Source organism: Microcebus murinus, chromosome 16, assembly GCF_040939455.1.
Source record: "Microcebus murinus isolate Inina chromosome 16, M.murinus_Inina_mat1.0, whole genome shotgun sequence".
NCBI classification, from domain to species: Eukaryota; Metazoa; Chordata; class Mammalia; order Primates; family Cheirogaleidae; genus Microcebus; species Microcebus murinus.
The window spans coordinates 12,443,984-12,515,189 of NC_134119.1; the positions used below are offsets into that span (position 1 = coordinate 12,443,984).

General features: G+C 53.4%; 1 long non-coding RNA gene across 2 annotated transcripts; it reads left to right on the forward strand.

The window, feature by feature from the left end:
• Positions 1-1,592: 1,592 nt before the first annotated feature.
• LOC109729200 (uncharacterized) lies at positions 1,593-10,499 on the forward strand. 2 transcript variants are annotated; one of them, XR_001148502.3, is made up of 3 exons: positions 1,593-1,858; positions 3,212-3,410; positions 10,411-10,499. It is a non-coding gene; the product is annotated as an uncharacterized LOC109729200 (long non-coding RNA). The 2 variants fall into 2 exon arrangements; XR_012923685.1 differs by having other exon boundaries at positions 1,593-1,754.
• Positions 10,500-71,206: the final 60,707 nt, after the last annotated feature.

The following is a 71,206-nucleotide window of genomic DNA, read 5'->3' on the forward strand; positions in this document are numbered from 1 at the left end:
CCTTTTACAAGGGCACTCACTCCCTTCTCAAGGGTGGAGCCCTCATGACTAAGTCCCTTCCCAAAGACCACACCTCTTAATACTGCTGCATTGGGGATTAAGTCTCAACATGAATTCTGGAGGGGACACCATCGTTCAAACCACAGCAGCTAGGCACAGCTCTAGGTACTGGGGAGAGAATGGACGAACGAATCAAGGTTCCTTTGTACAAAGGATACTTACTGCTCAGCCATGAGAAGGAATACACTACTGGCACACAAATGCATGGATTAATCTTAAAAAGCACTACGCTGAGCAAAAAAAGCCAGACACAGAGTACATGCTAGAGGTTCTATTGACATGACAATAGAACTGGCAATGCTAACATATGGTAAAAGCAGATGTGTCTGAGGACCTCGTTAGCTGGCTCATTGGGTCCAGCAAAGCATTTCCTTCATCATCCAGGAAGAGGGACCCCAGTCTGTGCCCTAAGACTTGGCTTCATTCCTTTCTGATTCACCTTGTCTACGCTGTGCCCTCCAAGGCCCAAACATCCCTTACATGCAATAAAACCACAAACATGAGACTAAGACCATTTCAGATAATGATAAGTGACACAAAGAAATGAACAATTGACTGCTAGGGACAGAAAGGAATGGGGAGAGGTGGTTTACCTTAGATTAGGTGCTCAGGGAAGACATCTCCAAGGAGATGACATTTGAGAAGAGGCCCACATGAACTGAGGGAGTCACGGTGACATCTGAGGGGAAGACTGTTCCAGGCAGTGGGACTGGCAAAGGACAAAGTCTCTGAGGCTGGACTGAGCTTGGTGTATTTAGAAATGGGAAAGGCCCTGTGAGGTTGCAGTGAGGTGAGCAGGGCTAGATCTTATAGGACCTTGCTCACCAGGGCAAGGACCCTGAACTTCACCCGAAGGCCATGAAGGTCATTAAGGAACGTTTAATGAGGAGGAGACATGGGCTGATGTCCACATTGGAGATCTGCCCCCTCGTGTTACCTGGGAGAAGGAGAGGTGGAAGGGGATGGAGGGAGACAGGAGCATGGGGGAGTGGGGAGGGAACTGCAGGGGAGATGGGGAGGCGGTGCTGCCCAGATGAGATGATGGACACCTCCTCCTCATCCTTGTTCAGTTAGCTGTCTTCCCTGAGCCCCGCTGTGGGGGAGGCATTCTCAAAGTCACCACCACAAATCACTTTACGTGACCCTCCATCAGCCCTGTGAAGCAAGTGCTATTATTATCTCCGTTTTACATAAGAGGGGAATGACACGGACTAATTTGCCCGAGGTCTCTTAGTGAGCGTCACTGCCAAGATTTGAACCAAGGTCACCCTGCTGTCCTCTCCTCCGAGGAGCCACAGCCGGCTGGCATCCAAGCACTGGGGCGCCCCATAATTCAACACGCAGGACCCTGGCGAGACTTTCCCATTCCCGATGCGAGAAAAGAGGCCCCCCCCCCAGCTGGTTGCTAAGCAACCCACGAGTTCTCAGTGAATCATGGGGGCAGAAGGCAGAGCAAAGTCATTGGCGGGCCTCGCCGTCACATGATCAAGACCTGGCCAGTCAGAGCATCCTGCTCCCCTGACTGCAGTGATTGGCCCGGGGCTGCACGTGGGACCCAGGCTGGTGCGGTGGCGGCAGCCGCAGGAGTCTGGCCTGAGCGTCGGGAGGGACGCCCCTCCTGCCGGGTGGCCGCCACGGAGGCCTGCCCTGCCACTCCAGGAGGACGTCAGCCCGAGAGCGAAGCTGACAGAGAGGCAAGGCGAGCCCAGAGCTGGGGCGGGAGTCCGCCAGAGCCCTCAGCGTCCCAGGATGGAGCTGAGCTTCATGCGAATTCTCTTTTCCCGCTGAGCCAGCCTGAGTGCGTTTCCGTCACTTTTCACCCAGAGGTCATGGCAGGTGCTCTCACCTGGGCCGGCTTCCCAAGCAGCTCCCCGTGTGGCGCCACCCTGCCCGCCCTTGCAGCTCCAGGCTGGCTTAGCTGTCAGAGCCTGCAGACCCCCAGGGAAGGAGGGCCTCGCTTCCCCCTGACGTCCCGGCAGGCCTGCGTTGGACCAATGTGGGGACATGTCTGTGTCTGACCAGCCAGCATGGCTGGGAGGGGAACACACGGGGTGGCCAGGCATAATGCCTGTCAACCCCCGGCACCAGGCGCGGGCAGCCCCACAGAAGCGCAGGGAGGAGTGTTAGCCAAGGACACTGGGCCGTGGGAGGCACAGCCCACAGGCGTGTTGAGAGAGCCCTGGAAACAAGCGGGCCTCCTGAAGGAGAACCTGGGAAGGATGGGCAGGACTTGGTGGACGAACCAAGAGGCGATTCCCTCCCTTTCTAAGCACCAGCAGCCACATCCAGTGTCCTTTCACTATGTGACCCATCATCCTGGGGAGAAAGGTCTTTCTACCCAGCAGAGAAGAGGCAGGCAGAGCCCTGGAAGGAGCCCTGGTGTGGGAGATGAGAGGCCTGGCCTCCAGTCCCAGCCTTGAGCCGACTTGAGTGCGTCATCACTCTACCTCAGTATTCTCATCTGCAAAATGGGAGCAGTCAGCCCCTCTCTGGAGCTCAGGCTCCCCTTCGGGTCAGATGGTTTGGGGGCGGGGGGGAGTAGGATCTGGCTGATCCCAAAAGTCTCTTGGGGCACCCAGACCAGCCTGGCAGGGGGACTGTTCTGAAAGCCACGTCAGCAATTCTGAGTCTGTAGAAGCCTCAGGAAACCACTCGCCTCCCTGTTGGAAGAAAGCAATTAGCGGTGCTAACAGCCTGATGATGGGGGCTGTGTTTGGGTGCCTGCCACCCCCAGAGGAAGAAGGGAGATTCTCAGCTAGAAACTGCTAATGTGATGACACGGTGGTTTATTAGTGTATCTCACGAACCAGCTGTGCACTTAGCAGGCAGACCTTGGAAGAGTAAATATGAGCGGTGGGTGGGGGAGGGGAGGAGAGGACTGCCTCTGAGCTCCAGGGAAGCTTTGGGAAATAGTGAGGGTTAGACAGTAACCACTCCCTGCCCCTCCCACCCTGTGTCGGGCCTGGGGCCCAGGGAGTTTAGGAGGTGTTGGTGCCCACACCCCACAAGGCTGGACGTTCTCTCTCGTATCTCCAGACTTAGGCCTCCATGGGCTACTAACCAGCCCCGCTGGGAAGGCTATAGGCGCGTCACACTTAGCATGTCCCAAAATGAGCCCCACACTCCCCACCTGAACCGGTTCTTCCCGCAGGCGTCCCTGTCTCAGCTGATGGCAAGTGCCCAAGATGTTGGGAGAGAAGGGCCCTAACCAAGACGCCAGGGACAATTGAGAGCTAAGATGGTTCCCACTGGAAAACTGTTATCTGCAACACCTGTTGAAAACCACTGCCATCAAGGCAGGGGCCAAGAGAACCAGCACGATGGGTGTGGAGGCTTGAAGTCCAGCCTGGGTAAGGGCCAGACAGCTGGACACAGCAGGGTGGGGTGCACAGCACCCCTTGGGACTAGGCAGCACTTTTTCCAGGGAGGTGCAGAACTTGTGGTCACAGGGGAACACAGAGCCACTCACTGAAAATCCTGTCATTCAGTTCATCTTCCTGAGAAGGGGACAACTCTGCCCACGTGACAACTCAGCCCAGGTGACAGACTCTTAGTAAAGGCTGTGGCAGGACCCCATGAGTCCCTAACCCAGTGAACACTGCCTGTGGCCCATCTGGGTAAGGGATGGGGAGTTGAGCTGCTTGAAAAACTGGCCCCGTCTCCAAAACAATGTTCCCTGCTTCTCTAGACAAATGAGGGTGGAAAGTGCAAATTCAGGCACCCTAGGGAGCCCTGTGTGCCACCAGACGGCCTGGGCTGGAGGCCCCTGCGGGAGGTGACACAGTGGGGTTTCTCTGTTTCGCTCCCTGTCTCCTCCAGGCTGCGGTGCTGCAGTCACTCCTCACCCCTGCATCCCTGCCTCTGCCTCAGTGGGTCACCCTGGATGCTAGTCCCAAGCCTTCACTTCCGCTTTCCTGTCTGTGAAATTGGTTGATGTCTGCAAAACAGTCTGGGAAAAGCCCCACAGTGCCTCAGGATGGGGATCCCCACACCCCACACTCCATAAGAAGTAAATATTACTACTCTGGAGTGATCATATCCTGATCATTAATTTATGATAATGATAGAAATGACAACAATAATGATGACTGGTTTTTATGGGGTCTTTCTTACAACTACGTGCTGGGCATAACCAACGTGTCAACTCATTTAAACTTCATTATAGCGATATGAGGCAGATGCTATTTATTAGCATTTTCATCTTTAAAATGGAGTAACAGACTCAGAGAAGTCACTTTCCCCGAGTCCCAGAGTTAGGAACTGATCCAGGCCTCATTCTTCCTGCACTGATGCTTCTGCAGCCGGCGGTGCAGGACACCACGGTGTGTCCTCTGTGCTGGCGGGCCTGGCCTGTTGTTAGACTTCAAGGACATAGTCACAGTTCCTGACCTCTGGGAGGTCACAGTTTTTAACATCCAGGCTTTTAACACCCCACAGACCAGCCTATTAGCACACACCACCCCCGCTGAGATGATCTGTTGATCATCCCAGCCAGTCTCCCTGGGACCGGGCGACCCTCAAGCGAGAGGGCCTGTGTCCTCACCCCTGTGCACCCCAGCACCTGGCACAGAGCCTGGCAAGAATATAATGTCCCATCTCTCCTGGGATTTTATTCTGGAGTCCCTGTCTTGCCGTGCTTGGTTCTGTTTGGTTAGCCCAACGTCAGTGCCACGTTGCTTTGCGTACAGGGGCTCTGAAATCTGCCGAGACAAGCGGCCCCGCCCGGGCTGACCCTGCCCTTCCTTTCCTCTTAGTTTTCTTGGCTGTTCTTGAGCATGTGTTCCTGCATAAGAACTTGAAGATAATTTAGGCCTGGAGCTGATCTGCCTGAGTTTAAATCCTGCCTGTACGGCTCACAACCTGGGCCAGTCACTGAGCCCCTTGTGCCTCAGTTTCCTCTTCTGTAAATGGTGCGTGGGAGCGATAAGTGCTGAACTGAGCTTTGGGGAGGTTGAGTGAGATCATGTGTGCTGAGGTAATGGGAATAGCGCCCAGGATGTGGTAATCACTCAGTAAATGGTCGCTATCTTATTACCGTCATCATTATTAAATTAATGTGAAACGGGAGGGCTCCGTCTTGTTTGCTCAGAAGAACTTCCCTAGGGCCTGTGAGCTCCACTCCTCGCAGTTGTCTGTTCTCGGGGTAGAAGGGGCCTGAGGCAGGGGAGAAATGGCAGGAGACTCCAGGCCTCGCTTTTCCTTGCAGGGGTGGGGGTGAGGGATTAGCGCCGACGGGACAGTGAAAGAGAACTAATTCTGTCTCCCTAAGAGTCTGGTGTCGGGCAGGCCTTGGTGAATATCTAGCTGGTAGCATTTCACCAGCTTTGGAGATGGCGCAGGTCTGGGAAAATAAATGCCACCGGGCATAGTATGAAACATCTCAATATAGAAGCCTCATATGATCCCTGTGTACACACCATGTTCACACAATGTCTATATTCCACCCCACATGCACACATAGCAAACACAGTGCAGGACCGTGCCAGCCACCACACCCCCCACTTGCACACACTTGCACACCCAGTGTACATGTGCTCTCTGCACACCAGGAAGGTCAGGAGCCAGAGCACCAGGGCAACCTCAAAACCCAGGCCCAGGAGCTGGAATGAGATCAAATCTATCTGAACAGAACTTCTCCAGGGTAGGGGGGTGGTAGTGCTAGGGTCATACCGCAGCCTGGGGCTCAGGTCAGCTCATGTTTGACCCCAGAGCCTGTGCATCTGCTTTCCTTCTGGGCATTGTATTTCCTGAGACATCCACAGGACTTATTGCCTTCAAGTTTTACTCAAATATCACCTTGTTGGTGACACCCTCCCCACCCATCCCACCTGACACTGCATGCCCTATACTCCTGTCTTGCTTTATTTTTCTCCACAGCACTATCATCATGATTCTTACATAACTAATAAATTAATTGACTTTTTTGTCTATACCCCTGCTATGGTTTGAAAAACCCCACCAAAACTCGTGTTGAAATTTAGTTGCCATTGTGATGGTATTAAAAGATTCACTGCCCTTGCGAATGGGTTAGTGCCATTGTCACAGGAGTGGCTTAGTTACTGCAGGAGTTCAGCCACCTGATGCCCTCTGTCTCTTGTGTGCATGCATTTCCCCGCCATGCGATGCCTTCCACCGTGGGATGAGACACGGAGACCCTCACCAGATGCACCCCTCATTCTTGGACTTCCTGGCCTCCAGAACCGTCTTTACAAATTACCCAGTCTGTGGTGTTCTCTTATAGCAGCAGAAAATAGACCAAGACAACCCTCAAACTAGGCTGTAAGTTCTTTCCTCACTGTATATAGTGAGTGTTTTCTAAGTAGGTGGTAGATGAATAAATTCTGCCTTCTAGCCTGACTGTCCTATGGGGACTGGGGACCCTCCATCCTCCACTCTCAGCCCATGTGCTGTGGGTGGGGAGGACCCCCACACCCAGCCCCAGGCCGGGCACAAGACCCAGGCCTGGCAATCTGCATGTCCAAGACTACCAGGTACACCTGGGCAGGTGGTGTTACACACAAGGGGCTGACACCCCTGCCCACCAAGCCTGCGCCTGGCACAGGGCTGCTTCTCCTGCAAGGAAGGGGCACCCTTTCCTAACCCACAGCACAGCACCTCAGGGGGTAGCCCTGGGCATGACCAAATTCCACCGCCTTGACCTCAGTGTTTGGGTCAGGGATGGGCACGTGGCCAGGTTAGTCCAATCATGTGAATCCTGAGAGGTCCTCAGGTGCCACAGGAAGGGAAGGTCATCCCACTGCAGTTACTGCACCTTCAGGTGGCATCTCCCACCAGTGAGGGATAAGGAGAGAGCAGTGCTGCAAGGCTAGGAGAAACTGACTATGTCCCTGGATCCAGCCCTTCCTAAAGCCTGCCCCACCCTTGGGACTTTTCAGTTCTAGGAGCCCATACATTCCCATTTTTGCTTAAGTCTGTTGCACTTGAACTTCCAGTCCTTGCAACTTTAGGTCACCCCATCTTATTTAGGGGTCCGGGTAGTGGTACCCCACAAGGCAGGCATGAACATTGGGCGAGCCCTGCTTTTGAAATGTGCTTCATTATATTTAAACACTTTATGCATATGAAGGGCTGCTGGAGGTGCTGGGGCCCCGACCTCATCACCACCCTTCCTGGGCCTGCGGCTGCTTCCCCCAGAAGCCTCTGCCCCTCCCCAGAGGCTCTGCTCCCCAGAGGCGGTGTCGGCACTCACCCTGCTCGGCTGGGTGATTTTCTCCTTTCCCATTTTTCATCCTGAAAAATGGCAAATTGAAGCACGTAATTTTCCTCCTCCAGCCCAATTAACGTGGATGTGCTCAGTGCTGATGGGCACGTCCTGTGAAAGGAAAGTCATTTGTTGCAATTAGCAGAAACCAACACGACCTTTATGGCCCTGTGCAAACTCCGGGTGGAGGCTTCCTCTGAGAAGGGAGACCCAGCGGGGAGGCCCAGGGGTAAATACCCCATTGGGAGCATCTGGGGAGTATGGGATTGGGGGCCACTGGGATTACGTTGTGATGGCATTTTGGAGAGGGAGGGCACAGGTCCAGCCGCCTCTTCTTCCTACGAGGTCTGCAAGTGAATGTGTCCAGGGAGCAAGAGCCACAGACTCAGCCGTACCTCGCCGTTAGCTAGCGGGGGCTGCCCCGCCCTTAACGCGGACTCCACACAGCCAGGCTGGAAGCCGCCGCCTCCCGGCCGGCCTGAGCCCACCCCTGCCTTTGGGAAAACTACAGCAGCCTCCTCCCTGCTCTCGTGTCCATTCGGGTCTCCCTCAATCCATGCAGTCAGAGTGAGGTTTCAAAATGTAAATCAAATCATTGTATTCCCCTGCTCTGACACCTTCAGTGACTCCCCACTGCCCTCAGAATAAAATCCAAACTCCCCATGATGGCCGCCAATGCCACTGCATGGTCGGGCCCCTGCCAACCTCTCAGACTCTCTCCCTGCCGACTCCACGGCAGCCTCGCTGCCCTCCTCACTGTCCCTCCAACGTCCCCGCTCACTCCGCCCCAGCACTCTGCACTTGCTGCTTCCCCACATCTTCTCCGGGTGGCTCTTCCTCGTCCTTCCTACGGGACCCCCCACCCGGCTACGGGCACCGGGCACCGTCCTCAGTGGCCGTTTCTCTCTCACATCCATCCAGTCCTCAGCGATTAGCCACGCCCACCGCAGACAGCCACTGTTCCCTGCGCGCAAAGCACAGAGGTGAGCGAGGCAGGCCGGGGCCCTGCCTGCCCCGCGTGCTGCTTGGACTCTCCGGGTGGGAGAGATATAGGTGGAAGGTGTCTACTGTCTTAAGGAACTCCCGGCTTCTGAGGACTCAGTGTGTTCAAGTGAGGTGCCCATAGCACGGTGTTGGGGAGAGTCATGCGGGCAACAATAGTCACAGAAATTAGATGAAACAGAGAGAATTGAGAGCTGGAGCCAGCAGCAACCCCGGGCCTTGCTGACAAGCCGCGTCTGTGCGGGACTGAGGCAGACATTCGACGGGCCCCAAGCACATGCTGGGTGAAGGCTTTTGTGGTTGATGTTTTTTGTTTTAAATGATATGAAAGGGATTCCAGGAAGGGGAAATGCAGGTGAGACAGGAAAAGAAGTCCTTCCCCCATAGCTGGCGTTCCATGTGAGGGACAGACAGCAACTGGGATATGGGAGCAAATGTAGGTGGTCGCGAGTGCTAAGCAGAGAAAGAGCAGGACGGGATGAGGCTGCTTTAGAAATCTGGTGGTCAGGGTGGGCTTCGTGGAGGAGGAAACACTTAAGCAAAGACCTGAGGGAGCTGACTCGGGAGCCAGGTGGGCACCTGGGAAGGAGCGCTCAGGCAGAGGCAGGAACAGGGACAAAACAGCACAGTGGGCGGGAGTCCAGGCTGGCAGAGGAAGAGCGATGAGGCCCAGCGGCTGAGCAGAGTGGCAGGGGCAAGTGCCAGGAGCGGGGGTCGCAGATCATTCAGGGCCGTGGCCCCTGGTAAGGACTTTGGCTTTTGTTCCAGGTAAGGTGGGAGCCGTGGAGGCCTCTGAGCAGACGCGGGCCTGGTCGGACTCAGGTGTCCACAGGACTCCCTGGCAGTCCGTGGAGAACAGACTGCAGAGTGGCCAGGGGGCCACCACACCGTCCGGGCACCGTGCTCTCTGCAGCTGGGGCAAGGTGTGGCGGAGGGGCCACACCTCTGGATACTCATCCTAAATAATTCCTGGGAATTAGAAAGGTAGCGGGCAGGTAGAGAGGGACCGAGACTCTCCCCAGGTCTTAAAAAGCCCGCATGGGGTCTCCATGTGCAGGGACCTTACACTGGGATGTGTTTGCTCATGCATTCACTCATTCGTTCACTCTGGAATTCATTCATTCATTCATTCATTCATTCATTCATTCCAGACCTATGAGAGGCTTTGAGTCCAGATGGATCTGGGTTCAATTCATCCCTCCACCACTTCCTAGCTGGGCAACTCTGGGCAATGACTTTACCCTCTCTGGGTCTCAGTTTCCACATCTGTGAAATGGGGCACATAATAGCACTCGCACCTCCCGGGTATCTGGGAAGTACAATGAGACAGTGTGTGCGGACACTCGGCCCGGCACACAGCAAGCCTGCAATGCATGGGGCGTGTTTTTCCTCCTTCCCTCCCTCCCTCCCATCTTTTCCTCCTGCCTCTTGGCTTGTTTGCACAGACGTTTCAAGAGGGCAGTGATTTTTTCTATCTGTTTTTTCTTTTCAGTGTTTCGTCCCCCTTGCCTAGAACCTTGCTCAGCACAGAGTAGGGGCCCCATAAATGTGTACTGAGTGGATGGACTTGAGTCCTGAGCAAGTGGAAATTGCCTCATCAGGGCGGGAGGCGGAGGTGGGAGGCGGATTACAAATTCCATAAACACAGATCAGCGTGGGGGCAACAGACGTGTCTGCCGGGAACTGGATCACCCACAGAAAGGGACATGTCACCAGGCCTTGTACGACATTTGAAGAGGCCTAACAAGCATTCATGAAATGTTTAACGTCTGCCCTAGCTCAGGTGCAAGTTTCAGGTCGAATTTATGGTCCAGAGAGAGTTGTATTTTTAATCTATTCTTTGTAACTTTTTATTATATTGGGGCCAGTTGTGTAATCAATACACTCTTTTTAAAAAATATATCTAGGAGCATTTTCTATTATGCTAGCTATTTATGAAGATTTATTAAGGCATCTCTTTCTGGGAGTTCGGCGGGGGCTGGGGTGTGGCTGAGCAGCTGAGAGGCGATGAAGACCTCTGGTTGAATGGGCAGTCGCCGCGTCCGGTGCCACCCGCTCACACGTGCGGCTTCACTGGCTCTCTGGACAGCCCTGAGGGAGGGTCTCATGCTAATTCTGTTTTACAGATGGACCCCAGAAATCAGAGACTCTGACGTTTTCCCCAAGGTCGCACAGCTCTCAAGAGCAGACGTGGAGTTGACCCCAGGCACACCCTGACAGATTCCAAAGCCAAGGCTTCCCATCACCTTTTGTCACCGTCTTGGGTCAGATAAATAAATTACTCCAAAACTGCCTCCTAAACTCTAGAAAGAGAAGCAAAGCCAGTGTGAATAAACATCGTCGTGTCTGTTCCAGCACCGGCATTAACTGTGTGTCTCATGTGAGTTTCTACAGAGTTGCATTGTCAATGTATACGTGTGTGATGTTTCTATATGCCAGGGACCCTTGATATGTGAATGTTTTATAAGACTTGGAGAATAATTTCATTACTTTTAAATATTAACAGGGATTTAAAGTTGTGCCTTTGCTTTCATGGCATATTGTGACATACTGTGGTCCCATCCGTGATGTGCTGGATACTCAGTCCCCTGTTAGGAAAACCTGCAAGGAGAGCCCCCTGCCTCTGGGGAGGAGCCTGGGGAGGAGGGAGGAGGCTCCGAGAGGAAATCGGAAATCGGCCCCAGCGGGACAGCGGGCAGGGCTGCCTCAGGGCTCTGAGAAGAATTTTCCTGGGACCCAGGAGCCCAGAGGAGCCACCTGGGAGGAGGCGGGGCTGGGCTGGAGAAGGGCAGGTGGGACCCGGGAGGGGAGGAGCCGGGCCGGGGCTTCCCCAGGGCACCACGTGACCTTATCCACTTGGACAGTTGCCATCGCAGAGAAGTTTCCTTCTCTCTGAAGATGCTGTGGTTGATGTCCCCAAGCTCTAAGTAACTCAGGTTTCATCCTGTTGTTTCTCCCATAAATCTTCCCCAGACACCCTTGGGGTAGAGAAATGAGGACGAGGCATAAATCCGCCGAGGTTCGATGCTCCTCCGTGCCCGGAGCAGGGGGAGGCAGATGTCTTGTTCTAATTCAGCAGGTGCGGTTCGTGGGGACTGAGGGTGGCACTGTTTGGAGCTCCTCCTAGGAACCATGTCCTGTAATCAGACACAAGAATCCCACCGCCAGGAAAAGAGACTAGCGGGGGCGCATGAGTATAAGTGTGTGTGTGTGTGTGTGTGTGTGTTACGTGCACACTGTATATTCATCAATTCTTTTAGTCAGTCACTGTTTACCAAAGACTTACTATGCATCTGTTAGGACTCGGGGTCTGTGGCTTCACCTGCGGGATGAGCCCCCTCGGACGATCCCCTCCTGCCCTGCAAGGACACGGTGACAAGGCACCGGCCTGTGAACTGGGAGGCAGGACCTCGCCACACACCAAACCTACAGGCGCCCTGATCTTGGACCCCTCACTCTCTGGAACTGTGAGAAATGACTTTGTGCTGTGCAAAAGCCGCCCAGTTGATGGCATTTTGTTGTGGCAGCCTGAACAGACGGAGACAGGGGCCGGCATGACTCACTGCTGGACAGAAATCCGAATGTGTGAGAACCAAGACCGAGTGACAGACGCCAGAAAGACACCCGATCACTTTGTGCTCTGTCACGGGCCAAATCCCAGGACTGTAATGTGACCCCCAAGAGGAGCCCGGTTTGGGCTGCAGTTGCCCTTCCTGCCCTCCCCTGGAAGGGGGCTGGGAACCAGGAAGTACACAGGGAGAGGAGGAGGGAAAGGGTGACTTTCCTGCTGAACCAGATTCAGCCACAGACCCTGATGCAGGACTGGATGACCCCAGAGTGGGGACAGAGTCTGTGTCAGCCCTGTGTCCCCAGCACCCAGCACAGCCCACCCGGGGGTGAGCTCACACTGCCCCTGCTCGGCCTGTGCCCGGGTGGGATCCGGAGGCTGCGGCCCCCAACTCCCCGGGCAGGAGCTGGAGCAGCCCCACCCCGCAGGGGCCAGCAGCTGCTGGGTGAGTCTCAGCCTGCCCCTGTCTGCCAGGCACCATAATCCCACCCTCCAGGGACTCCAGAGTCAGTTGAGCCTGATCAGAGGGGGGGAGGGCAGAGAGAGGGGAGAGGACAAGGGACAGAAAATACCTGGGGCCTGGGAAACCCGTCCCTCGGCAGCTGCTGGGGCCCACGATGATCCCTGAGGCCTCCCCAGCTCAGCTTCCCCCGACCCTCAACAGTCGTCTGTGGGGGCCACTGCGGGGGTCTCAGCCAGCATCCCCGACGCAAATCCAGCCCGCAGGCGTGTGCAAGGGCTGGGCACGGTCAGCACACCCGACAACGGGGAAGTAAGGACGACACCGGTCCCGCCCAGTGCTCCCGCCGCGCCCTGCCGTGGCCTGTCCTCACCCGCCTGCAGAGCCCGTCCTCACCCGCCTGCAGAGCCCGTCCTCACCCGCCTGCAGAGCCCGTCCTCACCCGCCTGCAGAGCCGCGCCGCCTACTCCGGCTGAGGAGGCATCGGTCAGAACCACGAGAGGGGCCGGTGTCCACCCTCCAGCCAGGACGTCCAGGAAGCCGGGTCCCCAGGTCCCTGCCAAGCACAGCCCTGGTCCTAAAAGCCCGGTTCTGGGAACCGGTCCCCTGCCGGGAAGCTTCAGCTGACAAGGTATCGATCAGCCCCTTGGTCGATGGGGCCTCGAGCTGCCCCGGCTTCCTGCAGGACCTCTGTGACTTCCGCGACCCCGGTCCGGGACCGTCCTCCCAGGGCCGGGCAGAGCAGCCCGGAGGCCGGAGGCCGCAGGAGGCGGGGCGGGCTGTAGGGCACAGGAAGGAGATGCCCCAGGGCAAGTCAGGACCGGGTTCTGCTCTGCCACCATCTGGGCGCCCAAAGCTGGCGACCTTACTCTCCACCTATGGCAGGTGAGACCAGGAGCTGCAGTCACTCGGGACTGACAGAGCCCTGGAGGCCCCGCAGGAGCCGCCCGTCCTGGCTCTGGCCTCAGCCCCTCCAGCCCCTCCTGCTCTGGCCCTAGTGGCCTCCCTGCTGATTAGATTCAGCCCAAACTCACCCGCCTGCGCTGAGCTCTCTGCTCTCAGAGCCCGCCTCACCTTCCCAACGACCCCCTGGGGCACCGTCCCCGTTTTAAGGACGTGCTGTCCCAGGCCACCCTTCATCCCAGACCCCCCTCTGCTGAGGCTGTGGCCACGTGGGCCAGGCTCACTCCCCACCGTCCCCCTCCACCTGCTGCCCCCAGGTCTGTCTGAAGCCACCTGCCAGCCCCTGGGGCAGGGGGGTTACGGGACCCCACCCCTGGCCCAGATTCTCGGGTGGTGGCCCATGTCTGACCAACGGGCGTAAGGCTCTGCTCTGGGCGACTCCGGGGGACCAGGCTGAGGCTTCTCTGGAGAAAACAAACCAAAGTAGGAGCCCTGCGCACACACGTCCCCACTCGGCCCCTTCCTTCCTGCACTGGCCCTGCCCTGCCTATGCCCTTTGCCTGAGCCCCTGACCCACCCCGCCCCGCCCCATGCCCACCCGGCCCCTCCTCCAGGCCTCTGCACCGGCCACTTCCCCAGAGGACCCTTCGGACCTCCCCGTTATTCTCTGTCCCCTCCCTGCGGCATGCTTTTTTCCCTAAGGCTTATCCCAGTCCGACTTTGTATTTCATATTTAACCATCCCCGTCTTCCATGTCTGTCTGGGGCCTTGAAATGCAAACTCCGGGAGGGCAGGAATCTGTGCCATGTTTCCCAGCGCTGTGCTCACACAGGGCCCGCACAGCCCTGGCACCAGCGGCTCAGCAACTACTGCGAGGTCTAGGAGGAAAGCAAGAGCAAGACAAAGATCCCGGCCCTGGCTGGGCACGGCGGCTCACACCTGTAGTCCCAGCATTATGGGAGACAGAGGAAGGAGTTCGCTGGAGCCCAGGAGTTCCAGGCTGCAGTGAGCTATGATCGTGCCACTGCACTCCCGCCTGGGTGACAGAGCAAGACCTTGTGTCTAAAAATAAACAAATAGAAAAATAAAGACAATAACCGCCAGCGTTGTAGGACTTCACATTCCACAGCAGTCGCCAGACAGTGACCAGGAAGGAAAACACCTGGTGTGTCTGAGGGTGGCAGGAGCCAGGAAGAGGAAGAGGACGGGGTGAAGGGGGCTGGGGAGGGGGTGGCAGGGCCAGGCTGGGGTGTCAGGGACAGCCTCACTCAGAAGTTACATGTGCATGAAGACCCAGAGGGGGACACTGAATTCTCCCAACAGCCCGCGGAGGGGCACCATCACGGTCCTTTTCCACACGCGGCCCAGAGGGGCTCAGTCACTCGCCTGAGGACACACAGCTGCCACACAGCTGGCCAGGGCTCCGTCCCTGCAGCCTGGCTTCGGCCTTTGTAACTCTGCTCCCCGTCTCCCCAGGGCCCTGGGCCGCTCTGATCTGGGGCGTCCTGGGCTGCGTTTCCCTGGCTGTGGAGGGCTGGTGACAGCTGCCCGGGCAGGGCCGTTGTCCCCTGCGCCCTCCCCCTCCCGTCCCGACGTCTGACGAGCGGGGAGAAAAGACACCGCACGGCACAGCTAGGATTCACTCCAATGTTAATTCGGAAACCCGTTTCAGCGGATAATTGAATTACGTTTTAATTACAAACAGTGTCTGCGCGTCCCCTCTGAGTGTGCCGGGCGGGCGGGGGTGGATGCGGCTCTGGAGCAGGAACACTGGGCAGCATCTCGGGTCCGTCCCCAGCAGGTGGGCTCAATAGGGCGCCCTGCTGGGCCCAGCGAATCATCCCCCCCCTTGTCACGTCCGAAGGCCACGAGCATGTGTCCAGGCAGGGACGACCCCGCAGGTGCTCCGTGTGGGCAGCGCGGCCCTCCGACAGCCGCCTCCTCCCCACCCTGCAGCTGCTTTAAAAGGCGCCACCAGGTCTCCATGGACACGAGGAGGAGGACCCCCGAGGGCAGCGCTGACAGCAGCCGTCACTGACACTGGCCTCCATGCGGCTGCCGAGGGTGTCTGCAGCAGGTGGGGGCGTCCTGACCCGGCACCGCTGGACCCAGCAGGAAGCCTGCCCCGTGCACAGCGTCCTGCGGAAAGGGACAAGAGGCCGAGGTCTCTTCCCACCACGATCTCTTTCCTGCATGGAGACAGGTGTCACAGCTGCAGTGTCAGAGCACAGCGTCCCCTCCCACCCTCTCCCTGGAGAGCCCCTTGTCCCGGGCTGCCTCTGGCTAAGCCTGCAGGCTGTCCGGGCCCAGGAGGGTGAGTGACAGAGGGAGCCTCTCGCCCACTGACCAGGTGTGGCCAGGTGACCACTCCGGCCAGGTGACCGCTCTGGCCACCGAGTGTTTGAGGCAGATGGCCTGGCGGGCACAGCCTTGGAGCCAGAGGAACTGGGTCAGCTCCTGGCTCAGTGGCTGAGCAGCCGAGGAGAGGTGAGCACCTGCTGTATGCAGCAACCTGGCCCTGGGTCAGCCCAGAACAGGCACAGATGGCGACAACTGCCCACAGCAGCCCTGCCGTCAGAGTCCACTCTCTGCACAACCAGCCCTGAAAGCCGCCTTCTGTTGTCCTCCTCCGCCTCCTCCGCCTCCTCCCGACCCTCTGCTGGGCCCTGCCCCTCCGCCCCTGTCGGTGGGACCCGCGGCTCCCAGCACGGTGCGGCTCCCAGGCGCAGACGCAGCCCCAGGCCCATGTCCCGTCCTGCCGCCTTTCACACAGGGACGGGAGAGACAGCTGGGCAGATGTTCACCACGCCGGCCGCTCTGGGCAGTGCGGACACAAGGCCACGTCCACGCTGGGGACTAGAGCCGCTCCTGGACAAACGGCCTCTGATGGCGCCTCTTGGTCCCACAGCCCCTGTCCCCGCAGCCCTGCCCTCTGCTGACCTGCAGCTGTTCTCTCCCCTCCCCCGCCACACGATGGGAGCAGCAGGGCTGCGTGTCCAGCGGCCGGGTGAGCCGAGCGGCTTCCATTTGAAAGTGACCACCAGACCCATGGAGAGGAGCAGGGCAGGGCTTCGCTGCTGGGACCGAGTGGAGGCCCCTAAAGGGGGCAGCTGCCGCCGCGCCCTTCCCAGGTGCCTCCTCTGCACCCGAACAAGGCCCCGTGCTCTCGGGAACACGAGTGGAGTCTCACCTCACTGCTTGTTCCTTTATTCCTTCATTCCTTCATTCATTCATTCAACCAATGCTGACGGGGCCTCCCCACTCAGACAAGCGGGGACACCATCAGCCACTCACGGGTGTCGGAGGATTAATGTGACGTTGCCTGGGAGCACCTGGCATGGCCTGGCTCAGAGGCTGTGGTCTCTGGTGTGTCGCCGCAGGCCTGGGCTCCCTCAGGGTGCAGTGGGCGCCGTGGAGGTTCTGGGCAGGGGCGGGATCAGAGCTGGGTCCCTCGGGCCCCTGCAGCTGCGTGGAGAATGGGGCGCAGGCAGTGAGGGCGGGAACCGGAGCCCAGGAGGACCCGGCGGGGGGGTAGGGGGGTGGGCAGCTGCCCCGAGCCTCGTGTGGGCCTGAGGTCAGAGCTGGGGTGGCAGAGCCCAGATATGGCCCTGTCCCGTGTCCCTTTGAGACTGACCGGGCCCTCTGCCCGCTGCTCTGATCAGGCCGAGTCCGGCCAGCCCAGAGTGGGGGCCGCAGCCCTCTGCGCCTCCAGCAGCCCACTGGGGCCAGGGGAGGAGGCCCGGCTCGTGGTCCCAGGAGCCCTCACGCTCACCCCCACAGTGATGGGAGCTGGGGCCTCCCCTTCCAGGCCGGGCACTCTCCATTCCAGAGTCCAGCTGCTCCTCGGCGAGCAGCAGCCCAGGCCCAGCGTCTGGTCGTGGCCCTCCCAGATCGGAGATGCCACAAGATGCTTCTTGTCTATGAACCTCCCCAAAGCCTTGACCAAGCCCTGGGAGAGGAAGAAGAGAGTTGATTCCACTCCCCCAATTCCCAGACTGTATGGGGAGAGGCCAAAAAGCAGAAGCCAGGATCCCTGCCCCTAAGGAGCCTCGGTTTTCTCATCTGCTAAATGGGCTTATGGAGGTGACAGAGTCACTCAAGAGCAAACAGGAGAGAGTTCTGCCGGGATCGTGGGTCTGAGATGGGTGGTGATTGGGCTTCCTGCCCACCTAGGAAAGTGACTTACCTCCCGCCTCTGTGTCAGTCACGATTTCCTCACCCTGTGCTACAGCCTCCTGAGAGCAGGGACCTTGCCTGTCACGTCTCCTGCTAGATTCCCAGTGTCTAACACGGCAGGCCCTGCTTCACAGTAGGGCCTCAAAGTATGAATGAATGTATAAGGAGGTGAATATATGAATGAACGAATGAAGGGTCTTATATGACCTTGACCCTCCCTGCTCCTTGTCTGGACTCCTCACCCTCTCCCTGCCCCAGACTTAGCCACTCTGGCCTCTGGGTTTCTGCAGCACCCAGAGCTCCTGCCTGTGAGACTGCCCCACGCTCTTGCCCCTCCCCAACGTTCCTCGTGGTTCCTACCTCGCCCTCCTCGGGTCTCTGCGAATGTCACCATCTCAGGCCTGCCCAAGCCCCTGCCTAGACCTGCAGCTGATCCCACCTCCTGGCGTTTCCTCTGTGCCCCCCACCCTCCCTGTTTTGTGTCCTGGGTGGCACTCGGCACCTTCCCCTACAGCAGCGCCTCTGTTCTGCTTGTTGTCTCACGCCCACAGGGAGGCAGCGCCAGGGCAGGGAGCGTGGACCAGGCTGTTCTCAGCTGTGTCCCCAGCACTCGGGACAGTGGGTGCCTGGCACACAGCAGGTGCTCAGCACCTATCTGCTCCATGAATGAGGGAACAGAGGCAGCCAACAAGCACCCCTCCCCACCCCAGGCCAGGGCAGGCAGAGAGGGCTTTCTGGCTCGGAGAACTTGAGGTGGGGCCGAGGGAGGCAGAGTCTTGATGAGAGAAACTTCCAGGTAGAACAAAATACCCAAAACTAAATGCTGTTTCGGGGATCTGGAGCATGAACACCCGAGGCCCAGTCTTGGTTTGTTTCTTTGTGTCTTGCACACGTTTATTTCTTTGTGTCTTGCACATGTTTGCGTGTGTGTGTGTGTGTGTGTGTGTGTGTGTGTGTGTTACACTTGCCAGGGTGCTTAGATCTCATGCAGGCTGGCGATAGTTCTTTGGCAATTAATTCAATGTTTTATTCATCCTTGAATTCCTTAAAGCTGCAAATCAAACCGTCACTGGGCGCTTTGCTAACCATGTTCCGGGCTCTAGTGTCACAAGTAACTGTGCTCTCTTGCATACCAAGCAGACCTTTCTCTGTCCTGGGAGAAAGAATTTCTCCTGGTGTTCATTGCTCTAATTGCATCCACAGTGAGGCAGAGCAAATATGTTTCCATTCCCATTTGCATTATGCAAAACCTTAATCTCCCCAAGTTTCCTAAAGCGTCACGAATGATTCACGGCCTCCTGATGCCAGGAAATGCACTGTTTGATCTGCCAATCCATATAAATTAGATTTATTGGGGGGAAATAAAGGAGCCTTGATACTATAAACTATTGGGAAATAATCACCCGTGTGCATGTGTGCCCCATAAATTTGCTACTTAGGAGAAAAATGGGGCAGCTGACCAAGCACATGCTGCTGAATTTATGTCCTCAGTGCAATGATCAAAACGAGGGGGTTGGTGGACTTCCGTCTCTGGCAGTCGTCTGTGCTGGCTGGGGCGGGGCTGGCCGACCCCACGCTCCTGGAGGCAGGGGCTAACCTGGTCAGAAAAAGGCCCTGGGAGGAGAGCCGGGGAGCAGGGTGCTCAGGGGTGTGGCCGTGCCCCGCATAGGGCACGCGGGCTCTGTCCTCTGTGTTGAGGTTTCGAGCAGGCAATTTACCTTCTCTGAGCTTTAGTTTCTTTAGCTGCTATGGGGGGGAGCACACTTGAAAGACTACGCAGTTGTGAGGGTTAGCCAGGACCCGGATGGAATTCTCGTTGGACGCCTTCTCTGTGCCTTCTCTGTGCTCTGGGGGTGCCGTAGAGAAAAAAGGGCAGCCCAGGTCCTTCCCACCTCTTAGAGAGGACACACCAGGCAGCAGCCCTGCCACCCAGGTGAGCTCAGACAGTGGTAAGTGAGCTGGCGCACTGGCGTCATCACACAATCCACTTCTAGTCGTATTTTCTGTTACTTGCAGCCCAAGCAGCTCACGTGAGACAGGCAGGACCCCTCCGCCTGCACCCATAGTCCATCCCCTCGGTGAGCAAAGACTTTGTAATTTACAAAGCACCAGAACTTTGTACCGTCGGAACCCACGATCCCCACGTATAGGTTTGTAGGCTCGGGAGGAGGTGTAGAGACTTGCCCAGGATCGGACCAGGGGCAGAAGCTGAGCATGCACTTGGCCCTGGCCCTGTGCTGAGTCCCAGGGCAGCACCCCGTCCCCTCACTGCATCCAGGAGGCCTTCCTTATCCTCGTCCTCATCCCTCCCACCCCATCACCATCACTTTATGATCTTGGCCAGAGTGACTTCCCAGGTTAAAGGATTCCGAGCATGGACATTTCTTGTTGACATCCGCATGTCTCACCTAAAAAGAAATCACCCACTGGCACAAATCACATCTTCAGATTACGTCTCAGAGGTGGCAGGAAAAAATGGGACAGGTGAGTTTGGGGCTGAATCTAATCACGGTGCCAGGGTGAGCCTCTATTCGTCCCTTTGTTCATTGGTTCCTTCAGTGAATATTGATCGTGTGTCCTCTGTGCTGGACCTGAAGCCACAGCAGGGGAGCAGCGTGTCCCTGCCCTCCTGGAGCTGGCCTTCTACTGAGCAGCTGGAAGGCAGCAGTCCTAGGCACAAGATGATTTGAGGTCTGATAAGAGCTGTAATGGTAATAAGATGAAGGAAGGCATGTGACAGAGTGACAGGCAAAGGGGAGGGAGCCTCCAAGCTGGAGTCCCCCAGAAGATGGCTTTGGGCAAGGATTCAATGGTGTGCAGCTTTTTTGGAAGGTGGTCCAGTGACACTGGTCAGGGAGTGGGGAGACGAGACAGGAGAGGGACGTCAGCCAAGGCACAGCAACGTCCAGCAAGTGACCACCGTGGGCAGTGGGGCTGGATCCTGGGGGGCACTACCTGGGAAAGAGGCAGAGCCACCCTGCTGGGGGGAAGGGGCCTGGGGTATTTTTCCACCAACTAAGAGAGTCACAGTCAAGAGCTACTCCCTCTGGGTGACGCATCTTTGGCATTTCTAGCTTGCCAGAAAGGCGGAACAGCCTTCCATGGTTCCAAAGAAACGTGCTCAGGCACAGAGGCGCAGTTGGAAATGTGCAGAGCACTGCAAGTCCTGGGCTTCGTGGGAAGGGACAAACAGCATCTGCCACGGGGACCCACGTCAGCTAGCACAGGCAACGGGGCATCCTCGTGGCTTCGCTTGTGTTGACTCGGCTGGTGAGGGTGCCCATCTGTCTGGTCACACGCCATCTCGATTGCTGTTGCTGCGAAGTTAATCTTTTAGATGTGATTAACATTTAAAATTCAAATTGGTAGACTCTGAGCCAAGCAGATTACCCTCCACGAGGGGGCTGGGCCACACGCAGTCAGCTGAAGGCCTTAAGAGTAAAGGTTGAGGTCCCTCAAAGAGTAAGAAATTCTGCCTCCAAAGCGTGACCTCGAAATTACGCCTGAGTTTCCACCCTTTGGACTCAAGACTGCAGCGTCAACCCCTGCCTGGCTGCCTGTCCCCGCAATCGTGTCAGCCAATTCCTCCAATCTCTCTCTTTCTATGTATATATATGTACATATATACACACACAATACAGATAACATATATATATATTCTATTGTATATTCTCTTCATATTCTATTATCTAGATAGATAGGTAGGTAGATAGGGTCTTGTGGGGCATGGTGGGGTCTTGAGCTCTGACTCGGCTGAGATGGGAAGTCCCTGGAAGGTTCTGAGCAGAGGAGGCACTCGGCCTGACTTGGAGGCTAACAGACTCTGGCTGCACGTCAGCGTGAGGGTGGGAGCAGGGAGACCAGAATATTCTTGGTAAACAATGAGAGTGGTCTGGATTGGGGTGGAGTTGGGGGTCTGCAACAGAGGTAGAGAGGGATGGTCAGAGGACAATGCCCAGAGCAGGAGGGCATGGGGCAGGGGGACAAAATATGTTCTCATGAGCCCTCCCTTTTCAGGGAGAATAGGTTTTCCCAGAATTCCCCAGAACACAACCCTTGTACCTCATTAGTCAGAAGTGGGTCAACACCCACCAATCACAGCAAAGGGGAGGGATCCGTGATTGGCTGAGACCCTTTGTGATTCACCTCCTGTGCTGGGCCATAGGCGCTCGCCAGCATGAGGTCCTGGGAGTACAAGTCACCGTGCCTGGGTTTGCTTGTCTGGAGAAACGGGGATGATGCCTCAGAGAGTTGCTGGAAGGCTTACATGAGAGGATCTAGGTAGAGCTTAGAACAATGTTGGGTACAGCTTTAGAGCTCAGGGCCAACAGCTATTGTCTTGTTTGCTAGAAGCACCCAAATCCACCTTCTTTCCCAATCTAATGGTGTCACATAATTGTAACCTCAGTCTTCCTGCAGAATTTCTCCCCCCCTCACCCTGTCACAGTTTCTGAAATTTCCCCCTTGGTCACACACTTCCCAGAAGGACATGAGTGTCCTACTTTGTAGTTCACTAAAGAGACAGCTGTGGAGAGTTGAGAGAAGTAAATGTCATCCTAACTTTATCAAAGTCATAAAATACAAACCTTAGCATCTATCTGACCTATACACACAGTATAGAGGCCATTCCTGTGTCATACGTGGGTTGAAGTTGAAATACAACTGTAGGGATGGATCTTTAAACTTAATGTTTTATTTGGGAAGAAAGAATTGCAATTTGTGGCATACACCAGATGATCTTCGGTGTCTCTGAAGGGCAAAGAGCAGGTTTGGGGTTTTATGAAAAATGAATGTTACGTGTGTTCTTGAGAGAAAGTTCATTGGTATTAGTAAAGCTTTGGGGAGCTGGCCAGCTCTGATTGGTGGGCAAAGTTAGTCCTAGAGTTGGAGCCAGTTATCTCAGCAACTACAGATGAATCTGTTTTGGGGTTAGAGCAAGCAGTTTCAGCAGTCATGCTTGCAGAGAATGACATTCTTGGAGCAGTGTTATGTGCCCAAGAGCCCTTCCCCCAGCTTCTTGACTCTGTTTTAGTTCAGTGTCACAAGAATGACCCACTTCATACAACCAGCTTTTCACAAGTGTGAATAATGTGTTGGTCACAGCACGTGCAGTCAACACCTGGTGCTTTCCCACCTGACTTCCCCCCCCCCATCGTGGCATGGATGCTGCTCTAGGAGCCTCCCCCCACTAGCTGCCTCAGGTGGAGCTGGCCCATACCTGGCTCTGGGCGCTGACATAATGCCTAGGCCTAGCCAATCAGAGAATTGCTGCATTTCCTTAGCCATCAAGATTGGTTCACAGGTAAGCACCTGACTCAGGCTATCCAATCAGGTTCAACAAGAGGTAATTCCAAGCTTTTCACTGGAGGAATTAAAATAAATAATTCTGTTTCCTCTGGGTTTAAAGCTGAGAGTAATAATGGATGTGGACTTATCAGCACCCATCTTGCCAACCGTGGTGCCTGAGAATGCAGTCAACACAGCGGCCATCAGAACCGAACTCTGAAAGAGACTCAGTGCTAACACCATCATTTGTGGTTCTAGACCCAGCCATGCTTCAAGTAAAGCAACTTGAGGCTTATCCTTTCAGCTGAAGCCAGTGGGGGATGGCTTCCTGCCACTTGCAGCCAAACAAGTCCTAACTGACACACCAACGCTGTTCCAGGTGGACTGTCACCCTCTCCAGCCCGGCCCCAGTCTCCGCCACCCTTCTCACCCAGTGAGGGACAGTCTCAGCAAGGGACAGTCTGGAGTGGCGGCTAAGTGTGCAGACTTGGCAGCCAGGCTGTCTGGCTCCACCACTTTGCTGTGTGACCTTGGACAAGATATTCCTCTGCTCTGTGCCTCAGTTTCCCCATCTAAACAGGGACAATAATATTAATAGCACCCGCTCCATAGGGTTTGGGTATAGAACTAATTAACATATCTAAAGCACTAAGCACAAGGCCAAGCACATGTTAATTGCTGTGTGTTTAAAGAATTATTAACCTTTAGCAGCAGAAAGCTCCCCAAGGCCGCCTCAGTCTTCCGGCAGTGGGCAGGCAGCCTGGGAGCCAGAGGTAACACCGAGTGGGCAGTGCCAGACCCAGGCCCCTGCAGGAGGGACCTGGTCATGGCTATTCCTACTCCAGCAGGGCCATGGAGAGGACTTCTGGGGTGACTCACACAATGAGTATGAAAGCACTGACTGGCTCCTTCCGCAGGAATTCAAAGCACACACACAGAAGCTTGGTGTGAAATTGACATACTACAATAATACATAACATTATCACATCGTGGGAGGATTAAATGAGATAATCTGCATAAAGCACTTGGAATAGTGCCTGGCACAGAGTTAGCTCTCTGTGGGCATTGGTTATTACGATTATTATTAGTATTCTCTCGTTAAAATATGATTGTCTGGGGTGAGCCCTGTAAAAGAAAATAAAACTTCAGGACTCTCTAAATTTATTAAGCCAAGGGGGGAATTAAGCCCTGGAGACCGAGTCCTGACTTAGCATGTTTGCAATCTGCTTCATAGATTATGGTTTAAGTCTCTTCCTCATCGTTCCCGTTCTGTAAATGACTAGCAGAGACCAGAGACCAGGACTTCCCCCTTCCAATCACTGATCTTTGTTACAGACTAGCTACCTCCATTATTGTCTTCTACCTAATTCAGGCCAGATGGCACCTTAGACCCCATGGCAGTTACGTCTTCAGTGGTGAATGCTGAACATACCTTTCCCAGGGTGGGTGGGGGATACCTGAACTGATCAGGTCTTTATAACTATGTATTAAGCCTTACATAGACAGATGTTAAAATTCTGTTAAACTTCCCTAAGCTTTGTCTATATAAGCGATCCCAAACTTCTACACTTTGGAACACTGACTTCCCTGCTTTGAAATCTCTGCTCGCTGGGTGGCCTGTCATCAAATTTTGTGCTTAAAAAAATTCTCTTTAAACTGGATTCTGACCCTTTTGACTTTAGGTTGACAGCCCATTCTTAGCAAATTAATTCTTAGTGACCAAATCAGTTCACTCACCCCTCAGATGGTCACCGAGCACATGCTGTGTGCCAGGCATGGCTCGAAGTGCAAGGGCAACGACAGTGAGCAACACAGATGAGACATGCCCTCCCCGATCTAACATTCAGTCGCAACAACAAATGGAACCGATGGGAACATGAATGAGAACACGCCAAGCAGCAAGATGACCAGGATGATGACCCGGAGTGATGTGAGAGGGTGACCCCAGGGCTTGTGCTCAATCGAGGGCTGGGAGGCTGCCCTTGGGAGTGACACTGCAGCTGAGCCCTGGAGGAGCAGAAGCAGCCAGCCATGGGACCACTGGGCAGAGGAGCCAGCAGGGGCAAAGGCCCTGGGGTGGGAATAAGCTCAGAGGCCCCGGCAGCAGGCTGGGATTGGAGGGTGGACAGAGGGTTTCTGGGGAGGCCCAGTCTTGGGGAGGTGGGGAGGCAGAAGTGGGCTCCAGCCCCACATTCTTTCCCACAACCCTTCCCTTCTTCCTCAGCATTGTCCTTGGAGCTAAATTTAAGGAAGTTTTATGGTAAATCGGAGAATTGGCCGTTGAAGCTGGGAAGCTATTCATATGGACATGGGCTAAATGGCCTTCTGGGAGCCCACGCTGAAGAGGGAGGGATGGGCTCTGGGACAGCCCGGACGGTGGTGGTCTGGGAGCCCCTCGCAGGCCAGAGGGCAGAGGCACAGGCGGGGAGGGTTTCTGGTTGGGACCAGATGGTGAGGAGCCCACGGGCCCTGAGGCGGCAGGGCAGGTGGCAGCTATTCTGAGAATCCCTCAGCCTGGGGACATCTGTGAGAAGTCTGCGCTCCACCTTGAGAGAGGCCTCGGGGGCTTTAAAAGGGAGGATATTTTTAGAGGAATTCGGGAAAGCTGAGGTGCAATGGCCCCAGGCCCTGAATTTGAAAATCCCGGTTTCTGACCCAGTCTGAGTGAGACGTGGGGCAGGAGACCGCACCCTGAGCAGGCAGGCTGTGGGAAGCAGGCCCTCGGGTCTCACTATAAAGACAAGCTCCTTGGTGTCTCTGGGCCTCAGGTCACTCATAGGCCTATGACCATTTTTTCAATGAATTCATTCCAGACACATTTATTGATGCCTACTACATGTCAGTCTCTGTTGCCAGCACTGCTAACGAGAGCTGATGTTCACTGACAGCTGACGGCCTGCAGGGCCCTAGAAGGAGCTAGAGCTTTCCATCATCGTCATGGAGTCTGCCCTCGGCCCAGGAGGTAGGTGCTGTGCTCTCTGGGCTCATGGTGGTGCAGGACCTGCCCAAGGCCACACAGCCACTATGGGGCAGAGCTGGGATTTGAACCCCAGGCAGCCTGGCCCCAGAGGCTGCACCATCCATCCTCACCCTTAGCTGCCCCCTGTGTCTAGGTGTAGGTGGGTGGCTGTTATGAGTCCCACTTGACAGATGGAGAAACTGAGGTCCCAGAAGGTCAGCAGCTTCCCCGACACTGTGCAGTGACTGATTCCTTGGCTTTTCCATTCCATGGGAATCTAGGGGTATCTGTGTCACTTTCCCTGAAGCCACGCCAAGGGTCATGTTCCTGGGGCAGGATTTTCTGTGGGCTCACCTGCCACTATTTCTGAGGAAATCCCGCTGGTGACAATGCTGTGGTCACCCTACCCTCCCTCCTGACTCTGGTGCTAAATGTCTGCAAAATGCCTTCCAGCTCTGCTCACCAAAACTCCCCTCAAAGCTGGGCGAGGTGGCTCACGCCTGTAATCCTAGCACTCTGGGAGGCCGAGGCAGGCGGATTGCTCAAGGTCAGGAGTTTGAAACCAGCCTGAGCAAGAGCGAGACCCCGTCTCTACTATATATAAAAAATAAATTAATTGGCCAACTAATATACATAGACAAAATTAGCCGGGCATGGTGGTGCATGCCTGTAGTCCCAGCTACTCAGGAGGCTGAGGCAGGAGGATTGCTTGAGCCCAGGAGTTTGAGGTTGCTGTGAGCTAGGCTGATGCCATGGCACTCACTCTAGCCTGGGCAACAAAGTGAGACTCTGTCTCAAAAAAAAAAAAAAACAAAAAAACCTCCCCTCAAGGAAGAGTCTGATAAGCTCATTCACATGACTAATAACAGCATCCTGTGGTACCACCTCTCCATACACGTGTCCATAGCTCATCCATCCACCCATCCATTAAGACATCCATCCGTCTATCCATTTATCCATTCATCCCTCTGTCCATTCATTCATCCAGTGCTCAGGGTGTTCTGGGAAAAGCATCACGATCGCTGGCATCACCGCGTAAGCTCTGCCTGCTGTCAGATCAGCGGCAGCATTAGACTCTCGCGGGAGCTCGAACCCTACTGTAGACTGCGCGTGCAGGGGATCTAGGTTGTGTGTTCCTTTTGAGAATCTAATGCCTAATGATCTGAGGTGGAGCTGAGGCGGTGATGCTAGCGCTGGGGAGCAGCTGCAAATACAGATCGTCATCAGCAGAGAGGTCTGACTGCACGATAAATGTAACTCACTTAAGTCATCCCCAAACCATCCCTTCCCCCACCACCTCCACAGTCCATGGAAAAATTGTCTTCCATTAAACTGGTCCCTGGAGCTAAAAAGGTTGGAGACTGCTGCTTTACAGCACTTAGGACCCAGCTGAGCAGAGTGAGGGATGCACCTAGGGAAGCCTCGGCTCTGTCCTTCCCAGCCGCAAAACCTGCCCCTGGGGAAGGGCCATCCTGGGTTCCTGGGCCCCTCCTGACTCTGTGGGCAGCCAGAGGAGGGGGGGTGGTCACAGCACAGGCCCTGGAGCCAGAGGCCTGCCGGTGCCTTCTCTACCACAATGCCACCTGCTTACCAACTGGGTGATATTTAGCAAGTCCCTTGACCTTGGTCACTTAATGCCTCTGTTTCCTCATCCCTAAAATGGATGTAATAATGCCTTCCTCCCTGTAGGGGCATTAAATATGCAAAATGCTTAAATAAGTGCCTAACACAAAATAAGCCCTAAACAGATATTAACTCCTATTGACACTTCAATTAGAGACCCTTCCAGAATGGCAGAGTAAACACCTCCGGAAATACATTCCTCACTAAAACAATGAGAACATCAATTCAAAAAAACTGCCAAATCGACTTTTTCAGAACTCTGGTTATTAACTGAAGGCCTCCAACTATACAAGTATGTTTAGTCAACAAAAATGCTGACTCTCAGAGAGGCAAGCTTTGTTTTAACTTGCCCTAACCTGTCACCCTCTTCCCAGCTCCGAGGCAGCCTGGAAAACCAATGCCTCGACCCTAGTAGCTGTGACAAGCAGCACCTGACCGCCACTGGAGGGGGCAGAGGAATAGACACTTCTCCAAAGAAGGTATCTGAATGCCCTCTAAGCACATGAGAAGATGTGCCATATTACTAATCTTCAGGGAAATGCAAATCAAGACCACAAGATCTGTACTAGGATGGCTACAATCAAAAAGACATATAGCAACAAGTGTTGGTGAAGATACAGGAAACTGTAAGCATCTCGCATTGCTGGCGGGAATGTACACTGGTGCAGCCACTCTGGAAAACAGCCTGACAGTTCCTCAAAAACAGAAATAGAGTTATCATACGAACCAACAATTCCATTCCTAGATATATACCCAAGAAAAACAAAAATATATGTCCCTAAAAACTTGTGCACAAATGTTCATAGCAGCAGTTTTTATCATAGCCAAAATTGGAAGCAAGCCAGATGCCTGTCAACAATGAATTGATGAACAATGAAAAGTGGTATGCTCTGCCCTCCACGGCCACATCCTCTGATTCTACCAATTGCGGATCAAAACTGCAGTTAGTCAATGATTGCGTCTGTGCTGAACATATATGTACTTTTTTCCTTGTCATTATTACCTAATCTGTATGGTATAACAACTATTTACATAGCACTTACACTGTATTAGGTATTATAAGTGATCTAGAGATGATTTAAAGAATACGGGAGGATAGGCGGAGGTTATACATGAATACTACTCCGTTTTATAAAAGGGACTTGAGCAACCTCGGATTTTGGTACCTGTGGGGGTCCTGGAACCAATCCCCTATGGATACCGAAGGACAACTGTATATGCATTCCATAGGGTATTATTCTGCCATAAAAAGTAATGAAGTACTGACACATGCTACAATGAGAATGAACCCTGAAAATATTAAGAGAAAAATAAAAGTCACAAAAGACCACATGGTGTATGATTCCACTTATATGAAATGACCAGAATGGGAACTCCATGGCCGCAGAAAGCGGCAGAGGGATGCCTAAGGCTGGGGCGCAGGCGATGGGGAGTGACTGCCAAAGGGTATGGGATTTCTTTTGGGATGATGGAATGTTCTGGAATTAGGAAGTGGTGATGGTTGCACGACTTTATGTGTACACTAAGACAACAGAATTGTGTACTTTAAAAGGGTGAACATTAGAGAATGCAAATTATATCTCAATAAAGCTGTTATTAAAAAAGAATTCTAACCGCCATCATCCCATACCTGGACCATTCAGGGCCTCGTCATGGGCCTCTCCGCTACCACTCTGCCCTCTTTAATCCGTATGCCCCTTGGTAAATGAAGAAGATTTCTCAAAATCAGAAATGTGATCATGTGTCTCCTCTAAGGCCCCCACGTCTTTCACTTCCCTGTGCTCCCCCCTTCTCCCCTGATTCAGGGCTTCACATAGTGCTGTTCCCTCGGCCTGGCCAGCCTCCTCCTCCTTGCTCCCTGGCTAACTCCTGTCCACCTTTCAGGACTCAGCCAAATGACACCTCCTCAAGGAGGCCTTCCAGAAACCCTCTGCCTGGGCCTCTGCCCTGGTGAGCCCAGCTCATGACTGAGCTCCTGCAGTCAGGAGGGAGAGGGAGTCTGGCTCTTCCGCAGCTGTAGCCTCAGTGTCTATGTCAATGTCTGGCACATAATAGGTGCTCCGTCAACACCTCTGGTGTCCTGGGCTTCAGTGTAACACCAGCAGGAGCCCAGAAGCTGCAGGCGCTGCTGTGGGACAGACACCACCCACTCACGTGTGAATGAGCTGGAGAGATTCCTGGCAGCGCTGCCGTGACAGCCTAATTTAATTGGCTTAAATAACCTCTGCATGACAATGCATGGTTAGCAGGAGCTCTTTATACAAGCCTGGGAGAAAAAGACTGTCCTGTCATTTGCACTGCTTTGCAGAGGGAGACAGGGAGGCTCAGCAAGGAGCACCAACCTGCTGGAAGTCACAGTCTCAAAGAGGTAGAGCCTTTCACTTTCTGTCTCCACTCACCTAGCCACTCGTTCATTCCATAAGTAAATATTTATGACGTGGGTAAAAGGTGTCCTGGGCCCTGGAAGATTCAGCGGAGAAAAGGCAAAAGTGGGCTTAACTCCACAGAGGTGACATTCTAGAGGAAAAGACAGGTACTAACTTCACACTGTGGTATGTGCTGAGAAAGAAAAATATAGTAGAGTGACCAAGTGGTGGCAGAGAGGGACAGCGTGTTCAGGGGGGCAGCTATTCTAGCTGTGCTGATCAGGGAAGGCCTCACTGAAGAGGTGACATTCACCTGAGGCCTGGGAAGACCGTTCCAGTCACATATAACAGAAAATTCAACATAACAGTGACTTAAACACAAATAAGTCATCGCATTCTCTTACTTGGAGTTGGGGAGACAGTCTGTGGCTGATGTGGAAGCTCCATGAAGTCATCCGGGACCGCACACCTTTCCTGTCTCTGCTACACTCTGGATGGCTTCCATCTTCACAGCCACTTCATGGTCCAAGATGGCTGCCAAGTGCCAGGCCTAGCAGCCACATTCCAGGTAGCCAGAAGGAGAAATGAAATCAGAGCACAAAAGGCACACCATTCCCATGAGCCTGTTCTCTACTCTGACATCTCATACAAGACTTCTGATATGACATTGCCTTTCCTTCATCACATGATCTCACGTAGTGCAAGGAAGGGTGGGCAAAGTCCTCTTCCTTCCTTCCTTCCTTCTAGCCACGTGCCCAGCTAAACTGGAGGTTCTGTTTCCAAGGAAGAAGAGGAGACTAGATACAGGGTAGGTAACAAGTAGTTCCTGCTAGACCCCAAATTTTGTCTCTTTGAATTCCAAGACTTTTAAGGGAAATTAGCATTAAAGCTCAGTGATGTCCTGAAACCACTCTGCCTTTGCTGATGAATTCACCATAACCGCCTGTTCTGCAATTCCCTGAAGTCCATGTTTGGCCCTAATAGAATGCCCGACCTCTGCAAACGCCTTGAGGAGAGTGGGCTCAGTGAGTTTAGTCTCCTCTTCATGAAGAGATGGGACTTCCTGGCTGCCTTGAGCTGTCCTGCATAGCAGCTCAGTGCAGACTGTCCCAGCCTCCGCCAGAAGCTGCACCTCCTGCTCATCCTCACTGCCTCCCTCTCCCCTTTCCACAACGCCCGTGTTTCTGAAGGGCCCCTTTCCTTGGCTAGCTCTGACCAGGAAAGCGCTGGGGGCAGGAGGGTGAGTGAGGAGGCGGCTGGGTGGTTGGCACACATTCTCTCCCAAGATCCAAGATGTTGAAGAGGAAGATGCCAGGTGGGATAGATGCACATGAACCCTTCACACGCCAGGGTCACGCCTCCAACGGTAGCGTGGTTTTGGCTAATTACTCGTTAAGTAAAGTAAAGCCTCAGATTAAGAGGTGTAATTACAGTCCCTGCATCTGTCTGCGTGTGCAGGCAGAAGACTGATGTTATCTCAGAGCAGGACTCGGCTCTCTCCTGGGAACTGGAGCTTCCCAGTCTGGGGCCTCACTGGCCCCTTGGCTGGAATTTTCAATTTCACAAGACTGAGACTTTTTAATTCTCTTTTATTTTCCACAGAGGGAGGACAGAATTCACCTCGGGTGCTGATACAAGCCCTGCGGGCCAGATAATGAGGAGACAGAAGGGCAGAGAGCTGAGACACTGGAGAGATGGTCACCTGCAGCAAGCCCCTACACCTAATGAAGTCCTTCAGAGGCTTGCAAGAAAAGGCTCACGATCAAAGGCATTCTACTCGAGAGACCTTGCAGAGCAGCCAGTAACAACATGAGTCCACTCCGAAAGGGAGAGAGCCCAAGAGAGTGCAAGCGACAGCGGTGGCTCCGTTACTGCTCTGCTAGTGGCACAGGGAGCAGCTCTCAGAGCCGTACCATGGGTGAGGTGAGGACTGGTTCAGAGCCAGGCGGCCTGAGTTCAAATCCCTGCCTGGGTACTTACTGCTGGGACCCTGGGCAGGTTACTCCACCTGTCTGTGCCTCAGTTTCCTCACCTGAAAATATCGTCCTTGGAGCGCCTCACAGGGTTGTTCTGGAGATGAAATGAGTTTGTAATACTTGTCACATAGTAGAAGGCGTCCACCACAGAGGTCAAGCCTGGTGGCAGATACTGCTAGAAATCATGGATAGAGCCCTTATCTTTGAGCACATCCATGTTATCAAAATTTTAAAAAGCCAAAGCCACTGATTAAAGACAGGGCGTTGAACCACCTCAGGCAGCACTTGGGACTAGGTGGCAGGTGAGGCTAGACTTGGGGCACTGGGGCGCTTTTGACCGCCATGGATGATCACGTGTTCGCCCTTGAGCCAATCACTGTGGCTTAGGCAATGGACTGCTCTGATTGGTGAGCCCTGGGTCATGGGGTGGAGTCAGCCTCGCCCAATCCACGTAAATGACAGTGGAGAAGGGGCGGATCCCAACAGAAAACCGGGCAGGTGTGGCCGGAAGGTGGGGCTGCGGGTGCTGGGCAGGCTGGAAAGGCTCCTCGGTGTCGCAGGTGCCCTTGGTCCGGGTCTGCGAGCAAACGCGGGGTCCTTCGCCAAGAAGGGAGCCTTTAACGCGGCCATGACGCCCGGCTTCGAGTACCCGGATCACTGTAGTGGAGAGCAAAGCTGCTCGAAAGGCAGCGCCAATCCTCAGGCCAAGGGTTCGAGGCTGCATGGAAGGAAGAACTTTCCAGCAGTCAACCCAGAGCCTCACGAAACAGGCTGCCTGCGAAGGAGGGAGCTGTATTGTTCCCAAGGTTCAAACAAAAGGTTTGGGTTTGCAGGGATATTGAAGACAGGGTTTTATCATTTTAGGGGGTTAAGCTCCTCGATTGTTTCCAAACATCTCTCTCAGTGTTATCCTTTCCCACATGCACTATCGGTACTATAATTTATTAAATATTTTTATTTGCATACGTTTATGTGTTTCACTTATATACCTGTATTTAAAAGAAATACATACTTGCCAGGGCTGGGGGTGGGATGAGGAGTTACAGAGGGTACAGAGTTTCAATTTTGAAAGATAAAGTTCTGGAGATGGATGGTGGTGATGGTTGCACAACAGTGTGAATGTACTTAATGCCACTGCACCGTCGCCTAAAAATGGTTAAAATGGTAGATCTTATGATATGTATATTTTACCACGCAGATATGTCGTCATCATAAAATGTAAAAGAATCATTTTCCTCAAAAAATGGAAGAAAATAGTAAAAACAAAAGCGGTGAAAATAGAATACTTATAGTAAATTCTAGCCTAATACTGTCACCCACGGAGCACTCTGAGCCTGAAAAACTGACCTCTTGTTTTTCAAATGAGTACTAGCAAGAACTAAAACATTGATTAAAATATATTAGCACTAAACTTTTGGCTCTCTCCTTGATAATATAAAATCAACAAGATCGAAAGAGAATTGATCAGGTAAGAGACTTGTCTTGGTGTGAGTCAGTGTTATTCTATACTGTGTCTACCTAACCCCTTAAAGTCATCTTTGAACCTCCAGCAGTTTTTGAATGTCTTCCCTCGGTTGCCGAAGAGGAGCTGAAATTGGGAGTGATGCCTGAGTTCGGAGAACTAAGAGAGCATAACATTGGGCCTTCCCTCCCCCGACTCCCCATCCTTCTCTTTTCCTCCTGTAACCAAATAGCAACATGTTGATCTGTTTTCATCATGGATGTCCCCATAGACTTTGGATTTTATTTGACAAAAGAAGTCTATTGCTTTAAATTTAAAAAATGTTTGAAAACTATTGGTCTAGAGCAAGACCTCCTCTACTCGGGAGGCTGAGGCAGGAGGATCACTTGAGCCCAGGAGTTTGAGGTTGCTGTGAACTAGGCTGACGCCATGGCACTCACTCTAGCCTGGGCAACAAAGTGGGACTCTGTCTCAAAAAAAAAAAAAAAAAAAAAGATTATAGTAATATATTTTTATTGTCTTATTTTCTAAATCTTCCAAGTTTAAAATTCCAGGATTCATCATAATCTTTTTTTTTTTTTTTTTTTTGAGACAGAGTCTCACTCTGTTGCCCGGGCTAGAGTGCCATGGCCTCAGCCTAGTTCACAACAACCTCAAACTCCTGGGCTCAAGTGGTCCTCCTGCCTCAGCCTCCCGAGTAGAAGGGACTACAGGCACGCACCACCATGCCCGGCTAATTTTTTCTGCATATTTTTAGTTGTCCAGCTAATTTCTATTTTTTTTTTAGTAGAGACGAGGTCTTGCTCTTGCTCAGGCTGGTCTCGAACATCTAAGCTCAAACGATCCTCTCCCATCGGCCTCCCAGAGTGCTAGGATTACAGGCATGAGCCACCATGCCCGGCCCCATCATAATCTTGATCATTCTCAAACCAGACATACCCTTTCCATGTTTATTTATTTATTTTTTGTGATGACATGTTTTTCAGACCAAGTTCTCCTTGCTCCAAATCCACTTCCCTTTCTTCTTGTAATTAATCCTAATTTCCTTAGTGAGCCACCCTCCCCTCTGTCCGCGTAGTTGGGCTTGGTCCAGGGCTGTGCATGTGACCTAGGTCCAGCCAATCAGAAGAATCTCATGACCACAGTGGTTGGTTAAGATATGGGCATGTGACACAATTAAAGTTAATATAGGCCAGTTCTCAGCTAGCAGCTTGAGCAACTGCAGGAGAGATGCTCTCTTTTCCCTGCTATTGCTAAGAAGTTATAGTGTTGAGCTGGAGTAGGGGCAGCCACCTTACTACAGATGAACAACCTCTACCCCAAAATGCACCCACCCAGGTGAATGCAGAGTCAAAAAATAGAGCAAGAACCATATAGTGACATCCTTTGATTTCCTGGATCCAGCCAGGGACTTCAATACTCTACTCCAAATTTATGACCCAATAAAACCCCTGGTTTGCTTAATCTAATTTAGGTTGGATTTTCTGTCATTTGCAACCAACGAATCTTGATTGATACAAGCCTCTCTTTCTCAAGAACCTTTTCTTGAAGCTACTAGTTGACTACTACATGCTCTTGTAAACAGTAAATAAAAACCATTGAACTTGGAAAGGACCCAAGTTTTAGGTCTTTGGTGGGTAGATTTTGTTTTTTCTTAGACTCCAAGGAAGTAGCCTAGGGACCATCTGGATTAAGGTCTTAACCTCAGGCACTTTTGCTTTTTTGTTCCTTTAAAGTTGTCTAATACAAATGCCTCTGTGTGATGCTCGATAGACTTTAAAAAGTGTGAGTCCTCGGGCCTGCCCAAGGTCTGAAGTCCATCATCAGCTCAGTTCTGCCCTTTTGCAAAACACTGGCCTTTTTGTCTCTAAATATGTGAGTCCATTACTCACATATCTGGCTGTTGCATCCAAAAACAATATTTTACTTTTGGCTTAAGAGCCCATCTCAACATAAACATCTGAGCTCCCGAATGTTGCTCTAACAGCTTGACAACTCTGTAGGTGTAGAGCTGGCTGCCAGCCAATCCAAATTTTTCTGCTTCTTTCTTTTAATATAAACAGGGCCTTTGAAGAACTGTGGATTCATTGAATGAACAAATGAACTTGTTTACATAAAACATGCAGGAGGAAATTTCCACTGTGCTTCAACATATAATTTCAGTCTGTTTTCTGATGGGCCAGCACATTATGGAGATTGTTTTCCTAGACCAGGATGTTGTCTTCCATTTGGTGGCCTAATTATTCACTCCAGTCAGCAAGTTCAAGATTTGGCGTTTGGCGAGGGAGGGTGCAATGTTAAATTCTGCTGTGTTGGTTCACAAAGAAGGACTTTTGAATTTGGAGGAAGACCCCTGCCCAGTTATATGAAAAGAAGGAATGGAAATGGCTTGAAACCACACCACAGTGTCTGGTGTTTTATAGAAAGGGAAGCAAAGGTCTTCTGGGCCACTCTTCCGACTCCCCCACTCCAAATATGCACCCCAAATCTAGGGATTTACATTAATTTGTAGAAGGCAAAGCAAGCAAGGAGGTCACTCAGGACGGGGCTGGGTGGGATGATTTATGTTATTTGGGGAAAATAAAGGGCGCTTTTCACAGGCTCTTGCGTGGAGCCCTGTGAATCATCTCTTGGTTAATGACGAGGCCCCTCCCATCACTCTACTTGCTGGTGACAAATCACTCTGGGGGGATGGCAAGAGTTTTGGGAAAATAACTTGTGTGACAATGTGAAATCCTGAGCTAGAACATGCTGGAGGGGAGGTGCAGGGCATGAGGTGGCCGTAGGGGTAGGGATGGGGTGACACGGAAAGGAGGTGGCCATGGCAACGCACCCTCAGAGGTCATGGGTGCATCCGTGGGGGTGCAGAGGTCTCACACACTGGTGATCACTGAGCTGGATGCAGGAAGTTCCCCGCGCCGCCTTACTACTACCTGGTGCTTTCTGTCTTGGGCTGAGGGTGAGCTGGTTTGGCCAGGAATGGGAAGCAGTAAAGTCCACTTAGAAAGTGAGTAAATAAGCCCTCCGTGGTGTTCAACTTTATCATTATTTCTTTTAATGGTTCCTAAATTCATACCTCTGGGATGTTACCTTCTGAGACACCAAAATTAAATCACAGAGTTATTTTTGTTTTTTTTTTTTTTAAAGTATTATCATTCCAGCTAAGGGCCTGCTTATGTTCCTACAGCAAGCTGGATAAAAATAATAAGAGCCAACATGTAGCCCCAAGCACTGTTCATTTTATGCACTTTACCTAATTTAACCACAAGAATGATATGAAGACCTTCCTTAGCCTTATTTTGCAAATAGGGAAACTGAGACACAAGCAAATTAAGCACCTTGGCTGAGGTAATGCATCTAATACATGATAGCCAGGATCAAACCCTGGCGTATGTTAAAAGAGAGAGAGTGAGCGAGCACACTGCACGAGCCATCGCTGAGAGCTTAAGTCTTCATTGAATGAGGGGAGCGAGTGGGATGTTTCCAGAGAGGTGTGGAGAGCATTGTAACAGGTGATGCAGACACATGGCAAGAGATCCAAGCAAGATAAACAAAAAGAGCCTCTTTTGAGACGGGTCCCTTGTCCTCCTAGAGGGTCAGATTTCAGGTAAGGCGGGTCAGGGAAAGGTCTGTGGGGAGAGTCATTTGAAGATACTGGGGAGGAAGGGGCACTGTTGGTCACACAGTTGCTCCAAAGATTTTAGGAGGCAGAGAAGAGAATGGTGAAAGAAAGGGTCAGATGGAGAAAAAAGAGTATGGAAAAAAAAAAACAAAACTTACGGATAAAAGGAATCCCTGTAAGGAAAAAAAAAGTAGCAAGGGAACGAAATACTAAAAGTTATAGTTCAAGAAATTTTTTCTTAAAATTAAAAAAAGATTTGCAATTATTTATTAAAAGAGCATGCTGCATCTTGAGAATGGTGACCCATAATGACCAATACTAGGTTCAAGTAAAATTACTGGACTTGGAAAAAAAATGAAGAAATCAAATTCTCTGGACTCAAGATTGGAATGTCCAGAGGGGATCAAACGGGCTCCAGGCCTGGTTAGATCCATTGGCCTAAATTATTTCATCAGGACTCGGCCTCTCTGACTTTTTATCTCTTATCTCTATTTCCATCGTGTAGCTTCGTGTGCAGGCAAATTATCTCCATATGGTGTCTCTAAGAATTTCTCAGTTTATATTATTACAACGTAAAGTCCAACGTAAAAAGAATGTCTCTTTGTTTAACAACCTCAGACACAGTTTGAGAATTACGTTTCAGTGGCCACTGGGAGCTAACATAGGTAGCCAATCTGATGTGCAAATTGGCCAGGCATGAGTCACCTGCTCACAGCGAGGGTCAGCCCAGGGCACTTCAGTGGGCTGAGAGTGAGAAATAAGTGGTTTCCCAAGAAAAACACAAGCTCTGCCCTCAAAAGGAGGAGAAATGGCTAAAGCACAGGCAGCTTCTGTCTACCAAAACTCTTAACCCAGCCTCTGCTGCTCGTGAGTCTGGTCCTCAACCTGCGAGGAGGCCCCGTGGGTGGCAGGGGAGGGAGGCGGATGGGTGTGTGGCTGGAAACACGACCCTGTCCACCTCCTTGCTTTCCCTGTTAAAGACTGTTCCTGGTCTTTGTCCTGGGATTTGGGAGGGAGCTTGCTCATTGGTGAGCACATGGATGTGCGAAGAAGACGTGCTTCCTGACACCACAGGGCAAGAACACGGGAACTCTGAGTCTGAGGGACCCCCACCCCCACCCCCAGACCTCACCCATGGGCCTCTTCTATTGCCTGGTCATGATCTGTATTCTATAATAAGACTGTAGTCATAAACGTAGCAACTCTGTGAGTCGTTCTAGTGAATTCTGGAACTTGAGTGGCTCATAGGAATCCCCGAATCTGTGGCCAATTGGTCAGAGTGTGGGTGGCCTGGGGACCCCCAGACTTGCAGCTGGTGGGGACTGTGCCCGCCTAGAACTTGTGGAGCCTCCACTACCTGCAGGCTGTTAGCGTTGGGATTGTGTGGCAGTATCAAGCTGTCCCTCCCTGGCTTCTTTCTGAGGGAACTCCAGGTTAGGACTTGGAAATGAATCCTGGTCTACGATGATGGCGCAGGTCTGCTCTTAATCCTTCTGCCCTGGGACGGCTCGGGTGGGAAGGGAACATGCTAGCAGCAGGCACAGCTGGGATCACGCCAGGTCTGTCCGCTGCCCCCTGGGCAGAGCTGAACCTTGATGGCACGTGGGTTACGCAAGAGCTGCTGTTGGTGTTGGTTTCGGGCGGGCCCTCGTCCCACTGGCTGATGAGGGGTGAGAGCTGCTGCACCCCTCACTGTCTTCCTCTGCTGGGACAGGGCTAGACAGTGTCTGGGGCTGGGGGCAAAGAAAACTGCATGAGCCTCAGCCTCACTCGCCCTCCCCTGATAGGTGAGAGACAGCTGCCTTTCAGAATTGTTCTGAAATAAAAATTGTGCATCCGACCTCACCTTCCCTTGCTCTCTATCTTTTTGTAATCTAAGTATGGCAAGTAGGGGCCCACAAGGACACAGATTCCCTGAAAAGCCCTTGGCTAATTCTGGTTCATACTGTTCATTTTGCATAGGCATGAGAAATAGTATTTCACGCATTTTCATGCATCCCAACCAGTCACTGATCTATCGTAACTGATCTACAACAGGCTTATAACATGCATAGTAACCAAAGCCTGGGAACTCTGTCCTCGAATTCCTCTGACTAGGACTTCTTCCAGTAACCAGAGTGCCAGCATCATTAGCAGACACTTTTCCATTTAGCAGCTGAATGGCAGGTCTGTGGGGCACCACTGCACTGTGTCTGCTTTTATGGGATGGAAACCTGCTTGGCTGTAGCTCTGCTACGTTCAACTTCAAAATATTTGCTCTTAAATGGGTTAACTGTTTTCTCCTGACCACACCGAAGCTGGCAGCAAGGGACGGACAGGCAGCCTTGACACGCATCTTCCCAGGGAGGAAAGTCATCCATCACCGCGCAGCGGCCGCTGGTAGGCCGGGCTGGGCTCGGCCAAGAGACCGCGAAGGGAGCCAGAGCCGCGGAAAAGGCACAGCCTTGGCCCCTGGCAGAGAGAGAGGGCGAGACATACCGTGGCTTCTGCCTTCCTCCACAACCACCCTCCCCAGTCCCCGGCGGTGCCTTTGATTGGCCAAGCCTGGCCCAACGCCCAAAGGCAACAAACAGAGCCTGGAGGAGTGGGGGCCAGGCCCCCCAGGACACAGAGCCCGGCAGGAGACAGGCAGGCAGTGGGTCTGAGGACAAGCAGGCCCATGACCTGTGGCCTGCACAGAGAGAGCACGAGACAATTTAAAAAAATGGGCCCTCCTAGAACTGAGCCTAGACTCCATGCAAGGGAGGGAGTGTGCATTTCTGAATCCTGCTAGTCCGATACAATTCTTCCAGGAGCCTTCAGTATCCTTCCTTAGAAGAGGCTATTTTTTCCCCCAGTGAGGCTGACCTCTTGTCAGTGTTGATGAGCAGAACAATTACATAGTCAGGTTTGTTATGTGGGAAACGACAGAGTTCCAACTCAAACTGACCTTAAGCTACACATGGGGAGTTATTATTGGCTCAAGTAACAAAAAAGTCCAAGGGGATCCAGCTTCAGGCACAGCTAGATCCAGGAAGCCCTCCACCTCTTGGCTTCCCTCCGTGCTTGCGTCATTGTCTGGCAGGCTCTGCCCTTGAACTGACAAAGACGTTCCCAACACCTCCAGGATGAAATCCTACCAGATCAACGCCTCCAGCAAAAACTTCTAGAAAAGTCTCAGGATTAGCACAGATTGGAGCCACCTCAGTCATGTGCTCACCCAGGAGCCAGGCGACGGGCCGAGAGAAAGGGAAGAAGCTGGAGAGCCAGACCCGTGTCACGTACCAGATCCTTCCACAGTTAGTCACATCTCCTGCCCGTCCGATGGTGAAGAGCATCCCTCCTTCCCCTGCGCCCAGTCGGCTCAGGCTCTCTGGTCCCTTCCTCGCAGGGCCCCTTTCTCAGAGGAAATAAAGGGACACACTCCAGCCGAGGTGTCAGAGCTCGCAGAAATGCCCAAGTGCCATGGAGAACTCCCGGTACAGCCAGGGGATCCTGCCGGGCACTCAACGGGGAACCACAGTGACTTGTCCCTTTGCTCAAAAGGCAAAACACTGGTTTGGGCCCGGAGGCGTCCCCCTCCCCTGCCGAGTAGCCAGGTGTCTCCTGGAGAACCCACTTCAGAACACTGGGCTCACCGGTCGCATTAGGGACGTCTCTCGCCACCCCCACCAGGAGCGCCAGGCCTCCGCTCGGAGCCGGCTCTGACCACGGCAGCCCCGACAGGGAAGAGCTCCCAGGCCCACCCGCCGTGGGGATAGGGCTCTTTTGTAAGCCATGGAGGAGTGGACGGCGGGGACGGGGATGCCCCTGGTTCCCCGCCCTGTCTGCCTCTGCCCCTCCCTGCATCCCTTCTGCTTCCCGCCGGTTCCTGCACCCTTCTGCACTTTGCGTCGGGTCTCAATAAGTGTTCGATAACATTTACGAACAAACATTTCTTGTACACCTGCTCTAGGCTGGGGGGAGTGCTGGCCTCCAGGGAGAAAACGCACAAAACAACAGTGTCCTCATCTTTGTGGAATCCCCCACGCAGTCAGGACAAGACGTTTTCAGGAGTCCCCATGGAGGGGCATGCTTCTCTCTGCCTCGGAGAGTCAGGGAACCGTGAACAGACAACAGATGTGACAAGTGGGCCCTAGGGTGTCATTAGGCCTTTGCAGGCTGCTCGCGGGGTGCACTTCCCCCAGATCTTCCCTTTCTCATCTTTCACTGGGATCCTGAAATAACAGTGTCACCTCATGGTTGGGGACACAAACTCGAGGACAGACTTTCTTTTCAATTCCTGCCTCCCCTACTCGCTAAGTGATCTTTGGAGTATGACCTCAGAGAAATGACTTACCCTCTCCCCAGCCTCAGTTTCCCCACCTGCACAATGGGGATAATACTAATACCTACCTTATAAGGCCGGTGTGATGACTTCATCAGTTATCAGGGCAGCTAGCCACTATATCAAATGACCCCTAAATTTAAGGTGATCAGATTTAGGTTCTCCCGGGACTGAGGGGTTCCCCAGGATGCAGGACTTCCAGTGCTAAAACCAGGACATTTCCAGGCAAACTGGAACAAACCATCACCATGCTAAATCTCAGAGGCTAACATGATAGAAGTTTATTTCTGGCTCGCATGGCTGTTGAGTGGCCACCTTCCCTGCAGTGACTCGGGGACCCAGGCTCCCACTTCTTATGGCTCCAGCACCCCCTTGGGCCCTAGAGTCCTCCTCTGGGTTCCTGAATGCTGGCTGGCGGAGGGGGGAGGAGAGACAAAGAGCTTGTGGACTTGGAGTTTTCTCTGGGCCAGGCCTGTAAGACGCTTGCATCGCCTCCAACCACGTGGGCTTGGAATTTAAGTCGCATGGCAGCACCTGCCTGCACAGGAGGCTGGGAAATGTGGTTCTTTTGTTTGCCCAGGAGGGAGAGGAACCTGCTTTAATGCCATACTGGTTTCTGCCACGAGAGTAAATGAGTTGAGGAAGGTAAAGATCCTAGGACAGTGACCAGCATATACTAATGATATGCATGATTATTTTTTTATTTTTATGTTTATTTTTTTGAGACAGGGTCTCACTATGTTGCCTGGGCTAGAGTGCAGTGGCATCATCATAGCTCACAGCAACCTCAAACTCCTGGGCTCAAGCGATCCTCCTGCCTCAGCCTCCCGAGTAGCTGGGACTATAAGTGTGCGTCACCGTGCCTGGTCAACTTTTCTCTTTTTTGTAGAGACTGGGTCTCACTCTTGCTCAGGCAGGGGCCTTGGGAATCTTGCATGCCCAGGCCCCAGCATCGTGCCTGGCACATAGCAGGTGCTCAGTAAATATTATAGAAAGAGCGGGGCTGGGCCTTTCATGCAGAAGCCTCTTTCTCCGCGTGGCTGGGTCACTCCTCGGTCTCCTCTCACACGCTTGCCCCCAGTCCTGGCCTCCCTCCTGGCTCTCGAGTCCCTTCCCAGGAGCCCTGGGACTCCTGGCAGCTTCACTCATTCCAGACTGACCACTGGGACCGCCCTGGCCAGCCTCCTGCTGCAGAAACTGCCTCCTGGCCCCTTGTCCCGACCCCCATCTCACGCTCCTAGTTCCAAGATGTGTTTTTCTGCAAGTGTAATTAGCACACATTCAGCAAACACCTTATGCCACAAATTGTACCAAGCTTGGCACTACTAGACTCTGTGGATGGTTTCTGGGCACAAAATATTTATGAATCACATTTCTGTGCATGTGGCCAACAGGTGAGAGTCACAAGGATGGGAGAGTGACTTCTCTCCCAGCATGCATCCCTCTCTGCTACCTCTGGGGTCCTCAGTGCCTCCTCCCCACTCCCTGTCCAGAGGGCCTGCGAGGTTTGGGAGGAGGCCCTCCCCAGAGACCCAGCCACAGGGCTCTCCTGGGACCCACACCAGGATGTGACAGACTCTGGGCAGCGGGATGTAGAGTGACAAGGAGAGGAGAGGGGACGAGTCCAGGGGACAGGGCTGCGCAGAGGGTGGGGCTGGGAATGAGTCCCGGGCATCCTGCAATTCCTAGACTCCCAGAGGCAGGGGAGGAGCCAGGCTGCACGCCAGCCCTGCCCTTTTGTTTTACAGATGAGGAAACAGCTGGTGGCTGGAGGTTCGAGGCCACACATTTGCAGGGGCAGAGCTGGAACTGGAACCAGGGCACAGGAGGGCTTTGGGGCCCCCTCTTTGGACTCCCGCCCTCGGTGTGCTTAACCCACACCCTGCAAGACCGCATCTGTATGTGTTCGGCAAAGACAGAGACACAGAGAGACGGGAAGAAGGAATGGCATACACAGAGAAAGAGAAAAGGAAAACAGTCACTGCAATGTGAGCACCAGCCCTGCTGGCACCCAGGGCGGGACCACGCCTTCTTCTGGAGGTCTAGGGGTACGAAGAGGATGACATTCCAGAGAGGGTGCATGAGGCACAGACCGTGCATGCTGAAAATTACCCTTGAAACCCTTCATTGCCCGTAAAGAACAGTCCGGCCTGGCCTAGGTGCAGAAGGGCCTGTGCTGGGGGTTTCATACTCTTCAGTTGCCGTCTTGAAACCCTTATGGTTTTATGTTTGACCTTGTGTTTTGCAGGTGCCATCCAGTGGGACAATGGGGCATGCCTGGAGCCTCAGCCCACACGGTCCAGCCCTGTTCCCCCCTTCCCCTCCCTGCACGAGCTCCCCTGTTCCCTGGGCCCAGCCCCACGCGGCCTCCCTCCCGGACCCCCACGCTGCAACCGCTGTCATCAGGTGCAGCCAGGGGCAGGTGCAGGGAGAGCCGCCGTGGGCAATGCACTTACTTCATAGCATTTCAGAGGGGCGTGGTGGTGGCTGTGCGCGCCCCAGGCCTGCAGCTAGAAGTTCCCTACGCATCTTTCAGTTACTGAACCGTCAATTCTTGTTTTTTTTTCCTTAAGCCATTTTGAATTGGGCTTGTATGGCTTCAAACCAAAAGATTTCCATGGACTCTTTGGGCAGCCAGGGCTCTGCTCACAGCACCTCCCCCTCCCCCACCACATCAACATCAGATTTTAGGAAATGGTTCTATAAATTTCTTAAAGCAGGTGGCACGAGCTGATAAGTTTTCATGTGTCACTGCCTCAGCAGAGCATTGCCAGGTATGTGGACATCAAAGAGAGGGAAATTAGACATGTTTAAGGGGATCCACGGCATGTTTTGTATCAGCACTTTGATGCTCAGAGAGGGCAAGGAACTGGCCCAGGGTCACACAGCAAGTGAGGACAAGAAGCCTGGTGCCCTGACTCAGGTTTCCTCTTGGATTCTGAGTCACCTTGAATGTGATCTTGATCCTCCCCAGTTCTGTCTCTGTCTCTCTCTGCCTCTATGTCTCTTTGACTCTGACCCTCTCTCTCTCTCCTTCAGCATACATCACATGATGAGTGTGTGAACAAAATGTGGAATATTCATACAATGCAATATCATTAGGCCATATAAAGGAATAAAGTCCTGGAACATGCTACAGCATGGATTAACCTTAAAAATAAGCAAAAGCAAAAGAAAAAAAAAATAAAAAAAAAGCCAGACACAGCAGGCCACATTTGGTATGATTCCATGTGTATGAAATGTCTAGAACAGGCACATCCATAGAGACGAGTGGATTAGTGGTTGCCAAGGACTGAGAGAAGAATAGTGACAGCTGACAGGTATGGGTCTTATCTGGGGACTGATGAAAATGTCCTGGAATTAGCTATTGGTGATGGTGGCACAACTTTGTGCTTCTACTAAAATCTCTAAGGCCCGTGCACAAGGCTCACAACCTGAGGCAGGAGAGAATTGCTTTTAAAAGGGTGAATTTTATGATGTGTGGGTTATATCGCAGCAAAAAGATCATTAAAAAAACACCCTCGCATGACTTTGCATGTACACTCCCGGTCATACATTTAGCATTATTGCAACTGCTATGCAAGTCCTGTACGCAATGGCTGCACAGGGGTAAATACACAAAGCCACGGCACTGTTCTCTGGGCTATTTACAAGGTTCTTAAGGCTGATTTTGACGTCACAGATTTCAGCTTGAGATTAGCTGCAGAGGCTCCTGCCCAGGTGCGATGCCAGCCCCTGGCCCACCAGTGCTGGCGGGGAGAAAGCAGAGACTCCGAAACATAAGAAATAAACCCCATTCCTGCATTCTGAGCAGAGGTAGGGCCCTCGGGGCTCTGAGCAGGGCTGGCCTTCCCATTTTTACTAACAGAGATTAGCACTTGTTAGTGGTTAATGACTCTGAACCTGAAACTTCTTCACTGATACAATCAGAAGATCGAAAATGAATTTTAAATGGCCTAATTCTAGATGGGCTAGACTATTATCTAACGCTGTTTCCTGGACCCCTTCGTCTTGTCTTGAGTGCAGTGAAGGCCCAGCTGCACGGTAACCTTGGGCGATGTCAGGGGCACGTGTTCTGCTGGGGTTCAAGGAGCCAGTGCCAGCCATCTCCGCCGCCCTCCCAGCCCTGGGCCCGGCGCGAGCCGGAACGGCAGCCGGCTCGGCTTCTAGGCGGTGCCCGTGCCGCTCTGCTAGCGGCCAAACGTCTCGCCCAGGTGCACGCAATTCTGTTCTCTGACAAGGCATAGCGTTTCCCAGCAGATGACTGGCCCCTGCAGGCAGCCGGCCCCGTCCTCCGGGACTCAACTGAAAATAACCGATGCCTCTTCCCGAGGCTGGAGGGAAGTGCTGTGTGCGGCCCCCGGGAAATGCTGCACCCTGATGTACCGAACCCAACGGCAACGTCAATCCCGCGCTTTTTTATCTCATCCACCATCCTTAGAACATAGTCCTCACTATGCCCTGGGGGCCTGCGTGGGGGACCCTGGGACAGCTCCCGTCCTGGCTGTCAGCTATTGAGCACTCACGGTGGGCCGGCCACATGCAAACGCCTTGCCGACATCGGCTCGTGAACGCTCCCCACATCTCCAGGAAGCGAACGTCAGCACCCACACTCAACACCCGAAGCCACGGTGGCTCGGGGAGGCTAATTAAGTCACCTGAGACAGCAGAGTCAGCAAGGGCGGCAGCCGGGATGTGAGGTCCTGAGACGGCCCCCTTCGCGGTTCCGAGTCACGGCCGACCGTGGGGCCGACGTGGCAGACAGGGGCCACGTGCAGGTGTGCCAGCGCCCACTCCCGCCAACAGCCTCGCCCCCCGCACTGGCCTCCTCCCATAAAGGGCATGAGCCGGAGTGAGAATCTGACGTCCCCACAGTGCCGAGGGCACCAGGCTGCCAGGGCCGGGGCACTGGCGCCAGCCTGGCACTGTCAACAGAGACGAAGACGTGCAGACCCTCTGGCTCAGCGACCGCGCTCTCTGCGTCGTGTCCCCAGTGGAAACGCACTGTGCGCGGCGGGACGCACACCCGAGCAGCATGGGGAGCGGCCCCACGCCCTGGCGGCAGCCCCAGCAGCCGTCCACAGTGGAGGGGTGAGTGTCCGCGGTGAGCCCGCCCAGACGCACGCCACCCACAGCAAAAGGAGGGGCCCGCTGCATCCAACACGCTATTGAGTAAAAGAAGCTGGACACAGAAAGAACATGTAATGCATAATCCCACTTGCACGAAGTCCCAAACCAGGCAAACTGACCTGCAGTGTCTGTGTAGGCTCGCAGGCTCCGACGCTGTAAAAACAGAGGAAACAGGGATTGGTACCCTAAGTCCAAAGAGCGATGACTTTTAAAGAAGCCAGGAGGCTGTGCTGGGGCAGGGGACACAGAAAGCTTCCGGAGCATCTACGTCTGGATGGCAGTGGGGAGGCGTACTCGAATGCTCACCTTACAGTGGTCCAGTACTTTTCTGGATGGGTATTCTATTTCACAATGGTTTTTCTTTTAGGAGATGGGATCTGGCTGTGTTGTCCAGGCTGGAGTACAGTGGCACCATCATAGTTCACTGTAACTTTGAATTCTTGGGCTTTTATTTCACAATTTTAAAAAATGTAAAACATAATGGTTCCACCAGCAGAGTGGTGGCTTTCCCTCTTCTACCTCTATCCCTGACGTCCTACCGACAGCTTTCCATGCGACCACACGCTCACACTGGAGGCTAAAACCTTGGGCCGCTTTGGTCTGTGCCAAGCAACCCCGCAGAATGGCTGATGAGGGCAGGGAGGAAGGCAGCCCGGTTCCCCTGTTTTCTCAGGGGTCCCTGCCCCAGAGCCAGTGTCTAGCCTCGGTCTGGAGCATGATTTTTTTTTTTACCTTATAAATGAAAGTTCAAAGCGATGAAAACTTGCTCTGGACCCCAGGGAGTGCTGCGCCCCTGCAGCTGCCCCCCAAGACCTGCTCCCACAGATGCCCCCCAGTTCCCAGCCCGTCCTCCCCCTTCCCCTCTCCCCACCCCCCAGAACGGGAAAACAGAACCGTCTTCTTCTCGGTGTTGTCCGAAACCAGCCAAGGTCGCGCTCCGCAGAGGGAGGGCTGTTTGTTTGTCCCGCCGTACTTTGTGGTTTCGTTGCATTTGCTCAGCTATTTGCTCTTCGTCTTTCTGGTCTGAGGCTGGCCCAGGCTCTGGTCCCCGTGGCCGGTCTGTGAGCTGGGCGGCTGTCGTGCTGGCAGAGAACTCGGCTCCCTGGCCCTGCAGGGGGCCGCGATGGCCAGTGCTGCTTGGGGAGCAGCTCGCCGTGTCTGGCTGCAGCCACCTGGAGCCACACTCCTCGGTTTGCTTCGTCTGCCTCTCCCTGGGCTCTGCCTGGGGTAGGGTGGGAACCCTGAAGCCAGGGAATAAAATCACATCTGACCCTGCAGGAGCCCACCACGTCCGGCCCTGTTCCACCATGCATGTGACCAGGCTTGACCCCACGTCCCCGCCCTTTACCCAGACAAGAAAGGCAGGAACAGCTGAGATGTGTCTCAGGCCAGGCCACCGGGGTCAAGCCCAGCTCTGTCACTTAGTGGCTGTGTGGCTTTGGTAAAGTTACTCCCTCACTCTGCCTCAGTTTCCCCATCTGTAAAAGGAGAATAATAACGGCCCCTATTCACAGGGTGGTGGTGGTGGTTGAGTCTCTCACTGCGTGGAAAGCACTGAGGACATTGCTTGGAGCGAGGAAGCACTCGGTAACCACCAGCTGGGAGCACAGCGATAGTGGTGACAATGGTCGCTGCTGTTAGAACCCGTCCTCCTGCTCTCCAGGCCTCGGCCAAGGCCACGTTATGCCACCGTGCTGGGGGGCAGAAATGCCCCTCGGTCCTCCCAGCCTCACTTCCCACAAACCCACCCGGTGCTGTCCCCCAAGTTCCCCAGCCCCACCCTCTCTGCCCATCTTCAGGGTCTACTTGTAGGCTCGATACCCCCTCCCCCCACAGCCGCACGGCAGCCTCCCTTCCCCCAACCTCCAGGGCACATGGTCACTGTCATTACTGTAACCACTCGATGGGCACAAGGTGTCAGCCCCGAAACCCAGACAGAGAGGGGGCTCAGAACGCAGAGCCCCCAGGCCTGGTTTGCCTCCCACAGGGACAGAAGGTCACCTTGTCATCCTTTCTATGCCGAGGCGCCCACAGGGACTATCGATAAGAAGGAAAAGAGATGAGTGGCAAACTGATTGATCACACCACAGTGTACATCACCGCAAGGCCACGTGATCAGGGCCACGGCTAACTTGACCAAAGTCACACAGCCACTAAATGACAGAGCTGGGCTTGACCCCGGTGGCCTGGCCCTTGCCTTTGGGGAGCTCATATTTGTGCGTGTGTGTGTGTGCACACGCACTCGTGCACATGTTAGTGGATGGGGGCAGGTGGAGACACACTGAATGTGTAAACAAACCCTGTGTACTGGGGGGGGGGTGACATCAAGCCTCCACCTTCAGTGAAGGGGCTGAGCTGTCTCGGGGCCCTTGAGTGTGCAGAGACAGGCATCTCTGTGGGCTAAGGCCATCCCAATGTCCCAGAAAGCCACTCTGTTGGTGGCTGCCTCCTCCACCAGAGGAAAGACCTGCCTTTGTCTCCATGGGGCCACAGAGCCCCGAGTGGAACTCGGGCCGTCCAGATCCAACTCTTGATTTCTGCCTCCCACCCACCTGCTTCCTCTGGGGAGGGGTGGGTGGAGGGGCCGGGTGTGGCACACTGCAGGGGCAGCCAGGCCTCCAGGGCTGCAGTGGGGAAGGCTGAGGATGATCGGCCCGAGGGGCTTGGCCCAGCAGGAGAGTGAGGGGAGGAGGAGAGTCACAGAGCGCAGCAGGCGGGGCTGTCCAGAGAAGTGGCTGAAGCAGGTGGACCATGGAATCCTCTGGTGTCTCCAGATGGGGCCAAAGTCAGCCGTCAGTGGGCAGGGCCGGGAACAGAGACCTGACCAAGGGAAGGGTCAGGGGAACTGGGGAGAGAAGGGGCAGAGCCAGGCCCCAGGGCAGCTGTGCACAGGCAGGTGGGAACACCAGGGCGGGCGTCCCAGGAGGCGCAGTCCCAGGGCTCGGCGGCTGAGTCTGGGCCTGGAAGCTTTGCCCGTGATGTGGGTGAGGCGGCGGAGAAGCCCAGCCGTGTCCAGCAGCGTGGAGCTCATGACAGCGGAGCCACCCAAGGGGTCTGCCGGCTCTTGCCCCACTCAGGCAGCCTCTTACGGGGAGCTCAGCTCAGACGGGTGTGGCCTTGTCAAAGAGAGATGCCCCACGGTCTTGAAGGGCCCGGCACAGAGGAGGCTTTAGAGAGACCGTGGCACAAGCCAAGCCTGGCAGCCTTGGCGCATCCTTGGCATACACAGGTGATCGCACATGGGCCCGCCCTTGGGCCTCCCTTCGTGTGGCACCAGGGAGCCAGGAGACAGGGCGCAAGGTCCTGGCATCTCTACCCCTTTCTGATCCCCCTCCTCCCTCCCGAGTCCTGACAGAGCCATCCCTCCTCTGCACTTCTGGGTCACCGGGAAGTCAGTGTGATCTGGGACCGTGAGCTGTGCATCTGTCCCTCACACACACACACACACACACACACACACACACACACACAGACTCACATGCATGCACGCATGCACTGGCAAACACACACTTACAAATTCACTCGCTCTCTCACACACACACATACTTGTAAACCACCAAGCCACCTACTCAGACGCTATATCCTTGCCCTTACCGAAGGCAGCATCATCCCAACCCACAAAGTACAATGCACTGCGCCCAAACACACACCCACATACATAGCCTCAGCCATTAGCACACACCCAGTGCACCCACTTGTCATCCAATGCGTGTAAGCACGAGTACATCCGCAATTATGTTTCGCACATAAACATGGGCTCATTCATCTGTTTTCATTCATTCAGCATCTCCTGGCGATTTGCTGCAGGGCCACGTGTCATGGGCAGAGGACACAGCGTTTAGATGTTCTGGAGCTGGGGAGGACTGCCAGAGAGAGCAGGGGAGGACTGCCGGAGAGAGCAGGGGAGGACTGCCAGAGAGAGCTGGGGAGGACTGCCAGAGAGAGCAGGGGAGGACTGCCAGAGAGAGCTGGAGAGGACTGTCAGAGAGAGCAGGGGAGGACTGCCAGAGAGAGCAGGGGAGGACTGCCAGAGAGAGCAGGGGAGGACTGCCAGAGAGAGCTGGAGAGGACTGCCAGAGAGAGCTGGGGAGGACTGCCAGAGAGAGCAGGGGAGGACTGCCAGAGAGAGCTGGAGAGGACTGTCAGAGAGAGCAGGGGAGGACTGCCAGAGAGAGCAGGGGAGGACTGCCGGAGAGAGCAGGGGAGGACTGCCAGAGAGAGCAGGGGAGGACTGCCAGAGAGAGCAGGGGAGGACTGCCGGAGAGAGCAGGGGAGGACTGCCGGAGAGAGCAGGGGAGGACTGTCGGAGAGAGCAGGGTTCAGCCAGTCTTGAAGGATGAAAAGGAATCTGACTGTAGAAAGCTATGAAGACCAGTGATCATTCATTCATTCTCTTTTGCTTTAAATGACACCTTTACCTGTTGATTTATGAATGCTGGTCCCCCAGTGGAATATAAGCTCCGCCAGGGCAGGATCTCTGTTTTGCTCATTGCTTTATCTCTCGTGACTCGAACAGAGTCTGACTCACACCTGAGCTCTAGCAGACATTTGCGAATCAGTAGGTGCATACATTAACCCTCCCTGAAGGGTTCTGATGGGGGTCATATTTGACGCGGTGGGTTGCTTCAGAACGTCCACAAGGAACAAAGATCTTTTTGCCCTTTTATAGAGAAGAGGGCGAGAGTAGTGGTTCTTCCACCTGGAAAATGTGGCTTGGAATAAGCCCAGTGGGCAGAGCTCAGGCTTGAGAACCTTCTTGGGGATTCCAGAGCAATAGGGAGGGGATAGGGAGGGAGACAGAAGAAGGAAAGGAGGCAGGATGGGAGGGAGGGAGAGGTGGCACAGGGGGACAGAGGGGAAGGAGATAGGTTAGTCAGAGAGCAACCGAAGAGCCCCGAGACCTGCATCCTCTGAGCGCTGAGTCACCTGGGCCACCAGACCTGTTTCCTGCATGTCAGCTGGGAACCAGCCAGCCAGAGGACAGACGGGGAATTGAACATGGGGGGCTCGCTAATCATGTGGTTTCGTACAAACCCTTTCCTATCTCCGGGCCTCGGTTGCGTGTACACTCAGGGGCTGGATCAGAATAGCATTTCCCGAAGTGTCATGGGAGCGGATGGATTTCAGGTGGAACCCAGGTGCACATTTTTAAATTTTCATAACTATGGATCAGGACATAGAAAGAGCAAGCAGCAATGTGACGAGTAATATTCCCAGGACGAGGTGAACTTTCAAGAGAGGATGAGTGCAAAGCTGGTGTAAAGAGACAGGTGCAGTAGCGCTCAGGTGAGACGCAGGTACAGCCACACGGTGCTGAGGGCGTGAATGCTGATGTCTGGGAAACGCTGGCCCAAGTGACCTTGAAGGAGCCTTCCAGCTCTGTGGTTTTAAGGTCCAGTGGCACCAGGTCATCGGGGCTCATGTACAGGTTAACTTGAAAGGGGGACCCACGGAGGTCCCTGCACCCCTCACCTGGCCCTGCTCTGTGGAAGAGGCAGATGATCCTCTAAGATCGTGCTGGGGCGGGAGGCTGTCCCTCCATCCTCTGCAAGCCAAGAGCATCCCGAGTCGGTGAGAATAATTCTGATTAGACCCTGGAGAAGGTAGACTCTGAGCCTTTGCACTGGCTGTTCCCTCATCCTGGATCACCTTTCCCTTTCGCATTCAGCCCCATGCTTTCCTGTCACCTGTGCAGAACCACTTTCCCTGCAGGCCCCATGGCACACCCTCCCAGCCACTCCCCTCACTCTCCAGCCCATGATCCGGTCCTGCCTCCTTGGCTGGGATCTTCTCATTTATTTGTCACTGCTGAGTGTCCCTCTGCCCCACCTGAATCAGCTCCAGGGGAGAAGGGACTGTGTCTCGGTGTTCACTTCCCATACCCGAGTTCATCACTGAACGAGCGAACGGTCGGCCATGCAATGGTCTAGTCGCCTGCCCCTACCTCTGCAGTGTGCTTCCGTTACTCATTCGACACATGCCAGGATGGTATCAGCGTGCCGTAATAACGGCAGGTGGAGCTGAGCATCAGCCAACCAGAGCCTGTGCCTGTGGTCCTTGGAGAGCTCATCAAGGGCCCCCGCATGTCTGTTCCAGCTTTGGGGCGTCCTGGGAGGCCAGGCCCAGAGAGGCCAGGAGGAAAGCCCCCGTCCCTCTGGATGCCCAGCGGGTCTGCTGTTAGTGTTTTCCTTCCTCGGAGAGCTTTGCACAGACAAAAGATGCGAGGCCCGGCTGCCCACCGAGCTTGCCCGGCTGGCAGGTCTCCATGGAGACTGTGGAAGCACATCTGCTCCCTCTCAGCTCCCGGGGAGGGCGTCTGCTCTGGCCTGCAAAGCCCAGGCCCGGAGCCTCCCCCGGTGAGCACCGCCCCTATAGAAGCCAGGCTGGGTCCCCTCTGTCCACAGGGAGGACGGGGAGGACGGGGAGGAGGGAGCATCTGTTCGCTCCAGGAGCCAGACAGCTTGGGAGCCGGGCAGAGACCGGGCTGGGCGCAGAGTGGACCCAGGGGAAACAAACGCCCGGGTGTCAAATGTGACCTGGCACGTGGGGCTCCTGCGGGTCTGGGGAGGAGGGCCGGGCACGGAAGGGGCAGGAGACCACCATGAGCGGCTGCCGGCCTGCTCCCGGGAGGCAGAGCAGCCCCTCCTGCTGCGTCCGCTCTTCCTGGGCTCCGTCCAGCCTCCAGTCCTCTCTGTCTCTCCCTCTGTCTCTCTGGAGCTCTCTGTCCTGCTTTTACTGTCTCTTTCAGTCTGCTTGCCCTGTACATTTCTCTGTCTCTCTCTGTCTCTGTCTCTGTCTCTGTCTCTCTCTGCAAGTGCCTTGTTCCTCTTTCTCGGTATCACATAACCGCAAACAGGGGTGGGTGTCTCGGGAGCTATAGGAGAAGCTGTTAGAACATGTCCAAGCTGTGCACACGGTGCCCGGTCCCGTCACTGCCCCACGGCTGGCCTACCCCCTGGCCTGGGCCCCGAGAGCCCCTCAGCACACGACCTCCGGTGTCCCTCTCTGCACCACCAAGTCGCCTCCCCCGGCTCCACCTCCTCCCTGTCTCCACTTGGCCTGGGCCAGGTCTCTGCCCCTCTGAGCCTCGCTGGGGACGGGGATGGGAGGGAGAGTTCCTTCCCACGGCACGTCCTCCATCCTCCTCGTTTCTCCTGTGTCTTTCTCACTTCACCGTGGTGTCAGCAGGCGACTCCAGGACTCCAGGCACCGACACCCCGGACACACACGGGGAGGGACGCCTGCCCCCCAAACACTTGTTCTCACCCACCCGGGCCCCGCCGGTGGCCTCGTCCCTGCTTGGCTGGGTCACACTTATGGCCCTGGGACTGCGTGTGTCGAGGCCGTTTGTGAACACACTGAATCCTCTTAACAATTCTGTGAAGGAAGCGCCGGGCTCGCTCCCCGTCTACAGGTGCGGAAAGAGACGGGTCACAGCTTCTAACTTGCCCGGTTTTGTGCCGTGTCCCCGTTATATGTTGCCGCGTAACAAACTGCCCCACCACTTAGTGGCATAAAACGACAACATCTATTCTGCTCACACATCTGAGGTTTGGGTGGACCCTGGTGGCGCCGGCTTCTCCCTGCCCCACCCGCATTGCGGGGTGGTTCCAGAATCATCCGAAGGCTCCCCTGCTCACAGAGACGCTGAGGCCAGGAGCGGGGCTCCTCCATCAGCCCCCTGCTCTGTGCGGCCTCGCCACCGCACCCCGGCTCGGCTTCAGCGAGGCGGCACTCCCGCCACTTGGCTCAGGGCGGCCAAGTCCAGAAGGAGAGAGACGGGGACAGAAGGAGGCCGGAGCCAAACCGCCTCTGAGGACAAAGCCCTGGACACTGCCGGTGCCGCTTGCACCACCTCTTGTCACCAAGGATGACTTGCTCATGGTCAGCAGCAGGGAGCAAAGCTACTTCTGGGGGAAGGCATGCCAAGGAATCTGCAGGCATGTTTTAGAGCCGCCACATACAGTAAGAGAATGGGGGGGTGAGCAGTCAGGCCCCGGGACGACGCGCCGGCTGCTCTGCCGTGTGTTCCTCGGCCCCTTCTCTTGCGTGGGAAGAGCTGCACAGGCCCAGGCACATAACAGGTGTTCAAGAAACGCTTGGGGATTATATCGCACGGACTGTAAAACCCCACAAGCCCGAGGACCAGGACGATCCCTGCTCTCACCCCAGAGCGTGGTGAGAGTGGGGCAGGCAGGAAACTTCCAGGGGCCACTGGCTGGAACAGCTAATGAGATCTGCCTCCATCTGCATCTGCCTCGACAGAGCCCTGATGAAGGAAGAGCCGACTTTCCCCTTGCAGTGTTTCCATGGTAACCAGTGAGGCCCTGGCTTCAGCAGGTGTCCTCATTATAGCTGCGAGCTCGAGCTCCGGGACACCAAGCACCCTTCTCCCCACGAGGGCCACTGCCTAGGGACGACACTCGCCAGCCGTGGGAAGGGAAGGGAAGGGTGTCGCCATCTCGGCATAAGGGATGGATCTCTTGCTCTGGCAGGAAGCACGGTGAGGGGTGGGAAGGCTCAGGGACAGGAAGGAACAGCCTGCAGTTCTGCTGGACCGGCATGGGATTGAAAGCAAGGCAGAGCACGTCCTTGGAGCCCTCTAGTCCTGAGATGGTGAATGCATGGGGTTCACTCGTTCTCTCGGCAGGTGCCCACGGACGGAGCACCAGCACTGGGCCAGGTCTTCTGGGAGCTGGGCCGTGGATGACTCGAGGGGCCTGTCCTCAGGGGTCTGGCGGGAGGGAGGGGGAGACAGAGGACACTCACAGTGGGTCCGGAGGGAGTCGGTGTCCCAGATGGGCAAGGACTGCCGGGCATGTAAAGCAGGAGGGGTGATGGGTGGGAGGGTGGCCCCGGCCTTGTCAAGAAGGAAGCCAGCGAGCAAAGGCCAGGGGAGGGGACGGGGGCCGCCAGCCAGTTCAACCACAGGTCAACCTATGGCATGGGCGGAGGCCAGGGACGCCTCGGAACATCCCGAAATGCACAGGACGCCCTCACTACGGAGAACGGTCAATAGTGCTGACGTGGCGAACCCTGTGACGGAGCCTCGGGTTCTGGCGGGCAGGGGACTTGAAGCAGGACCTGCAGCCTGAATGAAAAGGTCACCTTTGTTCTTCCAAGCCATCGAGACATTTTGTTTGTGATGCAGCATAATCTGGCCCGTTCTGACTCACGCAGCCCCTGGAGCCACGTGCAGCCCACTCCAAGCCCCAGCGGGACGGAATGTCATGATTCTCCAGTGACGTCTGCCATGGAGCAGGAGGGGACAGTGGCCCAAATGTCCTCATCTTAACTGCTGCTAGCCTAAGCGCTCCAACTCAGAAAGGTGCTTCCCAAAGTGACGGGACTCACAGGGGTCCGGTGCTCGGCATGGAGCTTGGCACGCAGTAATGTCCCCGGAACGTCTGCCGGGTAGATGAAGCCCCGGCAGGATCAGAAAGCAGGCCTCGTTACCTTTCTACGCCCCTGGGCCACATCCCCAGAGGTTGTCACGCTTCCTAAATACCCTAAACACTGAGATCAGGAGTGGACTGTGCCTCAGAATTCTGCTTCTCTCTTATCAACAACTGCTCATGGAAAATGGATTCTTGCCTTCTCACCTAAGAGGCTTTAACGTAAGGTCTGAAGTGTTACTCTTCTCCAGGGCGATTTTCTTCATCTGGAAATTCAAGATGAGACTCTCCGCTGCTGTCATTTTAGGCAGCAGTGATGACAGGGGGAGGATTTGGGGGAAGGGAAGGGCATGCTTCTGGCCGCTTCTGGAATCACTTGAGGCAGGTGAAGGCACGTTACGGTGTTAGCCCAGCCTGGGCCGGACCCGGATGAGCTCGGGGCTCATCTGCACAGCCGGAGAGACCAATCAAGGGAGGTCCGGGCTCTGGGGGTGCTGGACCAGGCCTGGAGGGAAGGGAGCCATGTGGCCCGAGGAGCCCAGACCAGCGTGTGTCTGGCTGAGCGGAGCGAGGGGCAATGTCCCTGTGCTGTCACCTTCAGGGGACACTGTGGGCTAGACCAGTGCTCAGGAGATGGTGTCTGACAAGCAAGTATGTGTCCAGATGCCTTTGGTTGCAAGTGACAGAAATCCAAATCAAACAGACTAAAGTGAAAGAGGAGCCTATGTGCTTCCGTACATGAGAGCTGGAATGTTTATGGCTGGATCCAGGGTTTCAGCGACCCGGATTCTGGCTCTGGAAACACAGATACATTTCTTTCTGCCTCTCAGTTCTGCTTTCCTCCGGGTTGGCATGATCTCAGCCGGCAGCAATGGAAGACACAATGAGAAGCAACCTCAGGCCAATGTCAGGCCCTCAAGTCAACTGCTATAGCAAAAGACGCCTCATTCCCAGTTGTGCCAGCAACGGTCCCTGGTCCCAGGATTGGATCTGATTGGACCAAGGCAGGTCACATGACCCGCACCCAGTCCTCACCCTGCCCGGTGACTGAGGCTGGGGCGTTAGCACTAGAGGATGGGGGAATAGGTGCTGGACAGTCAGGAAGACCCAACATTCGTGACACAGACTTAGGACCCCATTGCAAAACTGTCTACTCTTAGTACAAGTGCCCTGGGGGCAGCCCTGTCCTTGCCAACAAAACGTGACTTGAATGCCTTTCTCACTCCAAATGCGTTGGGGCGGCTCGGGGCTGGTTCAGAAGGAGGATAAGCACGTGCACAGGGCTGGATTTTAATGGTTTAGAGACGATGTCGCCTCCGTCCGTTTAAGGATTACTATTCCTCAAAGAATTCAGCTCCGTATGATAAGTGTTAATACCTTATTTCTTGGGGGATTCTGCAGTCTGGAGCTGGAATTGATTGTGAGCAGAATAAAATAATTTGCTTTTTATCAGCATCCTCCACAGAAACTTGTTTGCGGCCAGCCTGGGCCTCGGAGGAAAATGCATTTAGCTTTACTCCCCTAATCCCACCGAGAGGCCCCTAAATCACCACCCATCACTCAGCACCACTCAGCCAGAAATGACCGTCGCTCCGTAATCATAAAAACAGAATTATGGTTGCTGTCACCTCCTGCTGATGGCTCCTTTAGGGACAGATGAGAGCAGGACTTGAGAGTCAGCGACCGTGGAAGTGCCGAGGGCCTGCGGTCCTGCCAAGAGCAGCTGTGCCCCAGAAGGACCCTGAGCCCCTAAATCAGCGCCAGACCCGTCCATCCCTGCGTTCCTGTCTCCCAAAGGCAGAACTAACCGCCCCTCCTGTAACCCGGAGGTGGCAGCCGACAGCTGATTTACAGACTACTTGTGTGTTTCATTTGGCTTTTAAAAAATAAATAAATCACCGAATCTGATCATTGGGAATTTCTACATAGAAATAGCTAGATTTTACTCTGTTGAACACCCTGCATTTGGCTTCTTCTAAGGAGAAACCCCATGCTTTGTCCAGTGCACCCTAGCATGCCACTCCTGGATGCCTCACCACTGTTTGTGTCACCTGCCGGGCCTGGTGCCACCTGTGTCTGAGAGCCCAGCCCTCCTCGCAGCTGGTGGGTTGGAGCCTGGACGCTGTGGACATGGCTTGCTGGCTTCAACTGCCGGCTTTGACCTGTCCTGGCTGAATGACTTGAGACAAATGGCTTATTTTTGCATGTGTTGTTGTTCCCCCACCTGCAAAGTGAGTGTAGCGATAGCATGAGTTGGTGTGAATCCTAAATGAGTTAGTGCACATGCAAGACGAGTAGAGCCTCTCCTGGCCTGCAGGAGATCCGTCCCGCGTGCGTGAGCTGTCACCGCGATGCTTCTGCCTTCATGTGGCCTTCTTGCCATTCTCCTCCCTGCCTCGGGTTGTGTAGGGCACCGGATGGTGGCCTCCAAGAACACATGCCCGAGTCCTAACTCCCGCACCTGTGAAGGCACCTTATTTGGAAGACAGGTCTTTGCAGTGTAATTCAGCGAAGAATCTCAGATGAGGTCATCCTGGCCACTAACCAGGTGGGCCTAGATCCAGTGACAAGTGTCCTCACAGGAGGCAGAAGAGGAGAGGACACCGACACAGAAAAGAAGACTGCGTGGCCATGGAGGCAGGGACGGGGGTGATGCAGCCACAAGCCAAGGAATGCCTGAGGCCACCAGACGCTGGAGAAGGCATTGAAGGAGTGTCCCCTGGCGCCTTCAGAGGGAGCGGGGCCCTGCCGACACCTGGATGTCAGACGTCTGGCCTTCAGGCCGTGAGAGAATAAATCTCCGTTGTTGCGAGTCCCCATTTGCGGTGATTCGGCGGATTCTGCAGCCAGCGCCGTTTCTCTCCAGCCCGGGCCCCGCCCAGCGCCGGGTGCTTTAGTCCCGGCATGTGTCAGGGTGGCTGTGGCACCCTTCTCCGTTGGGAAAATGCATTTATGCCCCACAGCACACCTGTGCAGGCCAGGGGGGCCTCTCTAAGGCAAACAGGGCTGGGACCGGGCTTCAGAGCTGAGGGGTCCCCCTGCCCCCACAGAAGGGAGAGGAGGAGGGATAAAAGAGGCTCCCCCCTCGGCCCGGTCCACCCCTGGAATCCCACCTGTGCCTGCGTGCGGGCGAGACCAGAACTGGAGACCACTCCAGTTCTGTGCAGAGGGAACAGCATCTTGTTAGGGTGTATTTTGATAATTAGTCCTAATGCTTTGAGTAACTGTGTCCATTTTCATTCAACTTCATGGAATTTAGTGTCATTTTAGCATAAACGTGGGCAGGAAACCACATATTTTTTGCCCAAAGGAAAAAAAAAAATACATTACAAGAATTGGCCCCGAGAGGAGTTTTCAGGAAGGAGGAGGTTTTCGGGAAGGAGCTGTGTGATGAGGCAGAAGATCATGGGTTGGGGACACCCTGGTCTGAATCTCCTTCGTGGACCCGCTGCTTCTCTCACCTGTTTTGGGCTCCGACGTGTCCCTCTTGGGCCCCAAGCGCAGGGCCCGGCACACGCTGGCGTTGCACGAATCTCTCTCTTCCTGCCGAGTCCCTGTCTCTGTCTCCGTCCCTGTCCCTCTGCCTCTGACTCCAGGGCCCTGCGACTTCTGGGGACTTGTTCCACGGAACACGCTTAAGACGCCTATGCCCAGGGGTGCTGAGCTGCCCCGACGCGGACTTGACCCGGGCGGGGCCGATGGCTCCGGCCCCACCCCAGCCCCATCACACCAAGACCACCAGGCGGATGGCCCGGGCGGGTAATCAGCGCTCGGAATGGGGCCTGATTACCTGTCTGCGGAGCACTGATTTATCGGTGGTTCTTCCTCTCCTCCAAGAGTCTGGATTGCAGCTAATTTACCGACAGTCTTAAATCATCCCCCACACGCGGGGAGGGACCGAGGCACCGTCTATCATGTGCCTCCCGTAACGCCGACTTGATTAAAACGCGGTTGTGAGAGCAGCCCGCGCCGAGCCAGGGCGGCTCCCGCGGCAGCCCGCACGCGGCCCGCTTCATTTCATGTTTGGCTGCTGACGGCTTTTCATTTATAGATAATATAAACAGGTTGACAGGCCCCTAATTAACTGATTTGTGGTCCTTTGGGAACAAATGGTTATTAATATTCATCAACATTTGTAACACTTAGGCAGATGTCTGGCCCTGACATGATGGTAATATGTCCTCGGCGGCGAGCACGCGTGACTCCTGATTTGTCGCTTGCCGGCGGACCCTGGGAGCCTTGTCAGCTGCCCGAGGGCCCTGCCGGGAGACGGCCCACCTTTTGATCACGGCATCAGCGCGCCCTTTGCCCGCTACGGCTTGCTGAACCTCCCACGATCCTTCCTTCTCCCTGGGAGTCCTCGGCCCTGCTTTCTCCAGTCCCACCCGCAAATCTCCTTTGAGACAAGCAGAAACGCCCTCCCCTGGGAAGTCTCCCCGGATTGCTCTCTCCCTACAGCCCCGCCGTCTTTCCATATCGGGGTCTCCTGGTGCGGTGTCATTGTTTACATGAGGATCGACTGTCCAATGCTTTAGGGCGTTTGATCCAAGAACTGCCCAAACTTTCCCCCAAATCAGGGATCAACCAACTTCTTCCCCCTGCAGTGGGGCCCCAGCCTCCGCAGAGCCAGCTGGGCCGGGAAAAGGAAATGAGCAACCCAAAGCGTAATGGCTCGCACCGCTGGGCTCTTGCCCACACGCCAGGCGACGCACCCAGCCTCTCACCTGCCTCTGTCCATTAACTGCCTCCCCCAGCCCCGGGGCGCCAGACGTGAGCCTCCTCACCATTTTCCCAATGAGGAAACTGAGGCACAGAGGGGCCCCCGTAACTCACCCAAGACCACAGGGCAGTGAGTGGCACAGTCAAAATTACTCTTAAATCCCTCATAAGGTCCAGTATATATGGCTTAATGCGGTGACTTTAAAATGACTTTAAATTTTTCTGTACTTCTGCACACAGCATGAAATGCATTTTTCATTGTGACCTGAAACACACACACACACACACACAGACGCACACGTGGGCAGACACACACCCACGACAGGATTGACAAGCCTCTTAAAGCAATATTTATCTCACGATGTGTGAAGCCATGTTATTTTCTTTCCTGTCCTGTTATCATGTCACCTCCGTTCCATTCTGTCAAGAAGAATTCTGACCCACTAATTTTATTTCTTCACCTACTAATGGCTCACAACCTTCTGATGGGTTGTGACGGAGTTTGGAAATCACACGCAAACACATACAGAAGATGTTATGCATTTTCCTAAACCTCTGCACACAGTCTACAAACGCCTGTCTGGGGCTCAGTCAGTGCCAAGCACCGTTGTTAGAACTTCTCAACTCTTAACTGTTCCTCCGTGTATCCCTATGGAACACTAGGCTGAGCCATCTGAAATTGCTTATAGTCAACAATTTCCTGTGGGGAATACCAATTTCATGTGGCTGAAGCTAATATATATCCTCACCATAATTCCATTTAACACATAAGAAAATGAAGAATCAGAGAGGTTTAGTAACCTGCCCAATGTTGCACAGCTGTCAGATGAGGTTCCTGCAACTTGCTCCCGGGTAGCCTGGCCCGCATCCCCCAGCCAGTGGTTAGCCAAGGCTCTTTGGCCCATGACTCCTCAAGGACACTGAGGAAGCGTGCAGTGGCTGCTTAAACGAGCAGTGATTTCCCTGCTTGTTTTATGCTGTATCATTTTCACATAATTCCCATAGGTTTTCTGAGCTTTCGTGGACTTTTAGACATCATGGCATCCAGCGCCCAGGGAATCCCCCGTGGCGCCCAAAGGCTGGCTGACCTCCTGCCCTGTGTCACGTCCATTCCTGCATCTCAGCTCCCTGCCCGGTGCAGCTGACTGTGCTGGCGAGCTAAACTCGGTGTGGCACGACCCCCGCTGTGTGCTCCTCGGGCTCAGACCTGGGTGCATTTGCTAAACATCAACTTAAAGACATAGCCGCAGCCCCCGAAAGGTCGAGCAGCAGCCTGGGCTGGAAGCCCTTCTTTCCTTCTAATAGCTTTCTGAGACGTGTTGAGCTGGAAGTGGTGTTAGCGTCCTGACAGCCTGAACGCCCACCCCGCGCACCACGGTGTCCCCAGTGTTTGATGCTTTGCCCTTGTCATGCAACCTCCTAGTTACACGGTGAGCCTGGTATCCAAGGCATCACCCATCTGCTTCTGGAAATTTCAGTGACCTTCCGTGGGCTATGATGTGCTTGCTCACAGTTCAGCCCCCTTCCCGGGACTTTCATCTCCACTTAACCACGATGGGCCTGCGGGTTCCCACCAACCAGTCGCCACCTCGCCCTGCTGTGGACACCAGGGAGTCAGCTGCATCTTCCTCTTGGCAGACAATGGGGCAGTGCCCCATATTGGCTCAGCTTCTAAAGTTACTAAACAAAGCAAACATCAGACTCAGGAAGAACTGAGTGTATTCGAAGCCCAGGTTCATCCTCCACACGGGTAATTGAGCACATTCGGAGTGGCCTTTGCCAACTGAGACACAATGACAGAGCAGCAGATCCATCTGCCACCTCCCCCTCCCACTGGCAGGTGCCCGGGCAGGGGCACGGCCCTGGCTGGACGATTTGCATTCATTTAAATATTCAATGCTTGATCATTAGCATACATTTACCATGCCATTTGTTATAATACCAAAGATAATCTTTCCACGTTTTATTTTCCATCAAGTCCATTCAGTTGTATTTATGTCTGATGAAACGCCACTGTGATCCTAACAATAAAAATATCTGCTTTTGAGAGCACTTGGGTAGATTGTAAAGAGCACTAGATGGGAGTGCGGGCCCTGCCTGCAGAGCTGTCCCTTTCATTTACTGACTGTGACTTTGGGGACGTCATCTGGTATTTCTGAACCATGGGTCACCTCTGTTCTAGACTAGTGGTTCTTAATTGGGGGTGGTTTTACCCCTGGGGACATTCGGCAATGTCCGGAGACATACTTTTGGCTGTCACAGCTTGGAAGGGGAGGGCGCTACTGGCATTTCCTGGGTGGAGGCCAGGGGTGCTGCTAAACCTCCTGCAATGCACAGCACAGCCCGAGACAAAAAGTCACCCACCCAAACTGTCAGCAGTGCTGAGGGGAGAGACTCGGGTCTAGAAACACGAAAGGTATGAAAACGCTACAATGCATACTCATGTTTCTGTCGCCCGGATGTCAGGAGAGAGTTGAGACCCGCTGTGTGCATGCCCTCCCACCCTCCCCAGAGAGGTGCCACCATTCTAAGCCGTGTGGTTATCACTCCTGCCGGTCCTCGCGTGTGCGTGCGCGCCACTGATGGCAAGGGAGTCATAACAGCGGACCAGCCTCATTTCCGGGACTAGCGTACGGAACATCTGTGACAGGAAGCCCGAGAAAGTGATTTAAATATCCCGTAAAATAATTTACAGTTTGGGAAGATGACTGTGAGATTTCATTTGCTTTTCCTACTGCATTCAGAGTAGAAATCATTCTACTCTTCAACAGATGCAGAAATGAAGTCCAGAGAGGTTAAGTGACTTTTCCCTGGCCACACAGCAAGTTTGCCCCAAGTCAAACAAAATCCAGCCTTGGAGTTTCACCGCGTGAACTGAGCTTGGAGACATTTGCAAAGGACGGAAACCACAGGCGCTTCTAGAAGTTGATCTGGGCCTCTCACCCGGGTCAGCGGCTGCTCGCCCTCTCTTGCGTGTGTGAAAAGCATTCTGCCCCGGACTTGTTCACCTCCCCCTAAGTGGCCATTTCATTTCACGGCATTAAGGCAGTAAGGTGGCCTTCTCTCCAGAGGGAGAGAAGATTGAAGCCCGCTCCAAAGGCATTTGCCCTTTCAGGCCAGCCCCCTCCCGAGAGCCGGAGCCCGCGGGGACAGCAATTTGGCTGCCTCTCCCGTTCCTTTTTGTTCCTCCTGAAAAAAGGTTAAAAAGAAAGCAATTTCTGAGAAAATGACCTAGGTGATTAGGTGAAATCACTTCTCTCTTGCTTTATGCTCCAGCTGAGAAACAGCCGCCAGGCTGTGGATTAGGAGGGGGAGGCGGGTGGGGGAGGGGACAGGATCAGAGCTGCAGCCCATCCCCCCAGCATATAGGGTCAAGGTCAGCAGGCAACTGCTCCACAGATGACCCCAATCTTTTATTTTTCTCTGTTTATTTAAGCAAAAAGATGTGCACACAGATTAAATTATCAAATTGTTCTATAAGATTGGTTACAGAAAAGGCATTTTCTCCCTTCCTTTGCCTCACTTTTTTTTTTGCACTCAAGGGCAGCTGCTTTCAACTGTTTTAGCTGATGATGTTGGTATTTAAATCTATGTAGCATGCTTATAAAAAGGCTTACTGTCTCTGAAGTCTAAGCAGATGACCAAGGAGACATAATGAGATGTTGCTAAGGGAAGGGGCCAGACTCAGCCACACGCACACCAGCAGCCACTTTGCACCCATGAGGCACGTGCCCTTAATGGCGCTGAGTCGAATGAGAGCAGGCACCCATCCTTCCCTGGCAAGACGGAACCCGCATAGCAGCCCTGGATGTTGAGTGCCGGGTTTCTCTTTTTGTGAGACATTGTTTCAGCCATTGTTGTTCAGATTTCTGTCCTTGGCAGCCAAACAACAAAGAACTGGAACAACGACAAAGTCAAGTGCAAAAACTCTGATGTCTATGGCTGTAGGCCTTTATTTTATCCACTAGACAAACTTGCCATTTGCACACTGTTAAAAAAAATTTCCTCTTCATTTTTCATATCATACAACCTACTGCGTGGGGGAAGACTGGCCTTGCAGTGGCCGGAGAATGGCGTGCTTTGAGGAGTGCTGCACGGGGCGTTGGGTCCAGAGCAGAGAGAGACGCGAAGCCTCAGGAGTAGCACAGAGCTGTTTATTTTGAACATCTGGGTGCAGATGGGCGAGGCTGAAAAAGCGTCCACCCCGAGGGAGGGGAAAGCCTTGGGTGTTATAGGGGGTTTTTCCAGGGGTGTGAGCAACACCTGCAGAGCTGGGGAGGGGGCAGCTTCGTCATGGGGGGGGGATAGGAATGCCAGCGGGGTCACTGCAGCCGTCTGTGGTCAAAGTTAGATTTACGACCTTGGGCTCTCCAGACTCCTGCCGCTTTTGTCCCACAGGCTTGGCGATGTTCCAGGTTCCCACCTGGAACACACCTAACACAAGGGTCTCTCGGTCCCTCAGAATCCCCGGAGACAAGGTTACATGGTAGAAAACTCACACTCTCAGTGCATCCCTTTGGACCAGGGAGACCCTTTTTTATTCTGAAGACTGTGACTTTGCATTGTGATACAGCCACGCCGAGAGGACGTAGACAGGGTGGCGGCGTGGTGGTGGAGGGGCGTGGGGAAGAGTTTGGTGGGCAGGGGTTGGGGAGACACTGAGATCAGTCTGAATGTTGAAAATTAGCTGGGATAGGGTAGGGGTGGGGTGGGGGTGGGGGTGGGGACTGCCCTCCAAGCAGAAGGAACAGTAAGCGCCAAAGTCGGGATAAACTTACACACTGAGGTGTGTGCCGTGGGTTGCTGCAGGCAGTGAGTGCGGGACACAAGCTTGGGGGCAGGTGGGGAGCTGGGCAGCAGCCACTCCAGGACCAGCCCTGGCTGGGAGTTGGCTTTTCCTTCCCAGAGCTCTGGAAAGGGCCTGCAGGGTTTTAAGTAGAGAGTAGGGACCTGGTCTGTGAACCTCCAGAAAGTTCTATCTGACTCCTGTTGGGCTTCTGCATTTTCTCCCCCCTCTACCTGGAGCACTTTTCCCATTCCCCCTTCACCTGGCTGACAGGGCTTGGTATCATTTCTTCCAGAAAGTTCTGCCTAATCCATTTCCCACCTTGCAGAGCCAATACCTTTCCTGGGGCTCTCAGAGCCCCCAGTGTCCCCTCTATTCAGACAATCGACTCCTTGGTCTCCCTCCTTTGACCCTACAGGACAGACCACACTTACCTCTAGAGCCCCAGCATCCAGCTCGGCGGGACTCAGTCTCGCTGCACGTTAGCACCACCTGGGGCCCCCGATCCCATGCCCAGGCTGCACCCCACACTCTCAGGGGTGGGGCCCATGTGTCAGCATGTTTAAAGCTCCCTACGAGATTCCAAGGTGCAGTTGAGTTGCCCAGTGGAGGTGCGCAAAAATAGTTTCCAAATGAAGGAATGGGTGCTGGTCCTTGGAGCTTCAATAATGGCACAACTGCAGTGAATCTTAATCCAAAAACTTAGGTTGGTTAGAAACGTGGCTTCTTAGATTTTCTGTAACTCAATCAAATTTCCATTTCAAGTCCCCATTAGCCTCTGCAGTGGAGAACTGAATCTCGGTCAGTATCGAGCTCCCTCTTACGCCAGGACCCCAGCTGGACCCAGAGCGTGCGCTCACACGCTGGGCCTGTTGTTCACCAAAGTGTGGGAGCTTAGAGCGTGCGGCAGGACAGGCACCCAGGTCTAGCAACAGGGGGGCTAGGGCTCTTGCTCCCTTGGGTCCAAAGGCTCCAGGGAAGGGGCGCTTTTATTCAACATAGAGCTGGAAGTCCCAGCCAAAGCAATTAGGCAAGAAAAGGAGATAAAAGACATCCAATTGGAAAAGAAGTTAAATTTTCCCTGTTTGCAGATGACATGATCTTATATATAGAAAGTCATAAAGATGCCCCCCCACACACACACAAACTGTTAGAAGAAACAAATTCAGTAAAGTTTTGAATTACAAAGTCAACATACAAAAATCTATTGCATTTCTATACACTAACAACAAACTATCCAAAACAGAAATTAGGAAATCAATCCCACTTACAATAGCATAAAAAAGAATAAAATACTTAGGAATAAACTTAACTAAGGAGTTAAAAGATCTATACACTGAAAACGACAACATATTGATGAAAGAAATTAAAGAAGACACAAACAAATGGAAAGGTACCTCAGATCCATGGATTGGAAGACTTAACACTGTTAAAATGTCCATACTACCCTAAGCAATGTACTGATCCAATGCAATGCCTATAAAAATCCCAATAATATATTTTTACAAAAATAGAAAAAACAATTCTAAAATTTATACAAAACCAACAAAAGACTCTGAATATCCAAAACAATCTTGAAAAAGAACATGCTGGGCATGGTGGCATGTAACTGTAATCCCAGCTATTCCGGAGGATCGCTTGAGCCCAGGAGTTGGAGACCAGCCTGGGCAACATAGTGAAACCCTGTTTCTAATTAAATAAATCAATATTTTAAAAGAAAAAAAGAAAAACAAAACCAGAAGCATCACTTTTCCTGACTGCAAAATATATTACAAAGCTATAGTAATAAATGAAACAGTATGGTACTGGCATAAAGACAAACATATAGTTGAATGGAATGGAACAAATACACAGTTACATGATTAACTGATTTTCAGTGAGGGTGCCAAGAATACACAATAAGGAAAGGGTAGTCTCTTTGACAAATGATGTTGAAAAGACTGCTTAGTCACTTGCAAAAGAATGAAATTAGACCCTTATCTTACAATTACAAAAATCATCTCAAAATGGATTAAAGACTTAAACACAGGACTTAAAACTGTAAAGCTCTTAGAAGGATGCAACACCAAAAGCATAGGCAAAAAAAAAAAAAATCAAAATGGACAAGCAGGACTGTATCAAACTAGAAACCTCTGTGCAGCAATGCAAACAATCAGTAGAGTGAAAAGGCAACCTACAGAATGGGAGAAAATATTTGCAAACACTGTATCTAACAAGGGGTCAATTTCTAAAATATATCAGAAACTCCTATAATTTCATAGCAAAAAAAATCTAACAACTCAATTAAAAAATGGGCGAAGGTCATGAACAGACACGGCTCCATAGAAGCATGACTTTTAATTAGCCTGTGCAGCCTCAGGAAAGGCATGGATGCAGAGCAGGGTGACAGTGCCAAGTGACTTTCCTGGAAGGATCCTCTGTTCTGGATGCCCCAGCTGGTGGGGGGGCCCCTGCCGCCCACGCTGGGGCCGGGCCTGAGAGGGATCCAGCTGGGCATAACCGACCAGTGCTCACTTGGGTCTACCTCTTTGCAGCCGGTAGGCAATGACTTTTACTGGGGTGAGGGGTTTTGCAGATTTATTTTATGTAAACTAGATGAGATTTTAACCAGGCCCGGAAAAGCTAAAACAGCTGTGCCAAGAGGGCATGGCTGGATTTTCTGTCTTGGGTCAAATAAGCAGGGATGACGGTGGAGGAGGGGGTGGAGATCCAAATCTGCTTTTTATGGCGTGGGGGAGGGGCTCTGAATCTAGATTTAGCAGAGGAATAAATGGAAAATGAAATCCCTTTCTCTTAACAAATAAAATAATTTTGGCACAATGATTTCTTAAAGCAGAAATTATTTCACTCTTCCTCTTTCTCCAAAGCCATAGATTTTTCTATTCCTTTGTTCATTAATCAGCTAGAAATGTGACTTGGGGGAGGCAGAGTAACGGCATTTTTTGCTCTGGAGTTCATTAGGAATTCTGGAAGCCTGGCATCGTAACTCACTCCTAAGTGCAGCTGGCTACGGACTCCCAAGAACCCGAGGTTGGGGAACCCATTTCAAGCTGCAAGCAGCCTTCCTGCAGAGAAACCCGGCTCAGGAATGATGCCTGGTTACACGCAGGCTGCCAGGATTCTCCTGGAGTCTAGACTCCAACAGCTGCCCTGGCTCAAAGATGGTATCACGTATTGGGGGGGCAGGCCTGGAAAACCCCGTAGCCAGCGGGAGAGCAGAAAATGAGTTAGACATGTCAGAGACAATAACAAAAGCCAATGGGAAAACAGGATTTTCATTGCCAAAAGGCAGATTTTCGTAAGGCACATACCTGCACATTGCTATTTTGCCAATCTAGGTGTGGCATATGAAAATAATGTGAGTTTGTCATTGACAATCTTTTCTCTTAAAATATTTAAAAGTCTGGCTTCCTTGTTTTAAGAACTTAACAATTTTAAGGAGACAAGATGGATTATTCAAGTCAATAAACGGATTATGAGCACCAACCAGAGAGGCACCTTGTTTATCTTGAATTTCAGAAGTGAGATTGATGGGGAGGGGGTCTTGATGCCACAGTGCCCAGGGCAATGCAGATCTGAGGTGTCATGTTGATGAATGATCTCAGTCCTCTTTAAATGCCTGGAGGTTACAAAATGCCTCTGGGCTATGCTGCTTCCAGCAATTGGCTAGTCCCCTGATCACTTCCCACCAGGGGCTTCACTGATAGGTGTGAAACCCACCCCCCCAGGTAAGGGACATCCACCCGCTAGCATTCGTGTCCTCCCTTAACTGGTATCATCTGCCTATGGGCAATAAATGCATTTTTAGTGCTTTTGTGAAACCTTCATCTCATCCACACACATGCCTTTTGCCACGATGGTCATCAGAGGTGCAATCATGTCAGAAAGAGAGGCAGCAGCACGACCTTGCATCCTTTCTCTCATGCTAGTTCAGGGTGGCAGTGACTCCCTTGGCTCCCCCTTCCCATACATCTGGAATCCAGCTGCACTCCCCGCCCCCACTGCGGTCACCTTGGGTCAAACCATCATCTTTGTGGTTCGCTGGGATAGCCACTCACTGGACACCTTGCTGCTCTTGCCTATAGAAACTGAACTGCTCAAGGCTAGGCTTTTTAATCTTTTTGTCTTAAAATGAAAACAGGTACCCAAAAAATGTATAGCTTAGTGAAATGTTATAAGCAGACATCCTTATAACCTGGACCAAGTCCACAAATAGCAAGATCCTTGCCAGGACCCCCATGGCTGCCTCCCAGTCACAGTCCCGCCCTCCCTCTGAGGGATGATTCTCATGCTGATTCTCACGTCCAACCGCCCTCCTGCAGTCGCCATGGTTTAACCACCCCCTTGCCCCGCCCTAGACACCATAGGGGTAAACCTTGGTATGTCTTTTAAGGTTACAGGTTTCTCTTCCACGCCTGCCTTTTCCTTAGGATTTCTCTGCTGCAGCGTCTGGGCCCTGCGGCCTCTAGACTTTCTCACAGTCTGGATTCTGGTGTTTCAGAACCTAAGGTGCAGTCGGCATAGTCCCCTCTCAGTCCTCTGCTGTTCTTGCAAAATGGCAGCAGGGTCCAGTGGCTTGTTCAGAATTAAGTGCGACCCCGAAAAAGGCTCTGAGTGATAAGGAAGCTATTGGGGAACTGAGGGAGGTCAAGTTAGAGAGCTAGGTCACCACGTTAAAGCCGCCAACCAAAGGCCACCAAGAACTCACCTGTGGTCAAAGTTGCTTTATTTCGCTCCTCGCAGTACAGGAGATGACACCCAGACGGCGCGGGGCCCGTCTCAGCGAGAGGGAAGGGCGGTGCTTCTGAGGGCGCCTGGGCTTCTGGTGAGTGTTCGAAGAGGGGACTGGGGAGGCAGAGTAAGGAGTGGGGCGATTTGGCGACTGCGTATCTTGAACGCTTTCAGCTCAGAGGCGTGAAGATTGACGCAGGGCTGGAGTTGTCCTCGATAAAGAAAGGCTTCCGTCACTCACGTTAGAACAAGGGCATGTTCAGTCATTTCTGTGGCTGCAGAGTGGTCTTGCCTTTGCCTAGTTGCAAATGTGGCCGCGTGTGGCCTTGTTTGAGTATGTTCATTTTCTCCGAGCATTGTCCGTGTTGATTTGGGAACGTCGTGGCCCAGCAGCCAGGAGGGTTATGCTCCCGTCACGGCTGGATGCACATAGAACTCATTTTACTTTATCAGTGGTCGTATTGTGGAAGGCCTTGACTTTCAGTGTGAGGAGGTTTGTATCTAATTTGGGAGATGAGAGAGTCACCAAAGATGTCTGGGCGCTGCAGTGACCAAGTTAGATTGTACTTGAGGGATCGGGTGTGGATCGGTCTTTTGGGAGGGAAATGAAGGGACGTGGGTGTCTCTGTAGAGGCAATATGGTCCTGGTGCGAGAAGGTGCAGGGTGAGGGGAGGCGCTAGCAATTATTTTGGCAATAGCACATGTGGGCCGGAGGTGCAGGAGGTGGAGCCAAGACACACACAGGTAACTTGCGGGACAAAAGACACAGGTGACATGCAGGACAGTGACAGGAAAGGCGTCACCGGGCAGCACGTGGCTAATGGCCAGAGGCCCAGGTAGACAGCGAGAGGTCCTGGTACTTGAACAAAGAGTAGAGCAGATCATCTACTCGGAAAACCCAAGAGAGCCAACTAGAACCTTCAGAGCTTGTAATTGTGTCCAGAAGTCCAATGAGCTACAAAATCAGGGTGTATTTGGGGAGGTAAGTCGGTCAATTATAACAGCTACGAAAACAGAAAAACAAGTAAGGAAAGCCTAGACATGTATGAAATGAAAAGAAAATGTAGGAGGAACTTGCTCTACCAAATCTGGTATTGATACCAGGACAGAGAAAAAGAACACGGGAACAAAACTCAGATACACAAATTTACATATCCTAAGTATTAAGAATAAGTGGTTAAATCTAAAACAGAGAAAAAAATCCAATTTTAAATTGCAGTATACAGCACTTAGAGATTATTTATAGCAAGTCCTTAGGATCCATATGAATACAACTATGAAAAGAAAGAATCAAATAATAAGAAACATAGCTTATTCCTTGATAGAGGATTAATATTGACTAGATATCTATTTCCTTCCTCTCAATCTATAAAATGTGAAGTTCCAGTAAATTATCATGAGGGAAATGGTCTAAAGTGAATTTGGAAAATTAAGTAATTAAAAAAAAAGTTTT